This window comes from Ipomoea nil, unplaced genomic scaffold, assembly GCF_001879475.1.
Source record: "Ipomoea nil cultivar Tokyo-kokei standard unplaced genomic scaffold, Asagao_1.1 scaffold3314, whole genome shotgun sequence".
In the NCBI taxonomy this organism is placed as follows: domain Eukaryota; kingdom Viridiplantae; phylum Streptophyta; class Magnoliopsida; order Solanales; family Convolvulaceae; genus Ipomoea; species Ipomoea nil.
Window position 1 is genome coordinate 3,074,499 of NW_017619742.1, and position 72,089 is coordinate 3,146,587.

General features: G+C 40.5%; 3 protein-coding genes across 3 annotated transcripts; all 3 read left to right on the forward strand.

Annotated features, from left to right (window-relative positions):
- The first annotated feature begins 21,297 nt into the window (after positions 1-21,297).
- LOC109169411 lies at positions 21,298-22,524 on the forward strand. Its single transcript, XM_019318292.1, has one exon. The coding sequence runs from the start codon at positions 21,298-21,300 to the stop codon at positions 22,522-22,524; it is 1,227 nt and encodes a 408-aa protein (XP_019173837.1).
- Positions 22,525-22,576: 52 nt separating this feature from the next.
- On the forward strand, positions 22,577-27,286 carry LOC109169412. The gene is made up of 2 exons (XM_019318293.1): positions 22,577-23,051; positions 23,211-27,286. Exons 1-2 carry the CDS (start codon positions 22,577-22,579, stop codon positions 27,284-27,286), a joined length of 4,551 nt encoding a protein of 1,516 aa, XP_019173838.1.
- Positions 27,287-51,700: 24,414 nt separating this feature from the next.
- Positions 51,701-52,444, forward strand: LOC109169354 (GDP-Man:Man(3)GlcNAc(2)-PP-Dol alpha-1,2-mannosyltransferase-like). Its single transcript, XM_019318235.1, has 3 exons — positions 51,701-51,802; positions 51,918-51,986; positions 52,109-52,444. Exons 1-3 carry the CDS (start codon positions 51,701-51,703, stop codon positions 52,334-52,336), a joined length of 399 nt encoding a protein of 132 aa, XP_019173780.1. The 3' UTR covers positions 52,337-52,444.
- Positions 52,445-72,089: the final 19,645 nt, after the last annotated feature.

A 72,089-nucleotide genomic window follows, 5' to 3' on the forward strand; every position in this document is an offset into this window, starting at 1 on the left:
TCTTATTCATCGTCAACTTACATAACTCATAAGTAATCCATTATTACAACCAACTAGTTAATATCATAATCCAATATTAGCACCGTCTCAAGGCATTAATACTATAATCCATCATTTCCAATCGTCATTAACAATATCATTATCTACTAAACATCAAACCCTTGTTTAATCCAACTATAACATTATCAATATCTCATCAATATCAAACCTCATCATAAAATAGTAACTTTAATCATCATTAATCAATATTCACCGACTTAATCGCCATACTCGTAATCATAGCACTAATCACTCATACTAATCCTTAAGCTTCATCATTACTCCATTATATTCATTATAACATCTCCATTAATAAATGATTACCAATATAAGGGATACGTGATGGAAATATAAGTTACATTTGATAAAAGATGGGAAATCATGTATGCATGCAGTGTCGTAGTTAATTAATTATTTATATAAATATATATACATTTGAAAAGATAATAATTATATAAGGGTAGGTTTTAAAAATAATGGATATTTATTGGCATAACAATCATAGGTTTGGAAATAAGGAAGTAATAAAATATAAGGGCATGTTTCTAAAACAATGAGTATTTATATGCATTTTAATATAGATTTTGGAAATACTTGAGTAATGACATAAGAATGGTCAAACATTTGAATGAATGCTAGTAACTTTAAATGTATAGAATATTCATAAATCATGATCACAGACATTCATAAGACCTCTTTAAGCTAGAACATACCATCAATGGACTGGTCAAATAATGATTTACACTCATGTAAGAATACTTAATACTTTTGATAAATCATGCTTGAATTGCACTTTAGGATAAAATGAAGGAACATGCTTTGTTTTGAAAATGGTTTGCACATAATCATGTTTAACATTTTTGGTCCAAACACATCAAGTTTCGAGCCGCAAAAGTCACTCGAATCCGCGAAAACAAACCATGGCGGGACCCAAAAGTAGCAAAAATTCCATTTTGCCAGAGCACTAGACCTTGCAGGACTAGGCAAGCAAGCTTGCAGGCCCCACCGCAAGTCTTGCGTGGTCTCGGGCGTGACTGGCAGGGCCCCCTGCCATAGTTCACGCAGTGCTGCCCCGCATACCTCCCAGGTATGCAGGGTAGTCCTGCTAGAACAAAGGGGAGGGTGAAGGCAGTAACCTCTATTCCTCTGCTATTTTCTCCGAACAACAATGACAGCCCACTAAGCCAACAACAAAGCGTTCCAATCATGCCAATATCATAATCTCACAATAGAAACTCCATCAAAGCATCAATATATACCACTTACATTACCCACAATATTATTTACCAACATGGGTTATACCTCAAGCTTGCTCCAATAGCCAAACAATTGATACTTGACTCAACTCCAAAGTTAGCCACTTCAACAGGATCTCCATAACCAACCAAGTCTCTGTTCACATATCAATACTATTATTACCAATAATAGTATGTATTAACCCATATCATACTATTTCTATACCAACTGAAAATTTGTAAAGCGTGCTGTGAGTCAACACCAACAATTAATCCTTCATTACCCATCATCCAATTATCAATAGTCATTAATCCATTATGATCCATTCACCACCTCATTATTAGATAACTATAACATTCTCATTTATAAATAGCTCATTTTCCATAATCTAATCCCTTTCAACAACTCAACCTTCACTATAATGCTTAATCATCTTCAACTTCCATAACTCCTAAGTAATCCATTATTATAACCAACTAGTTAATATCATAATCCAATATTAGCATCGTCTCAAGGCATTATTAATACCATAATCCATCATTCCCAATCGTCATTAATAACAATATCATTCTCTTCTCAACACCAAACCCTTGTTTAATCCAACTATAACATTATCAATACCTCATCAATATCAAACTTCATCATAAAATAGTAACTTTAATCATCACTAATCAATATTCACCGACTTAATCACCATACTCATAATCATAGCACTAATCAGTCATCTTAATCCTTAAGCTTCATCATTAGTCCATTATATTCATTATAACATCTCCATTAATAAATGATTACCAATATCATGTCAAGCCATCATCATCAATAACAAAAACCAAATAGAACCTCACCTTGTGTCATCTTCAACACCCACATTTCTCACGATCAATGACTTAAATGTGTAGAAGGCCATGAGAAATTCCCAAAATGTGTGGTGACTTTTTTTTTTGACAGAAATATGTAAAACTCTTTTACGAGTTGCGTTTTTGAAGCTGTCCCAGCCGTATTTTTTTTTTCCCGTTAATTACTTAAAACGCAATTGCTAGTTGCGTTTTTCGTATTGTATACGAAAAACGCATCTCCCAAATGCGTTATCATGTGATGTATGGAATACGTTAAAACACATTTGGGATATGCGTTTTACGTATTATACTTTTAAATACGTAAAACGCAACACCAAAATGCGTAGTGTTTATCGGCGCTACTTCGCCGGAATTTTTGTAAAACGCAAGAATGATTTGCGTTTTATGAATAATACGTAAAATGGTAAAACCACTTGCGTTTTATCAATTATTCCGGCGCCGGTGAGTTGGTATAAAACGCAATGTCAAAGTTCGTTTTGTGTACTGTACATCAGCGAATTAAGTATTATTAAAAACACAAATGTTAATAGAATGTGCGTTTGCACAGTTGGTTGAGCGTGTATGCGAATGTTTGTTTGGTTAATTGGCTTTGTTTCAAAACCTATCCTAAGTAGTTGTTGATTTTTTTTTAGTATTGAGTGGGTTTATGTATAATATTTTAGACAAATGTTAATTGAAGGTTGTGTTGTGTAGTTAGTTTAGTGTGTATTTGAATGTTTGTTATGGCTCTTTGGCCTTGGTTTGAAACCTATTGTAAGCATTGCTTTTTTTTATTTTTTTGGTGTCGAGACGGTTTATTCTTAATATTTTTGAGAAATTTGTACAGACGGTTGGGTTGTGTAGTTAGTTTATAATGTATTTGAATGTGTGTTATGGTTGCTTGCCCTTCGTTCAAAACCTAACATAAGTAATTTTTGAATTTTTTTTTTTAAGTGTAGAGTGGGTTTAGTGTTAAAAATTTAGACTTATGTTAAGACATGGTTGGGTTGTGTAGTTGGTTTAACTTGTATTTGAATGTGTGTTATGGCCAATTAGCCTTGGTTTGATACCTATCTGAAGCAGTGGTTAGTGTGTTTGTTGTATAAGTTTTGAGATGGTTAATTTTTAATAGATCAGAATGGTTTTAGTAGACCGGCATAACCATATATATCATTTGGTTATATATATATATATATATTAATAGATCAGAATGGTTTTGGTAGACTGGCATAACCATATATATCATTTGGTTATATATATATATATATATATATATATATATATATATATATATATATATATATATATATATATCAAAACCATAGCGCAATAAAAAACGACTAAGCTCAAGGTACCAGGCTCGCGGTGCCTGTTTAAGGCCATACAGTGCCTTTTTCAGCTGACAAACATGCATAGGGAAACCCACATTAACGTAACCCGGCGGTTGGTCCATAAAAACAGTTTCAGTCAATGTCCTATTTAATATATATATATATATATATATATATATATATATATATATATATATATATATATATATATATAGGATTCTATTCAGATACAAACAGTGCTTAAAATACAAATAGTGTGGATTCATCTGGGTCGTTGATTTTTTAAGTTGGATGTACAGGATTTTGTTGATTATTTATGGTAGTTTTAAATTAGTTGGTTATTTATGGTAGTTTTTAATTAGAAGTTAGCAATCCGTGTGCCAATTGAGGGAATGCATCTAATCCGTTCATCTTAGCAAATCTAATGGTTATTTTCTGTCTGCACGTTTGTATTTTAAGGTAGTTTTCATGTGAATGCAACCCTATATATATATATATATATATATATATATATATATATATATATATATATATATGTATGTATGTATGTATGTATTTAAACGGAAGTGCGGATGTGTAATGAAAATGGTAATATAAATAATGAAGTAAGGCACGGGCTATTTTATTTCAATATAAAGTTCAGGTACAGTTGATATTCTGTGTACTTTACAAATGAAGAACCTAAATGTGTACAATATTCAGTGTCGGCAGTGCAAGTCGGGCAAGGATCATTTCCTGCCCAAGGAATACTAAGGAAGCAGTAACTGCAACAACATTGGCTTCAGTTACTGTGTTAATTAAGTTTTTTATCGAAATAAACAAACATGATACTGACAGTTTGTGTAGTCTGTCATAATATCCATCACGCTTGTTTTTTTCATATATATTTTATAGCTCACGACATATGTATTATGAATACATAATATTATATGTCGCGAGACTTAATTGCGGATCATGAATTTTTCGCGAGAATTAATTGGGGATCGATTGTCATGGTTTGTACCTGCCAAAAGTGGAAGAAAAAAAAATTAATGAACACCGAATATGTATATGTAATCACGATATATATGTATGTAAATGTATCTATGCAACTTACAGCCGGTGAAATTATTTTCCCCATTTGTTGGTTGAAATATAAAAAACATGCAGATGAATGCGTGGGGAGTGTTTGGAATTTTCGAATTTTGCCAAGCAAAAGTAACAAGTATACAATGGTAGTTTAAGCATGATAGAGGTTGGAGTGGGAGTAAAGAGGACATGACATATTTATAGGCATTGAAAACGCATGTGGCATTTGCGTTTTGCAAGCCTAGGTCCGGTTTCCAAGGTGCGAAATATGTAGTAGTGGAATGTGAATTAATCTGTAGTAGTAGTACGATATTAATATTGGTGACTATTGTGGTAGTTAGAAATACAAAAAAAAAAAAACGTTAAGATATGATAAAACAGGTAGAGTAACATTAAAATACCCCGTTAAAGTATGTAGTACAGCATTTGGAAGTGAAAATTGTTCACTGATCATCCCCAGTCGATGTATACTGCTCCCAACAATGACTCAACTATGTCTGCTAGGGCAATTGGAGGATGGCATTACGGTGTCGCCGTAATCGCGAAATTTAGTTGAAATTCATTGGCCACTTGTTTCACGCCGTAGTTGGTAAAAAGAAAACGATTTACACATACTTAATAATTGAAGAAACAATGGCGTGTAAAACAAGAAGTTGGTTATACTGATAATCATTGAACGCAATGGTATATATAGGCCAAATAAGAAGGTATGTTTCGAAAAATTTGTAGGCCCAATAAAGTTGAATAGGTAAAACGCAGTCTGTTTTCTGATCTAACATTAACCCCCCATATGACGGCAAATTATTGTGTGGACCATGGTCCACACAATGTTATGTGGACCATAACAAAAATTACATTTTTTTTACTAAATGTTCATTATTTTTGTACTGAATGTACATTATACAATATAATGTACACTCAGAATAAAAATAATGTACATCCCCTAATTAAAATGTACATTATTTTTGTACAGAATGTACATTATTTTTATATTGAATATACATTATTTTATAGTAGACAAAATATGGTCCATACAACTTCTGTGGACCATGGTCCACACAATAATGATTGCCATATGACTAACCCCCTTATATAACATTATTAATTTACATAATTTATATTGCACTCTTCAAAATAATTAATCGGACGCCCATTTTTCCTATCAATTCAATTAACAAAAACGCAAATGGGCCTTGCGTTTTCAACCAATCTAAAACGCATGCCTAACTTGCGTTTAATAATGTACTACGCTAACACACCAACCCAGGGCTATGGCCTGTCAATGAATAAAACGCAACTTGTAAATGCGTTTTCAAGTCTGGCAGCTGGGCTCTGTTTCAAAAAAAAAAATCTGGCAGCTGGGCATGGGCTATCATATCATCACATGGGCTATCAAATAATGGGCACAAAGGATATAAGACAAACACAACTTGGATTTGCGTTTTCTATAGGCGGATGTGACTTATGACAGACCGGCAACACGGCCCACATGGCCAAATTGTACAATAACAAAAACGCAACATGGGCCTGCGTTAAAGGACAAAACGCATGACGCACTTGCGTTTTCAAGGTAATTTGTCCCACATAACTTTCCTATATATATTGACCTACTACATTTCGCGGATTCACAATGAAACCCCAAAATTTATTCCTATTAAACATTACTTCCTTTATCTATTGAATACGAGATGAGAAGTTTGTTTCCTTCATACCAACTATCTCATGCCCAATACTACATACCAACATTTTTTCCCGGTGTTTCTCCATTGCTAAAAGAATTCCAACTAAATTTCGCGATTTGGGTTTCCGTTTAACGGGCTTGCCCATATTTGCCGCCGTAGAGCTCTACTCAAAGGAAGATTAATGTCTTCCATTACAAACGCCGTATTTCCTTGAGGAGCCATCTACACTCCGGCTTGCCCAGTCAGCAAGTAAGGTTGATCATGTAGTACCTAAAGCGGAACTACACTAGAGCAACTTAGGCTTACAACTGGCCAATTGGACCAATTGGGGACCTCCGCTCCAAAACTCCAAAGAGGCAGCCCACCACAACCGTTTTTACGACAAAATGTGTTTGCAGTAGAGAAATTAGAATTCACTAGATCTACATGTAAATGTATGAATTTACGATGAATATCATTTATATTTTTTTCCTGTTAAAAAGCAAGGCTTTTGACATAATTCCGTACAAATAATTTTTTCCGTCAAACCCAATATCCTAACCGTCGTTTACGGCTACGAAAATAAGTCAACCATCCACCTCCAATAAAACTACATTCCACTAATAATCAACAGTTAAACTACTTGGGTAAATTAAATTTAAACTAATAGGTCCTTCAAATTTATGGAAATTAGATTTTATAGTACAGAACATGCCTTCACAGAAATTTCAGATCAACCGACTATATCGATTCACTTTTGTCAACATCAAAATTAATAAATTTCATCAAACATATTACCATGTTTCTCTGCATGAGTAAAGAATCGATCCGTGGACAAACAAAATTACAAACCATGCTAACCCAACTCACCTAACACATCTTTTATTACCATTTGCGCAATTTTTTATACTTACACCATATCAACATAATTCCAAAAATCAAACAACAACATATAAATGGGATTCGAACCCTGGACAACAACATATTCAAGCACATGCTCAACCAACTAAGCTACACATGTTTCATTCCTATTACCGCATTTATTAATACTTATAGTAAAACTCGAATAACGTCAAATAACAAATGTACACATAGTTAAAAGGATTTAAACCCTGACAAACCTCAAAGGTTCTACTAAGGTTCTACCAACTACACTAACCCATCTATTGTTAACAAATGCTCCATTTTTAATACTAATTACTCAACTCTTTTTATACTAAGTCAACAATACACAACGCAACTCCTAGTTGCGTTTTAGGTTGCTTTCTACTCGCCCTGAAAGTGGCCGGAAAATTTATAACATATAAAAAACGTATTTACAGTTTGCGTTTTACCTATTTAAACCAAAAATGCATGTGCTAATTGCGTTTTGTGGTTCTCGCCGTCCTTCGAGGTCGCCGGTACAAAAAAACGTAAAAACGTAACTTACTTTTGCGTTTTACGTATTATACCGAAAACGCAGAAGTAAGTTGCGTTTTTAGCGATACCGTATCCGCTGGAAAATGCATGAAGGTAATGCGTCTTACGTATAAGAATACGTAAATGCAATTACCCCTTGCGTTTACGAAAATATAGGAAAAATAAAAAATACCCGGGACACAACCAAAAACGCAACTCCCAAAGAAGTTTTGCATATTGTTGTCAAAAAAAAAAAAAAGCAACACATATTGGGAATTTCGAGCTGTTGACCACACATTTAAGTCATTGATCCCATTTAATTTCTCGCTATCTTCATCCTCAACTCTAAGCCACCACTGCCTGCCGCCGATCACAACTGCAACTCGGCCGGAGAAGAGGGAGCCCAGACCTCGCCGGAACCGCTCCAGCCGTGCCGCCACTCGTCGTTATCGGCCACCGCTGAATAAAGCCTCGAGCTCACCGGATCTTGCTCACACTAGAATAGAAGGCGTCAGATCTACTATTGGAGCACACCGGAACTACAGGTCGCCGTAGAGAAGCTACCCTCGATGCTAGTCGAGGAGAAGAGATGGAGGGGGAGGGGCTGTCGAGGAGGACCGCCCTCTACCGTTCGTGCTAGAAGGAGACGAGAGGAACAGAGGAGAGGGGCTACCATCGTTCGCCACCATGGCCACGGCTCGCCGAAGAAGATCCTTACTAGAGCCGCATGCTGCTTGAAGCCCCCTTGCTGCTCCTGGCTTCACTGAACGAGAGAGAGAATGAGACACGGGAGATAGAGAGATCTAAAGCAGAGAGAAATGGCTGGGAAGAGGAAGACATTTAGGGGTCGTTTGGTTCACGGAATATCAGATTACTTAGGGAATGTTAGATTGCTGAAAATGTTAGATATTTGGTTAAAATTGGGGTATGTAATATAATGATGTTTGGTTTAGGATTATCTTTTATACACACTATAATATCCTTAACATATTTTCATATATTTTAATAAATTTAAAAATTAAAATAAATAAATAAGATAACGGTATCATATATAATTACATGATTTTAAAATATTAACTAAAATTTTGAACTTGAGAAACAAAATTATTTTATATGCTAACATATCATAATAAAAATAAAAAATTTATATAATTACAAAAATAATTATAAATAAATAAATAAAATATATATATATATATATATATATATATATATATATATATATATATATATATATATATATATATATATACATTACCTGAGATTTTGAAGGGAATCACATTCCCTTCAAAATCCTATGTGGAGGGAATGTGGCATTCCTGGGGAATGTTTTATTGTATATGTGTATATGTGTTTGGGGAATGGAAATATTTTAATTCAGGGAATATCGCACTTTTGGTCCCTCAGTTGTTTCTAGATATGCAATGTAATCCCTCATTGTCAATTTTGTAAAATTAGTCCCTCAAATGTTTAAACCGTAGTCAATTTGACCCTCCGGTCAAATTTCTATCAAACAAGAGTTAATACCATGGACAATTTAGTAATTTCGCAATGTCCTTAGTTACCCCATTCTCCTCCCACGCCATTTACCCCTAATTCATTTCAGCCCTAGCTTTCATCTGGGATTAAATTTGTTTACCCCCAAATCCTTGATCCTACTATTGCGAAGAGGAGCCGGTGACGTTGAAGACCTGGAAGGCGGAGGCCATTTTCTGGTTTAGGCTGTGAGGGAAGGCGTTGAGCGGTGCCGACGTGTATATTCCTAAGCATGAGTTTACGAGGCGAGCGGACATGGCTTCCGAGAAGTACGCGGCGACTCGCTGTGCGGAGGTTCCATATGGGATTGAGAGCTCTGAGACTTGGAGGAGCATTCTATTTGCTTCGTCTAAGTTGTCGGCGGTGACGACTTTAGCGCATTGTAGGAGTAAGGTTAATAGATTGAGGCCTTCTTCAAATTTTTCTATTGTTCAAGATCTTCCTTTTCTCTCCTGATAATCGATGACATCTGACAAAATTGGAACGAAATGGCCCAAAACTTTTTCTCCCAAAAACCTTGCTTATGATTCCTAGTTCTCTTGTGAAGATTTGCTAAGTTGCTTTTGAATTATGGATTTCCTTAAATTTTGATATAATTGAATGTGCATCATATAGGTTCTTTACCTCTAATTGAAAGCTAGTGTTTCAGGCCTTCTCTTTCTACTTTGGCTACAATGAGCACTTGTTCTATAATTGTGCGTGTCTGGGTTCTGGCCTTCGGCGACAAAGTTTGGTGGTGAAGAAAATTAATTTCCAGCATCGCAATTCCAGTCGGCGGCAACGATTCTGGTTTGAGGCGGAATCTATCCGTCGGCAGCGACAACAGTCTCCATTCGGCGCAGCAGTGAGAATTAACTATGATATGGTTCTCTTTCTTTTTAAATATTGTTTTCTTTTTCTTTTCTTTGGAAGAAGTGTATTCATTTAATATTTTTGACATCTGGGACTCCCCTAACCGCCGCCGGTCGCCATCGACCACGGCGGCTGCTGTCACCCTGAATTTCGATGTGAGGGACAAATCTGAAAAATTAATGCGGAAGGAAGGAAGAATTTGGGGATAGAACTTAGTGGGTTGTGAAATTATCAAATTGTCCATGATTTTAACACTAGTTAGTGAGAAATCTGACCAGATGGTCAAATTGACTAGAATTTAAACATTTGAGGGACCAATTTTACAAAATTGACAATGGGGGACTACATTTCATATCTAGGAATAATTGGGGGACTAAAAGTGGGATTTTCCCTTTAATTTATATACTTAGGGTTTGGGGTCTCAAAAAATCAGATTTTATATTGTATATGTGTATATACACATTGGACAAGATTAATTTTGATAGTGGGCTAAACATTTGAACTAAGATACTTTTGGGTTCAAATAAAATCATTTAGACTTAAAGATTAAACTCATTTGGGTTTAGAGAGTTTGATACAATTAAAATGACTTCGCAGGTTCGTCTCAGATAGACTTTTGGGTCAAAATTTTAAGAAATGAGAATATCCTTTAAATAGGATTTTTGAAACCATAAATAAATATATAAATAGTTTGTAGGAGATCATTTTGAAATAAGAGTTTAAAATATTTTATTTATACACATTTTGGGTTAAACCATCGTAGGAATAAAATAATTCTTATTTTGAAGTTTAATAAAATAGGAATTGGAGAAAAATATTTTGGGTTGTGACAGCGTTGTCCAGCTCAACTACCCAACCGGTCCATAACTGACTAAGGGGGAGCTGCGGGGCCAAGCCGTTAATGCAAAGAACGGGATGCGTGAGGATTTCCTAGCGGATGCCCCTCTGAACGCGCCGAGCGCTCTGAGAATACGACATTGTGGTTTGCGACGGGAAAAGTCGAGGATGAGGGACGTCCGACGCCTGACCTTGTCCACGCGCATATGCATCAAAGGCCTATGCCAACAACTTCACGAAGTTGGGTTGTGTAACACCCCGTGTTACGGCCCCTAAGACCAATTAATTACTTAATCTATAACCCATAAGAAAGAATAATTTATTATGATTAAGTTGGGAAAAAGGCCCACCATAGTCCGTGGACCCCCATCCCTAAAGCCCAATACCTAATCCTAGAAGGATTAAACCCCATAGCATATAAATAGAGAACTTAGAAGGCATTTAGAAGCCTCACCACAATAATCTCCCACCACCCAAAGAGCTCCAAGAATCCCCCTAGGAGAAATCAAGAAATCAAGAAAGCTTAAAGAAAGATCCTTCATAGCCAAGGAATTAATTAAGGCTAAGAGGTAACCCATGTCTCAACAAAACCTATTTTCATAGCTATGATTTCCCCTTAGGGTTTCCCCCATATGATTGTAAATGGCGAATTACTATGATTATTATTGATGTTGATTTAATGATTCCATGGGGAATCTTGATAATCTTGATATTGGGAGTTTCTTGATGATTATGATGTTCTTGATGATTAATTGGGATTCTTGATGATTATGTGTTGTTCTTGATGATTATGATGTTCTTGATGATTAATTGGTATCCTTGATGATTATGTGTTGTTCCTACCGAATCTTGCAATTAGAAGACGAATCGTATTCTTGTTGATATAAAAGTGATTAGAACCCTAGGTTGTACCGTATGCTTTGATTCTTGGATTATCGGGTGGGGAATCGCATGTTTGGGTGTTGATTATGATTAGAAAAGCATGTTAGGTTATGTGACGTTCGTCTATCGTATTTGATCCGTTAATTGTCTATGTGTTGTCGTTAATTACGTCGAAAAGTGTCTAAGCATGGTTTCGGGTTCCACAACAGTTTCCGGGGCGAAAAGTGATGAAAAGAGTCAGTGGGGGGTAAGTGGGGGTAGGGGACCCGCCACCTACCCGCGGCAATCTCGGGTAGCTCCGGCAGCGGGCAGCCGGCGGGCGGGCAGCTGCCCGCCGGGCACCCGCTGCCCGGAACAGTGACAGCCGGCGGGTGGACCCCCACCCACCGGCTACCCGGCTTCCCCGTTTGATGTCTCCCCGATCCCCGTGGTGTCCCAACGGACCCCGTTTGTCGTGCCTATGTCTAGTTTGATGTTTCGGGTACCGTTCGTAGGTCTATGAGTCTGTTATATCGCATGCTAGTTGAATTGGTATCCCGTTGACCTAGGTGAAAGAAGCATGAACCCCCTTAGGACTATTCTTAGTATGTGATGGATCACGCATAGGTTTGTTATACGCTTTATCCCCCTTCCCAATGTGTAACGTGGGTTGCATGTGCTTGCTATGTGTTATGTGTGTGTGCTACCCCAATTCGGTTGCGATCGGATTGGTTATCCTGAGCTGCGGTTCAGAAGCTGGCTGCGGTCAGATTGGTATTCCTGGCTGCGGTCAGATGACATTCTCTTGGGCTGCGGTCCACCATTTGGTTGCGATCAAACGTTTCTATACGAGCTGCGGTTCGTCCTTTATCCTGGCTGCGGTCAGATGACACTCTCTTGGGCTGCGGTCCACTGTTTGGTTGCGATCAAACATTATGATGAGCTGCGGTTCATCGGTCGGTTGCGATCGACCCCCCCGTGTTGCGATACGGGGCATGGTGCTGCGGGGCCGTGTCAGAGCTATATGCGCTGACCCTCATGTATGGGCATGCGATTGGTCCTGTGGCGCCAACAATGTGCATTATGTGTTGCGATATGGACGAGTTATGGCTATGAGTGCCTTGGGATGTGACTATGGGTTTCATATTGGGGATTGTTTATGATGGGTTATGATTACTGCTTATGCTTTGCCTTAATTGCTTTATCTATTATGAACTGCTTATGACTGTTATAACTATTGCTTGTGCCTGACTTTACCTGTCGAGTCATTCCCGGTTTTAAAGCTAGAGTTCGTAGGATATATCTTCATGCTCAAAATGGTTTTTCATATATCTATATATATTGCTATATGTATTGTATTTCAACGCGTTGGAGTGGGTTACCAGCATCTCTCGCTGAACAGATATATTTGGCTTTCAGGCACAGAGGATTAGAGCACTGGAGCGCGCTAGATCTGGAGCGTAGAAGTAGTGTAGTTTCCCTTTCGGCCTGCGTGCCATGTTATGCATTTATATTTCGGAGGATAGTAGTCAGACAGCCTGTGCACCTGGGTTCCCTAGCCCAGGTGTGGCATAGCACCCCGTACACTTATGTTACGCTTTGGGATTTAATGAGATGTTACCTTTATTATATAAGTTTTAAATGTCTTGAAAATCTGGGGTGTTACAGGTTGGGCCTGAGCGATAGGCAGTGGAGGGTTGCCCCCCTAGTGTCTCGTAGGTTGGCACGACAGTAGGCTTGGTACGTGCAGTTGACGGTTCAGCGGGAGTGTGGTGGCCCAACTACTCCTTCAGGTCTCCAATAGAGGAACGGCTACTTGCAGGTTGCTCTTCCACATTTGCAATAACGGTGATATGCCCATTAGTTGCTGAAGTGACAGCATTCCGACCAGTGTTTAGCAAAGTTTAGAGACAGGACCTTTAGTTTCGATCCCCATAGACGCTGCCAATGTTGGTTTTACCGCCTTGGGTAGCCGTTCGGCGGGCCAACACTACTGTAAAATACTAGGGTTTGTGAACATGATGAGAGAAAATATAAAGAGCTCTTATTAATGAACGAATCCAACAGATTAATAGGATGTTATTAAGGAGAAAATTGTGTCCCTCTACACGGTGACACTGTGAGGTTATTTATAGACAGGGATGAGCTTCCTACAAGGAAAGTATGCTAAAAGATAGAGCCGAATCAGCTAGGAGATCTACCATATTTAATGAAATAATTACTTAAACTGAGAAAGGAAGCTGCTTGCAAGATAAGGTGTAACAATCCAAAATTTAATTTCATAAATCCAATTTTAAGAAATTCCAAAATAGTCATTTTCACTCCATTAAAATGTTTTACGATCAATTGGTGTTTGAATAAATTATTTTGGACACATTTTAAAATAATTCAACACCAAAATTTCTTTTTATTCCAAAATTCTAAATTTTCGGGTACTTTGCGTACTAAGTTTTAAACTGAGAAACCTATCTGAGTGAGACCGGGAGATATCTGAAAAACCTGAACCCAGTGTTTATATAGAAATCATTTTTTCGAAAAATCTATTTTGACCCCCAAACTATTTAAATCTATCCTTCTAGACTTGTGTCCATGTTGCTTGGTGAACCACAAGCTCGCAAAAGCCTTTGCCTGATGCATTCTTTAGCCAATCTTTTAGCAAATGGAAATTACTCCTTTGCCCTCAACCAATCATTGATGATCAACCTAGCGTTTTGGATCCTATAAAAGCCTCACTATTCCAATGTTGTCTCCTGATCCCATTTCTTTGCCTCTCTTTGAGCTCTTTATAGAAAGAGAAAAAAAAACACAGTAAGTTTCCTTAGCCACCATTCAACTTCCTTCTTATGGTTTTCATCTCCTTGCCTTGAATCCCTGAGGTTCCTCCCTTATGTGTTGTTTGTATAGTTTGTTTGAGGAGTTTAGGAAGTAAAGGTGGAGCTAGCTAAGTAGAGAGGAAGAGGGGATCCATACAAGAAGAAGAGGCAACAAAGGTATAACCCATGGACTCCCTCTTTGATCTTTGGCTCTGTGAAGCCTATTATTTTGAGTAGAAATGGTGGATTTTTTTTGTGTTTGAGGTAGGAAGTGACCTAGTATTTGTCTATGATGTGTTGATCATGTTTTGGATGTTTTGGACTTGGTTGAATGTATTTTTGCAGATGAAAAGGATCATCTGGTGCACACACAGTGTGCACCAGAAGAATGTGATGGCCCTAGCCGCGACCCATTAGGGTGGCTGCTAGCCAGTGCCGTGGCCAACCGGGCTTAGGGGGGCGCGGCACATGACGAGCCCCGCCCCTGGTCCCTGAGTATGTTCTAAGTAGGTCCTGTGCAGTGGCCGGGCCCTTGTGGCTCAGCTACGTGTCGTTTCGAGCCAGGTGTTGCGGGCCCTTGTGGCTCGGTACCTCGGGGCCGCCTCAACGCACGTTTTGGCTTTGATTTCGTTAAATTTGGATTAGAAATGAGCATGTTATGAAGGATTTATTGATGATTTTGCTACACAGTATGTGTTTTGAAGTTCACTGTGAAAGAGAAATGTCTTGCCTTGTTGCCCGATGTTATTTTTGTGTTGAGTAGAGAAGCATAATCACTTTGAGAATATAACTTATTAGAAAAGCATGACTAGAATGTGTTGTTTGATCAATGAGATTTGAAGCATATTTTGTTGATAAAAATATATAGAATTTGTTATGTTGCAAACCGAGTATGATATTGAAATCTTGAGAATTTTATGATCTTTATATATGATTTTGGAGCATGTTGTAGAGTATTTTTTTCATCTCAAGTATATCATGTTTTAAAAATTGCATAAGTGGCCAACGTGAGCCTAAGTATTACTTTCAAAATCCATAAGCATGTGGTATATCATTATTTGATGCATTGAGAAGTTGTTGAGATGTTGCATGCATGAGATTGATTCATGAGAGATATATTTATATATTATCCATATCGGTGAGGTTTTGGAGGACCCCGTTTGGGCTATGTCCTCTCAGATGATTTTATGGACATTGCGGTCCCAGTTTATGTAACGCGGTGTATTTCCACATTACGAGGTTGGAAACTGCCCGCCAGGCTTGAAATCCTGGTCAGGGGGTGTGCACGCTAATAGTTTGATACCTGATTCCACAGAGTTTGAGCATAGAACCAAGAGAGTGGTTCGGTGGACGAGCAGAGTATTAGGTCGGCTAGATGCTATGCCCGGATAAGTTCATTCACACTATGGTGAAGTTCTTACCTCGTCCATTTATAAAGAAAGAGTGAGTCATTGCGACTCTAAGAAAGTAAGAAGTGAGTCATTGCGACTCTAAGGAAAGAAAGAAAGAAAGCAAGTCATTTATGACTCAATGAGACCTCCACAGAAAGTATTCTATTTTACAACGAGTGTATGAGTATATTTATAGTATTGCACGATATTGCATTTGAGTACATTTATAGTATTGCACGAGATTGCATTTGAGTATAGTATTGCATGAAATTGCATTTGAGTAGAGTATTGCATGAGATTGCATTATGAGAATGTTGAATCAAGATTGTATATCGAGCATGATTGCTTTAGTTACATATTGAGGTTTTGTATATCCAGTTTGCATGATGAGAACTTGAAAGCATGACGATAGTTTTCATATTGTTTAATAGTATGAAATTGCTTGTAAGCATGAGTTCGTTATGATGAGATCGTTGTGCTATTTATGTGTTGAAATCTTTATGTAGTTAAATCATTTGTATTGAAGCATGCATGTGGATATTATAGGTTGCAAGCATATAGAAAGTCTGTGTTGTATCTACAGTTGTTTATGGGTTGAGATTGTTTGACTTAGTAAGCGAACAAATGTTTTTCTAAAAGTATATTCTATACTACTTTACATGGTTGAGTGTAGTTATACTTAGATTCATGCTAATGGGTGTTTTTCCTATTTGTCTATGTGTTGTTTGTAAAACCCCTTTCAGGTGGGCCCAGCGTTGAGAAGTGATCGAGTTAGACTAGTCTAGTAATTATAGAAGTCTAAACTCTTATTACTTTTATTCTGATCTTATTGGTCGGATTTATAGACTTACGATGTTGATGATGTTTGATGATGTAGACTTCGGGGTATCTTTTTCCCCCTTATGACTTTCGGTTAAATTTATGGATGTTAGTATTTTATCTTTATTTCTAGTTTTACCCTTAGCATATGCAATCACCACAGAGTGGTGGTTGTGGCGGTGACATTCCCACTAGTTTTCTTATTAAGTCAATTATCTGCTACTTTAATTTGTTTATGTTAATAGTGGTTTAGAATTGTAATTAAGATTTAGAAAAAGTGGGGTGTTACATAAGGAAAGGAATCTCCACGGAATTCGCTGCTAAACATTTTAGGGCGCGCACTCGGTCGAGGACGCACTGACTACCTGACGAGGAAGCCCGGCTAGGGAGCTGTGCCACCTAGACAAAGACGCACCGACCACTGAGCCTAGTCGCCCACTCGGGTCCTTGGAGGGAACCCAGTCGGGGACACACCGACTATCGAGCCTAGTCGCTTTGCCTGAACCAGCCAACTCTTGCCCAGGTACGCGTTCGTCTGCTAGCCTGGTCTCCCGGGTGCCTCGCTAGAAAGGCGGGAAACATGACAGAAGTCGTTTATCTTGAATCGCCATGTTATGCCGTGCTAGAGCCTAACTTCCCTTTTGCACTTTCTAGATCAGGTGTCCGATTTGGGGTATCTATCACACACACACACACACAAACGCGCCCACGCATGCATGCACGCGCGCACATACACACTATTATAGTGATTTGTGTGATTGTTACATCATTTAATCATGTTGGTCTGCCATCTTACTAGCCAGGTAGACAAACAATTTTACTTAATTATTCCATTTCAAACAATGTAAGATTAAATTGACTAATTATATATATATATATATATATATATATATATATATATATATATATATATATATATGTATGTATATATATATATATATATATATATATATATATATATATATATACACACACACACACACACGCACAAATGTGCTCATATGCGGTCATCATCTGTCATGCGGTCGTGTAGCCTAATACACATCGTCCGATAATTTTCATCCAAAGGCGCTGGACAATCTCAATGCGCCATGTATCACTTGCAAATGCACCACACAACACTCCAGTTGATCCCGATACCGAAGGTAAGAGTCTAGAGGGGGGGGGGGGGGGTGAATAGACTCTTAAAAGCAATTTTTGGTAACTAAACTCGAAAGAGTGATGCACAACGGAAATTAAGTGTTCTTGCTATTGTGCTTCGCACCTGTTGAGTTCGAATGGTATTGCTTAGATTTGATATGAATGCAATGCACAGCAGTAAAGCAACAATAAATAAAAGGGTGGAGAGAGAGATTTTATAGTGGTTCGGCTATTAAGAAAGCCTACTCCACTCTTCTTTCACAACTCGTGAAAGTGTTTGCACTATCACTCCTTAGTACAAACTAAGCCAAAGTTGCTTCCTTGATCACTAAGCCAGACAGCAACTTGCTCAAGTTTTTCAACTCCCCCGAGTTTACTCCGCCTCTATCAACTTCTACAGAGGTGAGTGTTGTTGGAAAGGATTGATGGCATCTCCAACTTGAAATCTTGACTTGATGAAGCCTGATCTTCATATTGACTTGTGCAAGATTTCTTGATGATGTGAAGATTTTTAGAGTTAGATTATCTTTAAAAGAATCTTCACAAACACACACTGGTCGCAATATAACTTGTAGCTTTGAGATATTTTGAAAGCTTTTGTTAACAATAGAGTGATAACCAACACCTTCTTCAAGTGGTGAAAGAGGGATATTTATAGGTGAGAGAAATCCATCCGTTGGAGGAAGATGAGATTTCAAAACCTATTAACCATTGTGTAATATCTACTGGGTAAGGAGTCTTTTAATGCGACTTGTACTACGTAGTCGTTGGCATAAAAAAGGTGACCTACCTTTTTGTCTTTTAGTGCTGTCAAAAGAACCAAACATTGCTCATTGGGATTCAAAACTTCATTCCTAGGACACCATTTGTCTAGGATGATTTCCCTAGCATTGAGACTTGGACATTTATGCTTCCGAAAGCATGTAAGGCTTGTCCAATTTAGTCAGATATTAACTCGTAGTCTTGGGTTCTGGTAACGAATGATTGTCCTTAACATTTGTTGTCTTCACATCTCAAATGACCTTTCTTTGTCATTTGTAAATTACACAAGAGATAGACCCTTCCAGGTTTCGGTCTGCAAGAATCTCTTGGCCTGACCTACTTTCGGTCTTCTCTTCACTTGATCTTGATGATGACTAACTGACGATGCATTGTTTCGTGTAGGTACTCTACGAAACATGTAAATGGCAAACACGTCCTACTGGATGATTCGTTCTACCCGAAAGACTCTAAACAACGAGATTAAAAAGAGGGGGGAGGGGGGAGGATCTAAATCTCTAAGTAGTTTGGTATCATCAAAATCTAATTACACAGTTCCTAACACACTCAAAAATGCACCACACACTAGCACGTAATACACCTCGTTGACGGGTCTATTGAACCCGTCGACGGGTTTGACACCCCCGTTGAGTGGTGTAATACAAAACAATGCACCATTAACCACTCAAAATTGCACCACAGAGCACTCAAAATTGCACCGCACACTAGCACATAATGCACCCCGATAACGGGTTTATTGCACGCGTCTACGAGTTTGACACCCCCGTTAAAGTGGTGTAATAAAAATCAATGCACCATTAATCACTCAAATCTGCACCATAGAGTACTTAAAAATGCACTACACACTAGCATGAAATGCACCATTGAAATCATTGAAATATAAGGTGCTATATATATATATATATATATATATATATATATATATATATATATATATATATATATATATGATTGGGGATTGGGATAAAATGAAAGCTACTTCCTTAGTGAGAATGTGAGAACTAATCTTATCCGTCCATCTAAGATGATCAATGACTTTAAAAAAAAAAAATGTTGTGCCATATTTGTCATTATAGTTGTGCATTTGAGAATGCTATATTGTGAATTTTAAAAATAATTGAGAATGAAATTTGAGAAAAGTTTGTAAATGCACAATCAAGCATTACAAGATGCAGAATCATAATTACAAAATTAATTATAGAAATGACACCACAGTTTTTTTAGGAAAATACTTGATAGTGTGTTTAGAAAATGTTTCAAGATGCACAACCAGTTATCCGCGAATGCACAATCAGGGAATATAAGATACACAATCATAATTACAAAAATATCACTGCGATTTGTGTTTTATTTTCAACCTTTGATCATCTTAGATTGATCGATGAAATTTATTCACAGTTCTCACATAAGGGGTGGTTAATGAGATCATGTTCATCGACACACACACGCTAGTATTTTATACGTGTGATGCGCAAAAATATATGTTCAATAATAATAGTAATAATAATAGTCAATGTTCAAATCTTAATTAAATTAAAATAATTTTTAAAATAATACTCCGTTGTAAATAATTTTTTTAATTCATTGTTGTAGAATTTAAATTATTTTAATATATAATTGATAATTTGAGTAATAATTATGATATATTTAATATTAAAGTAAGAATTTTAGATATAATAAATTACTAAATATAATTATGGTAACAATTAAACCAAATATATGAATTATTTATTTGAATATTTAACAGTAAATAAGTACATGGACTTGTGCTAAAAATTTTGTGTTCACGTAGTAACTCGCTATATGTACTAACTAGTATTTGTCCCGTGCGATGCACAGAAAATATGTTATAAAAATATACCTTATATGAGGTTTATTCATATATAAAATTTTTGTTATTTAATAATTATTATGTGTGAATTCCTATGATAAAATTATGAACATAAATACATTTACAATTAAAATAATATTTAAGGTGGGTGATTACTACAAATCTTAAACTATATTAAAAATTTAGTACATAGTATTTAATATTACAAATTTTTAAGAACTTAGTAAACTACAATAGTCATTGAATTACAATTTTAGAGTCACCACAGATCAAAATTTTTAGACCTTAGCTTTGAGATTTCCAACTCTAGATGTAGCAACATACAATTGACCTCTAAAGACCAAAATCACAATCTTAGTTCGAACATTGATTTTTTCTTCCAAATACTATCGAATTAAGTGTGTAATCAATAAAAGGTGAGAACTAATAATTCGAGAATATAATCTTAATGTTACTAAGCCTATTTCACGTCAATTAAGTTGGAGAGTGTTGTTGGATAGTATCCGATAAATCCACGAATAACGCATCTTTGTCTCCGTAGTCCTCAATATGCACATCAACAATCTTAAATATTAGGCCCCTAGCTATGCCATATATTAATTTCAAACTTATGAACTTTGGGGTTGCATGCAATAAAAAGTATATTTTAAATATACTAAGGGTACATTCTATATGTATGTAAGGTACTTTCAATATTTAAAAAATGTATTTTTAATATATTAAAAATGTATTTGATATTCATGATCCATACAATTATTATTATTATTGCAATTATTATTATTATTGTTATTATTGTTATTGTTATTATAATTAACAACAATATTATTATGGTGTATAATTTTGTCATTCACTATTTCTTATGTAATAGATGGAGTCTCAAGAAACGCTCTCGTCACCGCGCTCTTCTGAAGATTTGGATCTCTTGGAGCGTAGCACTAAGAGGTCTAAACGGGCGACGATGACTGATGATCAACGATTGATGCCGAGCCAGGAGATTGTCATGGTGCAAGAGACGCCGGAGGGTGGCATGGAGGCTGGTTTTTCCACGAACCCGACGATGGAGGCATGCGGAGAGATCGTCCCATCGGCACAGACGGAACCACCGCGACCGCCGGTAGATCAACGAAGATCGTATATGGATAGTCTGATGGGGAGGACTGGGGCCGATCCAACCAGACTAGACGACCAGGAAGAACCAAGCCAAACCCACGATGAGCTGATCGAAGAAGAAAACGATGATCCTCTGTGCCCGACCATTCGTCTGACTAAGGAGGAGGTGGAGAAGATACGTGCGCCATGGCGGAAGTCTATGATTCTGAAGGTGTTGGGGAGACGTGTGGGATATGCCTACATGCTTAGGAGGCTCACGTCCATGTGGAAACCGAAAAGTAGCATGGACCTAATTGCACTGCCAAACGACTACTTCCTGGTAAGGTTTGGATCCATTGATGATCTTGAGTTTGCTTTGTTTGAAGGTCCCTGGGTGGTCTTAGACCACTACTTGATCGTGAAGCCGTGGGAGCCCGACTTCGATCCGATGAACGATGCTACGAAGAAGATGGTAGTGTGGGCGCGGATTCCGTGCATTCCAATGGAGTATTACGACTATATTTTCCTCCGGAAGTTGGGGAGAAGGATTGGAAGAGCTGTTCGAGTGGATCAGGCCACCAGCATGGGATCGAGAGGGATGTTTGCAAGGATATGTGTGGAGATCGACATGCGCAAACCTATCATCTCTAAGTTTACTTACGAGGGGAAGACAAGACATGTGGCTTATGAGGGACTGCACCTAATCTGTTTCTCATGCGGCCTTTATGGCCATGCGAAGGAGAATTGTCCGCTGCTGAAAAAGGCAGGCCGAGGGCAAGAGGAGGATGGGGAGGCAAGAGCTGAGGCTGAACACGATAATACAGATCATACACATGCAGATGGGGCGCGTACGGGACTGAAAGAGGCCGAGGATCCAAAAATCCCGTTCGGAACGTGGATGATTGCCCCACAAAGACGTGGACGCCCGCCGGCGGCAGGCTCGATCAAAAATGCGAAGGTGGGCAATGGCCGAGGGGGGGGGGGGGGGAAATATTGGCGGACATAGGGCGGTAGTAAGTGCCTCCAGGTTCGCGGCCTTGACATCGGATGAGGCAGGTATGGAAGCAGGTGCGGAAGAAGCGGGGGACAAAGCCGGAGCAGATGATGAGCGGGAAAATAATGTGCAATCAGAAAAGCCGGCAGAAGCTTACCAGGGTATACCACGGGTGTCGCAGAATCCGGGGCAGAGAGCTGAAGGCACCCGCAGACCCAATGTCGTGGTGAATGAGAAACAGATTAATAACGACCCTACACCGACTCGTGAGCTGAGAGCGAATCCAAATCAGGCCGGAACGAGGAGGTTGGTGGGGGAGAGGCCCAGGCGTGCGGCGGAGGAGAGCGAGCATGTGGTTGTTCGGGGCGAGAAAGGTGGCTTAGTGATTCATTCCTCGCGTGTCTATGCGGGCGATACGGGAGATGTGCTACCGTCCCCAGTTTGGCAAGACACTAGGGAGCACTTTGGCGACCCACCGGAGGTCTTTGACAACGAGGGAGACGCGGTGATGTGCCTAGGCGAGCAACAGGAAGATGAAGGTAACGGAGGAGCCCAATAAAGCTCCTCCGCCTTTGGGTTTTCCTTCTCTCGGGTTTTTATCTCTTGTGTCTTGCCTATGCTTTTTTTGCGTATCGTGTTCAACTTTTTTAAGCTGGTTATCTCCATGAACTGTCTATTCTGGAATTGTCAGGGTGCAGGTGGAAAGCCGTTCCTGCGCGCCCTAAAGTTTCTCATAAAATCGCATAGGCTTAAGATGATCGCACTTTTTGAGCCCAAGGTCTCCGGCGATCATGCAAATCTTATATGCAAACAGATTGGCTTCTCTGATTGGATTAGAGTGGAGGCAATTGGGTTCAGTGGTGGTATTTGGATTTTTTGGGAAGATTCACTGCGAGTCACGGTTTCCTTTACTCACCCCCAATTTGTTTTGTTGCAGGTGTGGGAGAGTAGCCAGCCACCGTGGTGGCTTGCTGCAGTTTATGGCAGCCCTACACACCACCTTCGGAGGCGCCTCTGGCAGGATCTAAGGCAATCAACACGTGGGATTGTTGGGCCTTGGATTGCAGCCGGAGATTTTAATTCGGTACTGTCTAAGGACGAGACGAGTAATTACTCTTCTTTTTCTTCCCGCAGGTGTTCTGACTTCGCGTATTGGATCCTGGAAGAAGGTTTAATTGATATGGGATTCTCAGGGCCAAATTTGACTTGGGTGAAGGATGGGAACACCAACAACACTAAGGGTGCCCGATTAGACCGGGCTCTGTGTAGTGCCGATTGGAGAATGCGGTTTCCTGAGGCGTCTGTTTCTCACCTCGCTCGTTTCTCATCTGATCATGCTCCTATCCTCGTTTGCCTGGATGGAAGCAAGAACCGGAGGAAAGCGGCTCCCTTCGCTTTTCAAGCGGCATGGCTCACACATGCGGACATCCGTAATGTAGTTGCGCGAACCTGGGAAGAGGGGAAGGGGGTGATGGCAAATACGGGCACCTTGGCTAAAACCTTGTCAACCTGGAATAAAGATGTATTTGGTAATGTTTTCAAACGCAAGAAGATTCTAGCCTCCCGCATAAGTGGCATACAGAGGTGTTTAGCGGAAAACCATCACAAGGGGCTTATCAAGCTCGAGCTCAAACTCAGAAAAGAGCTGGAAACCACTCTCCAACAAGAGGAGCTTATTTGGTTTCAAAAATCGCGCGAAGATTGGATTTGTTCGGGTGACAGAAACACGGCATTCTACCATGCAGCAACGGCAATACGCAAAGCCCGGGCCCCGGTTCGGGCGCTTCTTGATGAGAATGGGGAGTGGATCACGCAAGATGAAGCTTTGAAACGCCACGTCAGACTTTTTTATAAGCAGCTCTTTACGGAAGATACAGAGAGGACTATACCAGTTCAGTACTATGCTAATTTTCCCCGCCTGCGGCCTATTGACTGGGCGGTGTTTAACAGATCAGTCTCGAAAGAGGAAGTCCATGCTGCGCTCAAGGACATGAAGCCTTTCAAGGCGCCAGGCCCGGATGGTTTCCAAGCGGGGTTTTATCAACACATGTGGGACAAGACAGGGGATGACGTGTTCAGTTTGGTTAAGCAGGCTTTCGCAACAGGTACTTTGCAGGAGGGTCTGAATGATACCCTTGTGGCATTGATTCCTAAGGTTCAGAGCCCGGAGACAGTCAAACAGTTTAGGCCAATCAGCCTATGCAACGTTGCGTACAAAATTATCACGAAGACGATCACCAACAGACTTAAGCTTATCCTACCTCAAATAGTAGGCCCTTTCCAGAGCTCTTTTGTCCCCGGCAGGCAGATTACGGACAACATCCTCATTTTTCAGGAGGTGATGCACACAATGCGGGAGAAGAAGGGTGAAACTGGGTACATGGCAATCAAGCTGGACCTTGAAAAGGCCTACGACCGGCTCTCTTGGGATTTTATTCGGGATACCCTGGATAAGACAGGTTTTACGGGGACTCTGAAGGAACTTATGATGACTTGTATCCAAACTCCCAGGCTTTCCCTAATCTGGAATGGGGAACGGTTGGAGGCGTTCAGACCGGAAAGAGGCATTAGACAGGGTGACGCAATGTCTCCCGCTATCTTTGTGTTATGTATGGAACGTTTAAGCCAGATGATTGTCATGAATCGAGAAAAGAAGGTTTGGAAGGGTATAAAAATTGCGAAAAATGGCCCCACTCTAACTCATCTTTGTTTTGCAGATGACATGGTGCTCTTTACGGAGGCCTCAATGGAACAAGCAAATGTCATTTTGGAATGCCTTGAGCAGTTTTGCCAAGCCTCGGGGCAAAAAATCAGTCTTAGTAAATCTCAAGTCTTCTTTTCAAAGAATACCAGCCGGCAAAAGGTAGACGACATCTCGCGGAGGCTCGGGATTGAGCGTACGACGAACTTGGGTAAATACCTAGGCGTGCCGGCCATACACGGCCGGGTCACCAGTGCCACCCATTCGGACCTGCTTGCTAGGATATCTGGTCGGCTAGACGGATGGAAAGCGAAAACCCTTTCGCTTGCGGGTCGAGTTGTCCTTGCACGCTCGGTTCTGAATGCTATGCCGGCTTATACCATGCAGACGACCTATCTTCCGAAGGGGGTTTGCTTGGAGATAGAAAAACGAACGCGCAAATTTGTGTGGGGATCCAGTGACGCGGATAGAAAGATGAACTTGGTAAATTGGAACTTGGTTACGACAGCAACAGAAGCGGGTGGGCTTGGAATTAAGCGTATGTGCGAGCTAAACATGGCTTATATGGCGAAACTAGGATGGAGGCTCCTGGCCGAGAAAGATAGTCTCTGGGCACAGACAATAAACGTGAAATACAGGAAGTCGGAGGACATCCATGACCTGAGACAGGGACGGCGAAAGGTTTCAAATGCTTGGCGTGGAATTGCAGCAGCTTGGCCGGCCATGCACCAGGGAGTGTCATGTGTTGCCCGAAGTGGTGCTTCCACTCGGTTCTGGATGGACAAGTGGATCTCTACGGAACCTCTTTACGACCAGCTTTTGGCGCCTATCCCTCTTCCGGAACTCTACGGTATGGTGCGTGACTATTGGGACGAAACAAGAGGATGGAAATGGGAATTGTTGGAACACGCACTGCCACAAGAAGAAATACGAAATCTTGCAGGCAAAGTCTTAACGTCGGCAGAGATTCAGGATGAGCTGGGATGGAGCATGGAGATTAACGGAAAGTTTACCGTCCGATCTATGTACCAAGCTTTGGTGGGCGATCACCGAAACGCTCCGGATGGCATGTGGCGTAGAATCTGGAGAATGAAAGTTCCAGCAAGAGTTAGCATGTTCCTTTGGCTCCTGCGACACAAGAAGCTTTTAACGAACGTCGAAAGAGCTAAAAGGAAGCTTACGGCTGATCCTTTTTGTTTTCTTTGTGCAGGTAAGGTGGAGGACCTTCAACACTTGTTTCGCGAGTGCCCAGCAGCAAAAGGAATCTGGGAAGCAAGCCTCCCTAGGCGAGTGAACGCGCAGCTGAATGGCCTTGCCTGGGAGCAGTGGCTCGAGATGAACCTGGAGGGTGATGTGAGACGTGGCTTCGATGAGAATTGGCAGGCTCGTTTTGGGGCAATACTATGGTGGATCTGGCGATGGAGAAACGAAGGGATTTTTAACCACAACATCCAACCGTTTGAGGTGAAGCTAGGCTGGCTTGCTAAGTATGACGTGGAGATCAAGGAGGCTTTTAAAAAGAGACTGAACCCGGGTACTGGAGTTATAACGGCAGCTAATGAGCAGGTGGGCTGGACGAAACCTTCACGAGGATGGCACAAGTTGAACGTGGATGGCAGTTGCAAGGGAGATGGAATGGCCGGATGTGGAGGTTTGATCCGGGATGAAGCTGGAGAATACTGTGCAGGCTTCTCGTCCAGCGTTGGTCGTTGTCAAGTGCTCGAAGCGGAAGCTTGGGGGGTGTTCCATGGTTTGCGTCTAGCGCGAGAGGAAGGTTGTGCAAAGCTTTTGGTAGAAAGTGACTCTAAGCAGCTTATTGATAAGTTGCGTAAGAAGGATAAAGCAAGCAGTAAAGTCTGCAACATTATGTGGAGGTGCATGCGTGAGGCTGATAGGTTGCAACAAGTGGAGTATGTTCATGTGCGTCGTGAGGGAAACAAAGTGGCGGACTGGCTGGCGAGGTCAGCTATTGCAACCCAAGTAGGGTACAGAGGTTTCAAGGAAGCTCCAATCGAGATAGAAGAGCTTCTCCAGCAAGACAAGATGGGAGCTACTTTTCATAGAAATCTTTGATTCTTTTGGGTTTCCCCCTCCCTTTTCAACAAAAAAAAAAAAACAATATTATTATGGTCTTGTGAAAATTAAATGTTGAATATCATCATTTCATTTTCACAAGACCATATGGCTTTATTATATATAGGATTAGATATTTAAACCAAATATTTTCCATTATCTCTCAGAAATTTCCGGAAAACGTCAAATCATCAACAATCATTTTTAATTTCTTCCACACAAAATGACAAAAAATAAATAAAAATCTGAAATGCCGTAGGAGGACTTGAGTCTGTATTGTCAATTTTCTCTAGAACACATGTTATTTACTTTGCCAAAGTATGCCGTGTTTATTAAGAGTTATTACTGGTGAAGACTTGACTTTTGACAACAACATTATTTGTGACTTTTCCACATAGGGAAGGGGAAATTTGGAGGACCGAGATGAGAGGTCCACCAATGAGCGCATCCTCGCGCAGCTCACGAGGCAGAATCGGATCATGGATGAAGGATTCTCGTCCTTGATTCTCGCAACAAGCTCATTGGACAGAAGAGTGGCTGCAATCGAGACCATGTTGGGCACATGTGGAGCTTCAAGCTCAGGAGCGGGAAACCAAGGTATACTCGAAATCTCAAACCTCACTTACCACCGACCTAATCAACCCCCACCCTACACTCGTTAAATGACAAACTTGAGCTACATTTCCTTAATTAGGAGACCAAATTGCATGACACCTAGGAGCAAATGGAGTAATCTGTGCTCGAGCTTCGGGGACAAAACTCCTTGTAATGGGGGAGGGTGTAACACCTCGTGTTACGGCCTCCATATCCAGATTAATTATTTAATTAATTCCGTTACCATATAATTAAAAAGGATTTAATTAGACTATAATCCCCATTAATTAATTAGTGTGGTCCACGATAGACCATGGACCCTTATCCTTAATTCTATAAGGAATATGAAAAGTGGACCTTTACCATTCAGATTCTAGTTAGGACTCCTAAATCTATATATAGGGACTTAGGAAGCATTTAGAAACCCTACCACAGTTAATTCTACCACGCAAGATATTCCCGAGGGGAAACCTACAAAGGAATTCCCCCCCCCCCCCACCCCCACCCAACCCACCCCCATCAAACGTAGAGGAATCTACTGGAGGGAAATCTTAGAGAAGAACCTTAGTAGCCAAGGATATTGATTAGGGCTAAGAGCTAACCCATGTCTCAACAATACCTATTTTCCTTGCTATATCTTATTCATTGGCTCATTTAATAATCGTATTTGTGATTGAGTCTTGATAGAGCTTCGATTAGGGTTTATATTGTATTTATTAATTTGATAATCTTGATGTTCTTGATATTATGATTCATTATATATATGATCTTGCATTTTTTAATTATTTCTAGAGCTCGTCCTTAGGGTTTATATCGTGAATTTCGTATTATGATGTTATTGGTATATTGGTTGGGATTATGCGTGATCGGGTGTTGAGTCTAGCCTAGAACTTGTATTTAGTACTTTGCAGATAGATTACTTGGTGTTCTTGTGGTTTCGGATGATCCTGAATCATTATATGATTAATGTGGAGTCTTGGCATGTTTAGGAATCGTGTTAGAACGCATTTGGTATGAGTCTTGATTTAATCCTGTTAATTGAATCTGTGGTGTTGTCGTTATGTCTTTAAATGTGTCTGGACATGGTTTCGGGTTCCACGAGAAACCTCGGGACCGAAAAGTTGCCTGAGTATCAGTGGGGGTAGGTGGGGGCACGGGTACCCGCCACCTACCCGCTGCCCGGGAACACTGTTCTAGCGGGTAGCCAGCGGGCGGAGGTCTGCCCGCCGGCCACCCGCTGGAATAGTGGGTGGCTACCGACGAGTGGTGCTCCACCCGCCACCCACCCGCTAAAATTGTGTGGTGCGTCATGATGTCTTTCTCCGTTTGTTGTTTCCCCGTGTCCCGTTGTATCCCGTTTGTCATGTACGAGTCTTGTTTGATGTTCTGAATACCGTCCTAGGAGTTTATGTGTAATACGTGTCGTTATAGTTATGTTTTGATTGTTATTGATTGATTATGTGTTGCTTGATTGAATGGTGATGAGTATCGTGGTCATTGCGCAATGGCCGGTGTGAATGATGATGATGATGATGATGACGATGAGATTGTGATTGGTGGAAATGAATTGTTAGCAGTTGGCACCACTTGTGCCTGGTCATTATACTAAAGGTACAGGCCATAGCGGTTACTGTGTTGAAGGCACAAACCCACCTTAGACCTGCTTGCCGTTGAGTATGGGTCATGTTATAAGTGTTGCGGTGTCATGTTAGAGCTATATGCGCTGACCCCTTGATATTGGCACTAGAGGTGCGAATCATGTGAATGTCACTGCGGCACCATCTTAATATGTTGGTGGTTGATAGGTGGTTTGTCGGTGGGGGCATGTAGTTTCCCGGAGGAATAAGGGGTGGTGATATAAGGGTGGCCTGGAGGTATAGGTTGGAACTGATATAAGGACGAAGGGGAGCTACAAGGTTGGACCTTGGTATAAGGTTGGAGGATGAATTGTGTTCTTTGATGACTACTTGCTTATTGATTGTCTTGAATGCCTTTGTTGCCTCTAATTGTTAATTGTATGTTTATCTGTCTATTATGTCTTGTATTGTGTTCTTATGATGCATGTTAGTCTCTGTGATTATTCTATACTGTTGAGTCTGTTAATGTGCCATGAGTCTTGATCTTGGATTTAAATTAGAGTCTCATAAGTATATATGTATTCTAGTTTCAAAATGAGTTTCTTATATCTAGCTATATTGTACTTAACGCGTTGGAGTGCGTTACCAGCATTATTCGCTAACGGTTGTTACACCGAATGTTTTTCAAGTGATGAGCATTAGCTACGGAGCGCTCTAGTCGGAACCTTGGTCATAGTTTAATTAGTTCTAGCATAATGGATGGCCTGCGTGCCTTGGGTTGTAATTGAATATCGATTTATGGTTTGACCATGCTTGGTTAGTTTAACATGTGCATCTAGGTTCTCAAACCTAGGTGTGGCATAACACCCCGACTCTTATGGATAGTATATGCTCTGTTTGGGATTTGAATAAGAAATCTCATGCTATCATATAACTTAATGAGCAATCTCATGCTATCATATAATACATGCAACTCTTATAATCATGCAATAAAATGAACATGATGCTCTTGTATAAGTATAGATAGATATACAAACACACTCTTTCTTTGGTAAGAAGAACACTTGTTGAACGGAGGTTTCTTAGAGTCACAATGATTCGCTTTTCTTTACTTTCTCTAGAGTCATGTTGACTCGCTTTCTTTAGAGTCGCAATGACTCGCTTTTTCTCTTTACTTATACTCGTGGGCGAGGTAGGAACTTCACCATAATGGACCTATCTGGGCTCGGTATCTAGCCGGCCTAATACTCATCTCGCCTACAAAACCACTCTCTTGGTTCTTTACTCAAACTCTGTGGAATCAGGTATCGTATTTGTCAGTGTGCAATCCCCCTGACCGGGATTCCAAGCCCGGCGGGTAGTATCCTACCTAGTAACTCGGGAATATCAACCTCGTTACTTCACATCGGATCACAATGTCCGTTTCTTTCTTTACTTTCACTTTTTTTTTTCCCGAGAGTACATAGTCCTAACGGGTCTCCAAAACCTCGGATTATTCGCACTAGGTACATATAGATATAACTCATGCAACAACTTTACTTATGCACATAGCTTCTCAACAACTTCTCTTTTCTCACAAATTAGAAATCAAATATCATGCAACTTGTAACACCCCGTGTTACGGCCTTTAATCCCGAATTAATTATTTAATTAATCCCGTTAATAATAATTAAAAAGGATTTAATTTGGTTAGGATTCTGTTTAATTAATTAATATGGTCCACCATGGAGCGTGGACCCTTATCCCTAAACCAAACCCTTAGTCCTCTAAGGAATAGAATTAGTAAACCCATACCATTCAGACCCTAATTAGGACTCCTAAATATATATATAAGGACATAGGAGGCGCCTAGAAGTCACACCACAATAGATATCACCACACAAGAATTCCCAAGGGACTCCCCACCACCAAGCCTAGGGAAATCAAACGGATGGAAATCTTAGGGAAGAACCTTAATAGCCAAGGGAGGATTAATTAAGGCTAAGAGGTAACCCATGTCTCAACAAAACCTATTTTCCCTGCTATAATCTCCTTCTTTGGCTCCTTCTGTATGCTTGTGTCTTGATAAATCTTTTATAATAATTGTGATATGATCTTGATGATTGATGAGATGATTTTATGTGTGATCTTGATGATCTTGATGATGATAAGAGGATCTTGATGTTCGGGTGATGATTCTTGATAAATCTTGATGTTTCTTGATATTAGAGATAAACTATGACTTTGATGATTTGAATGGGATTAGAGCCCTAGGTTGAATTGGGAATTGTGTATTGTGATGTTCTTGATATATATTTGGGTGGGATTTCGCATGTTCGGGTGTTATTTATGTTTAGAAGTCATGTTAGGATGTGTTCAATATGATTCTTGGTTTTGATCCATTACTTGGCTACGTGGTGTCGTCGTTTGTGTTTAAAAGTGTCTAAGCATGGTTTCGGGTTCCACGGAGGATCCCGGGACGTTTATTTTGATAAAGAGTCAGTGGGGGGTAGGTGGGGGTAGGGGAACCCGCCACCTACCCGCTGCCCAAAGAGGACGCCGCCGGTAGCGGGCAGGCGACTGCCCGATGAGCACCTGCTGCCCGGAAGCTTGAAGCCGGCGAGTGGCCCTCCACCCATCGGCTACCCGCTGGTTTGTTGCCCACTTCGGGTCTTTGGCTTCCCCATTTGATGTTCCCCAATCCCCATGGTGTCCCAACGAACCCCGTTTGTCGTGCATGAGTCTAGTTTAATGTTTCGGGTGCCATTCGTAGGATATAAGAGTCTTAGGAATTGCATGCTAGTTGAATCGGTAACCCGTTGGCCTAGGTGGAAGATGCATGAATCCCTTAGGACTATTCTTAGTATGTGAATGATTACATGTAAGTTTATTTATACGGCTCCCCCTTCCCAATGTGCTACTACGTGCTACTATGTGTTATGTGATGCATGATACCCCAATTTGGTTGCGATCAAATATGGTGTTCCTGAGCTGCAGTTCAGAAGTTGGCTACGGTCAAATTGGTTACTTATGAGTTGCGGTTCATTCTCCTGGCTGCGTTCAGTGATTCACTTCTTGGGCTGCGGTCCACATGGGCCTCGTGTGCTATGGTCCACCGACTGGACGCGTCAGGCGGTGTGTAGGGCCACTAGCCCGAGGAAGGCCATAGCCCATCGAATGAGTGATCAGGCGGTGTGTAGGGCTACGGTCGGCTGCGATCCAACGAGTGTATGGGTCAGCAGTGTGTAGGGTCGTAGTCTCCGAAGATCATCGCCCACCGAATGAGTCCCTCAGGCGGTGTGTAAGGCTTGATCTACTACGACCCACCAACTGAGTTCGTCAAGCGGTGTGTAGGGTCGCAGTCCCCCTTAAAGAGGATCACAGTCCACCGATTGAGCGCATCAGCGGTATGTAGGGCTGTGGTCCGCCGTTGAGTTCGTCAACGGTCTATACGGTTGGTTGCGATCAACCCCTTCATGCTGCGGTATGAGGTAGGGTGCTGCGGGGCCGTGTTAGTACTATATGTACTAACCTTCATGTTCGGGGCATGCGATTGGTCCTGTGGCGCCACCAAAGTGTGCTTGTGTGACTTGAATGATGATCGAATGATGATGTGAATGATTTGAAAGTGAACTGTGACCTTAGATACATGTTCTTTATGATATCGCCCCTATATAACTGTTTATCATTGTTTAATGTGCTTATCCCTATCTGTCGAGTCTATTCCGGGTTTTTAAAGCTAGAGTCTCCTAAGTATATATCTTCATGCTTTAAAATGGTTTATATATATATATATATATATATATATATATATATATATATATATATATGTGTGTGTGTGTGTGTGTATATATATATATATGTATGTATACATACATATATATATATACATATATATATATATATGTATATATATATATATATATATATATATATATATATATATATATACATACATACATATATATATATATATATATATATACCTATATTGTATTTCAACGCGTCGGAGTGGGTTACCAGCATCACTCGCTGAACAGATATATTTGGCTTTCAGGCACAAACGATTAGCTTCCGGAGCGCGTTAGAAGAACTTGGATTAGATAGATAGTTTCTCCTTTCGGCCTGCGTGCCATGACATTGTATTGAGGATACTTAGTTAGTATTAGCATGTGCATCTGAGTTCTCCAGCTCAGATGTGGCATAGCACCCCGCACACTTATGTTTAGTAATGCTCTGTTTGGGATTTTATGAGGAATAACCTTTATTGATTAAGTTTTAAAAGTTTCAAAATTTCGGAGTGTTACACAACTAGATAACGATTTTCCCAAAATAGATATAGGCTTTTTAAAGAATACTTAGGCTTACTTCGAGCCACTTATGCACTTTGGTCTACGATATGCTAACATGCTCTTTCTATAAGAAATATCTCAAATTCCTTTTTATTATAAGTCAAGCAATATTATGCTACTTCATGCTCATCACTTTAATACATAGCAAACTTCTTAGCAAACACTTAGCAATTATTGATCATGCTCTTTAAACTCAAAATGGACAACATGTTTCAATACTTCACTTTACTGTGTAAAATGGTTCGTGCTCTATACAACCAAACATCTAATATTCTTGGCAAAATTCTCAAACACTCACAATGAATACTTAGGCATGCTAGTTAAGCAAACTTTGGCAAATAATGATCATACTTATATATTAATCTAACAATCAATAATTGTCATGCTTCTCAAACAAATAGCTAAGACCAAATACTTCACATTTTCATTCTCTGCAAATGTTCCCATACCACTTCTATAGCAAATAGCTAAGACCAAATAATTCACATTTTCATTCTCTGCAAATGTTCCCAGACCACTTCTATAACATGAAACATCACAAATTCTATTGTAAATTACTCATTTCTACTCCAAATTCAATGAAATCAAATTATACTCGTTTGTCGTAACGATTCTGAGTGTCCGAGCCTCAAGGGACCACGAGTCCCTTTAAGAAACGAAACATAGCTGAGCCACAAGGGCCAGACTACTACACTGCTATAGCCCGGCGGAGCTTGCGGCGGGGCTTGAGAAGCCCCGCCTCTTGGCTTCCGCCAAGCAGCGGCCTAGGGACACGACTCATGCCAAGAGTCGTGCCCTAGGGCCGTGCCTCCACGGGGCTGGCCAACGGTCCTTGCCTAGGACCGTTGGTTAGCTCCGTGACTTCATCTGGTGCACACTGTCTGTGCACCAGTGAGGTCCTTCTTCATCTGCAATGCAATTTCTAGCAATCCAACACATCCAAATCCTCAACAACACATCATAGATCAACAATAGATCACTTAATAACTCAACCGCATCAATAATCTAGGATTTCTACTCATTTCAACATCTATTTTTAACTTCACAGAGTCTATAAAAAGAGGTGGGAGTCCATGGGTTATACCTTTGTTGTTTCCTCCTCTTGTTGGGATTCCTCCTTCTTCCCAAGTCAACTCTAACCCCCTTCACCACCTATATTCCTCAAACAAACCATACAACAAGCCTTAAGAGCTAAACACTCAAAGATGGAAGCTTGAATTCAAGGAAGCTAGAAGGGAAATGGATGAATGGTGAAGATGCTTACTGTGATTTCTTTGGTTTCTCTTGCTGAGCTTTGAGATGGGGAAGACAAGGTTGGTAATCAAGAGGCGAAGGCTGAGAACATTTCATTTTATAGCGACACTAAACCCTAGGAGAATCAACAATGATTTGTGGAGGGCAAAGTGATCATTTGGCTTAGCTTCCAAAAATATCAGGCAAAGAAATGGAGTCCAGTGGTTCACCAAGCTTCATAGACCAAGGTCTAGAATCATAGTTTAAAATAGTTTTGGGTTTCAAAATGCATTTTTTCAAAAATACTTTCTAGACAACCACTTATTTTAGGTTCCTCAAATTTCTCCCGGTTTCACTCAGATTGACTTTTAGATCAAAATCTTGGTACGCGATGTACCCAAAAATTTAGGATTTTAGATTTAAAATAAGTCGCGGTGTTGAATTTATTGAAAAGTGGCTCAAAATAATTTATTCAAACACCAACTTGATTGCAAAAAATTTTATAGAGTGAAAAATGACTATTTTGGAATTTCTTAAAATCGAATTTATAAAATTAACTTTTGGGTTGTCACAGGACCCTCTTCCAGCAACATATGCTTTCCACTTCAACTCCTAATTTAAGCAGAAAATTAAACCAACAACAAAACACAGAGAAATCTTATTTACATATCCAGCTTTCGCATAAGACTCACTCAAGTTCTTTTAAATAAATCAAAACTCATAGAGAGCTGTTTGAACTTTCGCACATAGAGATCCAAAAGGCAGAACCAATGCTAGAAAACTATCCCAGTTAACAAAAGTGGCATACCAATAAAAAGATTTGAAAACTTGGCCAGTTTGCAACTTCAGAATTTCAGAAAAGGTATATACAAGAATATAAAAACACTATACCAAAAAGAAGAAATGATATTTATTCTAAATACTAATTACCAATTCTAAATACTATAATGACCAATACCAATCACCAACCAAGTCATAATACTTCAAAAAACATTTCCAAGTCTAAATGTTTACAAAGTTCAAATCATCAAAACCATACCTATTCTATATAGGTTGAGACACTATCTACCCATTCAGAACGCACCAAATCAATAACCTTTTTGTCGTACTCAATTTGTTGGAACTACATGTCAAAAGTTAGTAAATATATAAGTACTCAACATAATCAGAATATGATAAATTTTATAAAATTAATTGAAATAATTTAAAAATAATAATAAAAATCTTACTAGTGCTTGTACAGAATCTTTATCATCCATGTGTAGCATATTCTCAATTAAAGTTCTCATGTAAGCCATGCCATGCTACTATCTGGTTGACGAGGACTCTATAGATGTTAAATAATATTTGCATGTGCATTAATAATTTATCTAGATATATGAACGTACAAACACTTATATACACTTAATTACTTAGTTAAAAATCTTAAATTAACTTAACAATTTCCCAAACAGCTTTTCGTGGCCCTTTCTTTCCATTTCCAGTGGCGGCATAAAACATTTTCATAGCACTTAAATAATATTTGCATGTAGGAAATGATTATTCACATTTAGTAATTCACTATCTATAAGGATGCTCAATAACACAAACATAATAAGTACATGAGTCAATCATTTAAGAAGTATCTCTACTTTGTCATACTTGCTAATGATTTGCTACTTTTCTGTGTGGCAAACAAGAGCACTGTTGGGAAAATTAAAAGATGAAAGCTTTCATATCCACCTCACCCCTTTGACTTTGTCATTGATTAAGAAATGGGAAACCCATTTCATTACATGGTAGCGCACAATGCGCTCCTATGTAAGGAGTAGTGCCAAAGGCGCTAAAATGTGGACAAAACCCTGTGTCCATCATGTAGGTGGGATGGAGGGGCTGCTTACTATAAATAGCAGCTCCGAACGTCGTTTCAAAACACACCTTGAATTCGAGTCATTTAATATATTCTCTTTCTTCCTCCTTTCGTCTGAGCAATAGTGAGGTTCGCCTACGTGATTGCTAGTGCAAGCTATCCGTAGTAGGTCTGTGTAGCCTGTCGAAAGCGTGCCAGGGTCCTAACTGCACCGTTACCGGGCAAATAACGCTTTTAAGGTAGTGTTATTATAACACGACACAGATTTCCTTTCAACCATACACCAATAGTGTCCGTGCTTCTTAAAAGGCTTCCAGATCGCGCGTTGACATTGCAATTTTCTCCAACAGTTAAAAGCGTTAATTGTGCAACAGTCAACCTTTAGCATTTTGGCACCTTCTGTCATACCGGATCTATCAAAAATCACCGCGCTTGATGGGAAAAATTACAGCATGTGGGCTCAAAGAATGCTTATTCTTTTTGAACAATTAAAGTTGGTTTACGTGCTATATTCAGTTGCAGCTGAACCTACTCCAACAGTGTTCTCTCCGTTTGGTGCTACAAAATGTAATCATGAACCTGATTACACTCCGGGTGAAGAATCGAGAGAAAGCAGTCCTGAAATAGATTACATTCCGGGTCAAGAACCGGGTGTAACTCTGATTCAATTTAGAAATGACAATGCGGCAGCCAGAGGATACCTGCTGTCACAAATGAATGACGATTTGTTCGACATCTATGTCAAACAAGATTCGGCAAAAGTCATTTGGGAATCACTGTCAGAAAAGTACGGTGCCAATGGAATTGAAAATCAAAGTGTCAGAACCGTCTACAACGAAAGGAGTAGAAAAATCAAGAAGTTTAAAGGAAGGTGTTTTGCGTGCAGAAAGCAAGGACACCGAGCACACCAGTGCTACCATCACAAGGGCAAAACTAGCAAAAGTCAATCTGACAGAGCAAGATGAGTATTGAGTCTCTTTAAATAAATAGTTATTTTGAGTAACTATGTTTGCTCTAGTTCTAAGGATTCACATGAAGTATGGTTATCTTAGTACTGAATTCTAGTTGAGCTGTCTAGATTTTTGATTACTTTGTAGTACTTATTTCTTTAGTATCTTGAATACTAATGACATTGATTGAAATAATTCATGCATATATATTGCTCAAACTTTTTACTAAAATTATTTGTATAAAAAATAAGAGCATATATCATAGGCTTCACTTGTAATTTAGTGAGAACATGGAAAAGTCATCATTCTTGAACACTCTGTCTAGGAATATGGTTTTTAAGTAAACTTCGGTTTCACCACTCGACCTGGGAGTTTTTAAGAAGTAGGGTGTTGATCATGCAGGCTAGTTAGAGCGCCACTTGATCTTTACCTGAAATGAGGTTGACTTTCATATGTTGCTACTACAAACAAAGCCTTGCAATAGAAGTTGTTGAAGTACTGTAATAGTAATATTGATCTGCATCCTATGGATGCTTTATATGAGTTTTAAATTCCTCAAGGGAAGGAAAAATTGTGCTAGTGGCAACTCTGAAGTCTCATTGTTGAGAGATATTCCGAATAAATATGAACTCAAACATATTCCTTTTGTATGAGATTAATTTCTTATAAGAATATGATGTGAAATTTGTGATTATGTTGTTCAACTTGATGTAGCATGTGGACAACATTATTTCTATGGCTTACTAACAATGAGCATTTGTATACATATTATTTAAGCTCTTGGTTGAGTCATACTGAAATACCTATAATTCCTAGTTAAAGGGTAATTGTGATCAATTGAGATAACCAAGTTTGTTGAAATATATTCAACTGTTGAGCATGTATCAAGCAGAGTGCGAAGCTTCTATAATGCTCCACAAAGCAAATCGGCAAAACTCAGTCTACAAAGGAGCTAAAGTTGAGCACCAAAGATCATTCTGGGTAAGAGATCAAATACGCTTGAAAAAAATATTTGTAAGTGTTGCATTGTGGGGAGGGGGGGGGGGGGGGGTAATAAACTCCTTATATTTTCATCAAAAGTTTCTCTGTGGTATTGAGAATAATGGTGAAAGAGAATGTTTCATGTTAAACATGAAAATCTCAAGGGATTATTTACGAGTAAATGAAGTACTCGTCAAAGTGCATGTAAGTTTGGTCAAGAGAATCAACTTACTTGAGGGCTAATTATGAGGATTAGTCGTTGACTCATTGGAAGGACTTAAAGTCCAAGTGGTAATGAATTCGTGGTGGATCCCACTTCTGTGGTCAAACGAAGCAATGAAAATAGTTACAAAATAGTACACTAGTTGGTCATTCCGACAGTGTGTGTACTTGTGAGGTTGGGCTACAGCTCTTAATGAATTCATAACTCTTTGAGAAAGGGTGGTTTTGTTGAGACAAACCTAATGAATTCACCGCATAATGACATGAGTACAAAGTGCTCTTGGTGCCTTATATTCAATTGGGATGGTCTATGTTGAGATAGACCTAAAGAGATCCCTAACTTGAGTAGAAAAGGGCTACCATAGTCTATGTTGAGATAGATCTAAAGAGATCCCTAACTTGAGTAGAAAAGGGCTAACCGCCTCTTATGAAAAATAATGGGGTTATCCCAAGAAGCTGAGTGGCTAAGAAACCTGGTGACAACCGTGTAATTGTGGGGGTGTCCAACACCTTCACCACATTGTGATTCACAAACTGTTGTTTGCATTGCAAATAACAGCCTATGATAGAAAGAAAAGACTTACAACTGATTTATGTCTTTAACTACTCTATAAGCCTTTAATGGTAGTCTATACTAAGATAGACTTGATAGAGTTAACAATCTATATTGAGGGACTTGATAAGACATAAAATTTGTAATGCGGTAAGACTTGTCAGAGTTAAAAGTCTATTCTGTGATAGACTTTGACAGGGTAGAAGTCCATATTTGAGACAGACGTAACATTCTTTAATACTAAGGGTGTTCATGAGAAGTCAAAGAGTTTGACTTTTGTAGAACCTGCTTTTTGAGTTGGTGTGTGCATTCGAGTTCAAAATTTATCTAACCGGTGAGTTCAAGATTCACATCACTCCCGGGAAGAAAATTACTCAGTGTCACTACGTGTCAGTTCAAGTTCTCAAACACTGACATTAAGATCAACTCATTTGTATTGCTCAGACCTTACCCTTTCCTTTCCTCTTTAAATTTGTGGGGGATTGTTGGGAAAATTAAAAGATGAAAGCTTCCATATCCACCTCACCCCTTTGACTTTGTCATTGATTAAGAAATGTGAAACCCATTTCATTACATTGTAGCGCACAATGCGCTCCTATGTAAGGAGTAGCGCCAAAGGCGCTAAAATGTGGACAAAACCCTGTGTCCATCATGTGGGTGGGATGGAGGGGCTGCTTACTATAAATAGCAGCTCCGAACGTCGTTTCAAAACACACCTTGAATTCGAGTCATTTAATATATTCTCTTTCTTCCTCCTTTCGTCTGGGCAATAGTGAGGTTCGCTTACGTGATTGCTAGTGCAAGCTATCCGTAGTAGGTCTGTGTAGCCTGTCAAAAGCGTGCCAGGGTCCTAACTGCACCGTTACTGTAACACCCCAGATTTTTTTAAGACTTTTTCAAACTTATAATAAAGATAGAATCTTATTAAATCCCAAGATATAAATACAAGCGTACGGGGTGCTATGCCACACCTGGGCTAGGAACCCAAGTGCCCAGGCTAACTAACTAATATCCTCAGAACGTAAATACACAAACGTGGCACGCAGGCCAAAAGGAGACAATCTACTTCTATACTCCAGGTTCTAGCGCGCTCCAGTGACTTAATCTTCTGTGCCTGAAAGCCAAATATATCTGTTCAGCGAGAGATGCTGGTAACCCACTCCAACGCGTTGAAATACAATACATATAGAGATATATATAGATATACGAAAACCATTTTGAGCATGAAGATATATCCTACGAACTCTAGCTTGTAAAACCGGGAATGACTCGTCAGATAAGGCTAGACACAAGCAACAGTTATAACAAGCGTATGCAGTTCACAACAGATAAGGCAGATAAGGCAAAGCATAAATATTAATCACAACCCAACATAAACAATCCCCAACATAAATCCCATAGTCACAACCCCCAAGACACTCATAATCACAACTCATCCATATCTCAACACATAGCACACTTTGTTGGCGCCACAGGACCAATCGCATGCCCATACATGAGGGTCAGCGCATATAGCTCTGACACGGCCCCGCAGCACCCTGCCCCGTATCGCAACACGGAGGGGTCGATCGCAACCGACCGATGAACCGCAGCTCATCATAGTTTGATCGCAACCAAACAGTGGACCGCAGCCAGGAAATAGGACGAACCGCAGCTCGTATAGAAACGTTTGATCGCAACTAAACGGTGGACCGCAGCCCATGAGTATCAATCTGACCGCAGCCAGCTTCTGAACCGCAGCTCAGGAAAACCAATCCAATCGCAACCGAATTGGGGTAACGCACACACACAACACATAGCAAGCACAAGCAACCCACAATACACATTGGGAAGGGGGATAAAACGTATAAGAAAACCTGTGCGTGATCCATCACATACTAAGAATAGTCCTAAGGGGTTCATACTCCTTCCACCTAGGTCGACGGGGTACCAATTCAACTAGCATGCAATATAATAGACTCATAAACCTAAGAACGGTACCCGAATTATCAAACTAGACATAGGCACGATAAACGGAGTCCGTCGGGACACCACGGGGGTCGGGGAAACATCAAACGGGGAAGCCGGGGTCCCGGGTGGGACAAGTTTCCAGCGGGTAGCCGGTGGGTGGGGGGTCACCCGCCGGCTGCACGCCAGATTTCACTATTCCGGGCAGCGGGTCACCGGCGGGCAGCTGCCCGCCCGACGGCTGCCCGCTGCCGGAAACACTGTAACGGCCGTGGGTAGGTGGCGGGTCCCCTACCCCCCACTGACTCTTTTCATCACTTTTACGCCCCGGGAACCATCGTGGAACCCGAAACCATGCTTAGACACTTCACAACGCAATTAACGACATCACGTAGGCAATTAACATATCAAATACGAGAAACGAACGGCACATAACCTATCATGCTTTTCTAAACATAATCAACACCCAAACATGCGATTTCCCACCCGATAATCCAAGAATCATAGCACACGATACAACCTAGGGTTCTAATCGTTTTTATATCAACAAGAATACGATTCGCCTTCTAATTACAAGATTCGGTAAGAATAACACATAAGCATCAAGAATATCACACAATTATCAAGAACAACACATAATTATCAAGAATCCCAAATAATCATCAAGAACATCATAATTATCAAGAAACTCCCAATATCAAGATTATCAAGATCCCTCATGGGATCATCACATCAACATCAATATCCATCCTCAATCTCGCCAATCACAATAACATGGGGGTAAACCCTAAGGGGAATTCATAACTATAAAAATAGATTTTGTTGAGACATGGGTTACCTCTTAGCCTTAATTAATTCCTTGGCTATGAAGGATCTTTCTTTAAGCTTTCTTGATTTCTTGATTTCTCCTAGGGGAATTCTTGGAGCTCTTTGGGTGGTGAGATATTATTGTGGTGGGGATTCTAGATGCCTTCTAAGTTCCCTATTTATATGCTATGGGGTCTAATTCTCCTAGGATTAGGTATTGGGCTTTAGGGATGGGGGTCCATGGACCATGGTGGGCTTAATGCTAATTAATCATTGTGATTTATTTCTCTTCTTTTTGGGTAGATGGCTAATTAATTAATTGGTTTTAGGACTCGTAACACGGGGTGTTACACTCTCCCCCCCTTAACAGGAAGCTTCGTCCTCGAAGCTTGGCCCTTGGTGAAAGGTTTTCCCTTAGTTACCTAGTGTGAAAAGCTCGGGATACCGCTCCTTCATCGTGTCCTTAAGTTCCCATGTTGCTTCCTCGGTCCCGTGGTTGGTCCAGAGGACTTTTACCATTTCTATGGCTCGGTTCCGGGTGTTTCTCGTCTTGGTGTCCAGGATTCTTACGGGTTTCTCTTCGTATATCAGTGACTCGTCGAGGTCTACGACCTCGGGTTGGAGTATGTGGCTTGGGTCGTGTATGTATTTCTTTAGTTGAGACACGTGGAACACGTTGTGTACTCGTTCTAGTTCGATGGGCAAAGCGAGGCGGTAGGCCAAGTCCCCGATTCTTTCTATGATTTCGTAAGGGCCGATGAATCGGGGGCTGAGTTTCCCTTTCCTTCCGAACCTCATTACTCCTCGTGTGGGTGAGATCCTTAGCCAGACCTTGTCCCCGAGGTTGAATTCGGCTTGTTTCCTCTTTAGGTCGGCGTAAGACTTCTGGCGGTTTTGGGCGGCCTTCATCCTTTCCTGGATGTGTTTGACCTTGGCTATGGTGTCTTGTAGGTATTGGGGGCCCAGTGTTACCGGGTTGACCATTTCCTCCCAACACAAGGGGGTTCTACATTTCTGACCGTATAGTGCTTCGTAGGGTTCCATGCGAATGCTCGCGTGGTAGCTGTTGTTGTATGAGAACTCGATGAGGTCTAGGTGTTCTTCCCATGTCCCTCGGAAGTCTAGCGCGCAGGCTCTTAGCATGTCCTCGAGGGTCTGAATGGTTCTCTCGGTTTGGCCGTCTGTGGTGGGGTGAAAGGCTGTGCTTAGTTTTAGTTGCGTTCCCAACGCCGATTGTAGCGATTTCCAGAATTGCGAGAGGAACCTGGAATCTCTGTCGGACACAATGTTTCGTGGGACTCCGTGGTATTTCACTACCCGGTTTATGTAGGCTTGGGTTAGTTGCGTCATTGTCCATGTTTCCTTCATGGCAATGAATCGCGCTGTCTTGGTCAGTTGATCCACTATGACCCAGATTTTGTCCTTGCCGGTTTTCGTTGGGGGTAACCCTCCGACGAAGTCCATGGATATGGAATCCCATTTTCCTTGTGGTATTTCAAGGGGTTGTACGAGTCCCTTGGGCTTGCATCGTTCGGCCTTTACCCTTTGGCAATTCAGGCATTTGGCCACGAAATCTGCGATTTCCTTTTTCATGTTCGGCCACCAAAACGATTTCCTTACGTCTTGGTATAATTTGTCACCGCCTGGGTGAACTGAGTACGGGGAGTTGTGTCCTTCCTCCAAGATCCGTTGTTTCAAGTGGGGGTGCGTTGAGGATACACACCACCTCCCTTTGTAACGAAGGCTGCCGTCTGGGTGTGCTTCGAAGGGGCCTTCCTTCCCTTGAGTTAGGTCGTGGCGAATTTTATCTAGTTCCGGGTCCTGTTGTTGTCCCGATTTGATTTCCTCGAAGAGGGTGGGCATGGCTTGCGTGTTGAGTAGATAGGCATTGGGGCGGTTTTGTCCTTGCTCTATTATTTCCAAGTGTAGCCTTTGGAAGTCCCTGTACAGATGGTCCGGTAGGACCCATGTGGTGTTGAGGGAATGGTTCGTCTTTCGGCTTAGGGCATCCGCCACTACGTTGGCTTTTCCCTTGTGGTATTGGATGTCTAGGTCGTAGTCTTTTATGAGTTCTAGCCACCTTCGTTGTCTCATGTTTAGGTCTTTCTGGGTAAAGATGTACTTTAGGCTCTTATGGTCGGTGTAGATCTTGCATTGTACCCCATACAGGTAGTGCCTCCAGATTTTCAGTGCGAACACGATAGCGGCTAGCTCGAGGTCATGGGTGGGGTAATTCTCTTCGTGGGTTTTGAGTTGCCTGGATGCGTATGCTATTACCTTGCCCTTTTGCATCAGTACGCATCCCAACCCTTTCTTGGATGCATCGCTGTAGACTTCGAATCCTTCCGTCCCGGAGGGTATGGCCAGCACGGGTGCCGTGGTTAGCTTGTCCTTTAATTCTTGGAAGGCCGAGATGCAGTCGTTGTCCCAACGGAAGCGGGTTTCCTTTTTCATGAGCTTAATGAGGGGTTGGGCTATCTTGGTGAAGTCGGGTACGAACCTCCTGTAGTAGCCAGCCAGACCCAGGAAGCTTCGGACTTCCGAGAGTGAGTTCGGCGTGGTCCATTCTCTAACGGCGCGAACCTTAGCGGGGTCCACCCTAATCCCCTCTTTGGTTATCACGTGGCCCAAGAAGGCTACGCTGTCTTGCCAGAATTCGCACTTGGAGAATTTAGCGTAAAGTTGGTTTTCTCTGAGGGTTTGCAATGATGTGCGAAGGTGCTTTTCGTGTTCTTCTTCATTTCGGGAGTAGACTAGGATATCGTCAATGAACACAATGATGAAGTCATCCAGGTGGGGTCGGAATACTCGATTCATGAGGTCCATGAATATGGCGGGCGCGTTAGTGAGGCCGGAGGGCATTACGGTAAACTCGTAGTGGCCGTATCGTGTCCGGAAGGCCGTCTTCTAGATGTCCGGTTTGGCCACTTGGATTTGATGGTACCCGGATCTTAGGTCAATCTTTGAGAATACCCCTGCCCCTTTAAGTTGGTCGAATAGGTCGTCTATTCGGGGAAGGGGGTACCTATTCTTTATTGTAACTTGGTTGAGTTCTCGGTAGTCGATGCACATGCGCATGCTCCCATCCTTTTTCTTAACGAATAGTACCGGTGCACCCCATGGGGAGGTGCTGGGTCGGATGTACCCCTTGTCTAGTAGTTTTGGAGTTGCGTTTTTAGTTCCTTCATTTCCTTTGGTGCTAGTCTGTAGGGTGGTTTAGAGATCGGGGCGGCGCCCGGTATTAGGTCTATGGTGAACTCGACCTCTCTGGCCGGGGGTGCCCCGGGAATTTCGTCTGGGAAGACGTCGGCGAACTCGTTTACCACTGGGATGGCTCGTGGTTCGAGTACTTTGGCGTTGAGGTCTTCGACTGAGCCTAAGAAGGCCTCGTTTCCTTGGCCCAGGTACTTCTTAATTTTCATCATGTTCACCAACTTGATCTCCGGATCCCGGCGGTTACCGTGGTATGACACCCTCTTACCGTTTGGTCCTCGTAGGACCACTTTCTGCTCCCTGCACAGGATTTGTGCTTGGAATTTCCCTAACCAGTCCATGCCCAAGATTACTTGCATCCCATCCAGTTGGAACTGAATTAGGTTGCTGGAAAATTCCACTCCTTGAATGCTGATCACTACATGCTCGTACATGCGATCACATTTTATGATCTCGCCCGAGGCTACCTGAACTTGGAGCCGGACCTTGGCGCTGGTGTTAAGGCCGAGTTGGGCGGCGAACTCGGTTGCGATAAACGAGTTGGTAGCCCCCGAGTCAAATAGTACGGTGGCTGGGGTGGCGTGCACTAGGAAGGTTCCGGAGACTATGTTGCTATCTCCAATCCTGGCTTTGCTTAGGGTAAGGATCCTTCCCCGGGCATTCGGCGTGATGGCCTGGTCAAGTGGGGCGGTTTTGGGGGTCTTAGGTTCCTTGGTGGGAATTGGATGACTTCTTTCGGGCTTCCTTTTATACCCCAGTTGCGTCCCTTGGGGCGGGTTCGTTACCTGTTGTAGTTGACATGCCTTGGCATAGGCTTCCCCGAGGGTCTTCGGTTCTTGGGTGGCCAAGGCCCTCTGGTGTTCGGGGTTAAGGCCTGCTAGGAATTTCCTGACTTTGATCCCTTCGGTGGATACTAGTTCGGGGGTGAGGCGAGCCAGTCGGCAGAATTGTTGGTAGTATTCTGAGACCGGGGCTGTCCCTTGTCTTAGATTGAGAAATTCCTCGCATGTGGCGGCTTTCAGGTGGTTGGGGTAGAACTGTTCTCGTAACCGCGTTTTTAAGCCTTCCCAGTTGAATCCGGGGTCTTGTTCGTACATAGGTCCCTCGCGGGCCCACCAGTTGTCGGCCTCGTGTCTGAAGTAGAAGGAGGCTATCCCGACCTGGTGGCGTTCGGGGCATTGGGTTGCCCTGAATACCTTGTCGAATGTCTCAATCCATTCCTCGAAGGTTGTGGGGTCTTCGTCTCCCGAGAGGGTGGGTGGTTGGTGTGCCGAGACTTGGTGGTGGATTTCCAAGTTCTCGTTTGTTGGTAGAGGTTGGGGAATGACGGTACTTAGTGCCTGGACAATTTGGGTCAGGCATTGTAGAGTCTGAGTCAAGACTTCTTGGGAAGGGCGTCTCGGTGTTCCTGTCTGTTTCTTCTTGGGTGTCATCTTGGTGGTTAAAGGTTGATATTATTTTGTGTTTCACCTTGATGTAATAAGTGAGGAAGAGATTCTTAATATTAAAGAGGGATGAAGTGCGGGGGAGGGGGGGGGGGTGACGTGTAGGTTTCACAATCTCACTGCGCATCCTAAGATTCCTAAGGCCTATGTTCCTAAGTACCTAGAGTTCAAGCCTAATGTCCTAAAGTCCGGTCTTAAGAGTCTTTTCCTATGGTCAAACTTAGGCTCTGATACCAACTGTAACACCCCAGATTTTTTTAAGACTTTTTCAAACTTATAATAAAGATAGAATCTTATTAAATCCCAAGATATAAATACAAGCGTACGGGGTGCTATGCCACACCTGGGCTAGGAACCCAAGTGCACAGGCTAACTAACTAATATCCTCAGAACGTAAATACACAAACGTGGCACGCAGGCCAAAAGGAGACTATCTACTTCTATACTCCAGGTTCTAGCGCGCTCCAGTGACTTAATCTTCTGTGCCTGAAAGCCAAATATATCTGTTCAGCGAGAGATGCTGGTAACCCACAACAACGCGTTGAAATACAATACATATAGAGATATATATAGACATACGAAAACCATTTTGAGCATGAAGATATATCCTACGAACTCTAGCTTGTAAAACCGGGAATGACTCGTCAGATAAGGCTAGACACAAGCAACAGTTATAACAAGCGTATGCAGTTCACAACAGATAAGGCAGATAAGGCAAAGCATAAATAATAATCACAACCCAACATAAACAATCCCCAACATAAATCCCATAGTCACAACCCCCAAGACACTCATAATCACAACTCATCCATATCTCAACACATAGCACACTTTGTTGGCGCCACAGGACCAATCGCATGCCCATACATGAGGGTAAGCCCATATAGCTCTGACACGGCCCCGCAGCACCCTGCCCCGTATCGCAACACGGAGGGGTCGATCGCAACCGACCGATGAACCGCAGCTCATCATAGTTTGATCGCAACCGAACAGTGGACCGCAGCCCAAGAGAATGTCATCTGACCGCAGCCAGGAAATAGGACGAACCACAGCTCGTATAGAAACGTTTGATCGCAACCAAACGGTGGACCGCAGCCCATGAGTATCAATCTGACCGCAGCATCCTTCTGAACCACAGCTCAGGATAACCAATCCGATCGCAACCGAATTGGGGTAACACACACACATAACACATAGCAAGCACAAGCAACCCACAATACACATTGGGAAGGGGGATAAAACGTATAACAAAACCTGTGCGTGATCCATCACATACTAAGAATAGTCCTAAGGGGTTCATACTCCTTCCACCTAGGTCGACGGGGTACCAATTCAACTAGCATGCAATATAATAGACTCATAAACCTACGAACGGTACCCGAATTATCAAACTAGACATATGCACGATAAACGGAGTCCGTCGGGACACCACGGGGGTCGGGGAAACATCAAACGGGGAAGCCGGGGTCCCGGGTGGGACAAGTTTCCAGCGGGTAGCCGGTGGGTGGGGGGTCACCCGCCGGCTGCCTGCCGGATTTCACTATTCCGGGCAGCGGGTCGCCGGCGGGCAGCTGCCCGCCCGCCGACTGCCCGCTGCCGGAAACACTGTTACGGCCGTGGGTAGGTGGCGGGTCCCCTACCCCCCACTGACTCTTTTCATCACTTTTATGCCCCGGGAACCATCGTGGAACCCGAAACCATGCTTAGACACTTCACAACGCAATTAACGGATCAAATACGTGAAACGGACGGCACATGACCTATCATGCTTTTCTAAACATAATCAACACCAAAACATGCGATTTCCCACCCGATAATCCAAGAATCATAGCACACGATACAACCTAGGGTTCTAATCGTTTTTATATCAACAAGAATACGATTCGCCTTCTAATTACAAGATTCGGTAAGAATAACACATAAGCATCAAAAATATCAAACAATTATCAAGAACAACACATAATTATCAAGAATCCCAAATAATCATCAAGAACATCGTAATTATCAAGAAACTCCCAATATCAAGATTATCAAGATCACTCATGGGATCATCTCATCAACATCAATATCCATCCTCAATCTCGCCAATCACAATAACATAGGGGTAGACCCTAAGGGGAATTCATAACTATAAAAATAGATTTTGTTGAGACATGGGTTACCTCTTAGCCTTAATTAATTCCTTGGCTATGAAGGATCTTTCTTTAAGCTTTCTTGATTTCTTGATTTCTCCTAGGGGAATTCTTGGAGCTCTTTGGGTGGTGAGAGATTATTGTGGTGGGGATTCTAGCACTGTTGGAAATTTTTGTTTTTCTGACCACTTTTCCGACCACCCACAAAAATGGTCGGAAAATATGACATTTTTTAAATTTTTCGTCCAAGAGTTAGACTTGATGGAAAAAGGTCGAAATCCGGCCACTTTTACTATGGTTGCTGGAATTTCCGACCATCTTTAGTAGACTGGTCGGAAATACCCATATCCAAGAAAATAAATTTCTACTAGAATTTTTTAAAATTGATTTTTCATTTCGACCACCTACGGTGGTCGGAAATCCTCATTATTATTATTTTTTTGAGATTATATTTAAAACTAAAGTTAGAGCGTGAGACTCTCAACCCTCATTCGCTGCTCAGCGCATCCCTCTCCCTCCGCACCTCAAACGCCATGGACTATCTGTCTCTCACCTAGACTATAGCTTCATATCCATCTTATTTCCTCAAATTTAGCAGATTATAGCTTCATTTTGCGAGCTCAAGAGTCTCCTTGTACTCAGATCTTCACTCCATGTTCACCGAAACACAAACACTTCGTTTTAGGGCACAACTTCAGACTGCTTATTACCTCGACCGTCTAGATTCCATTCATGAATGATAGGTTTCTCTCCTATACGAAGCTGAAAACCTAAGTAACGTGAAAATCAATACCATATTAAGACCGATCGGCAAAAATACAGAACCCTAGAATAGATTTTCTGCAAGATGACGTCGACGGAGTAAAAGCAGATAAGTTTCCAGAACTCTTATAATTTTGTTTATATCTTCAGCATACTTTATTGTTGTAAATTCTTCACAGCATACTTTATTGTTGTATGGGAAAAGGTTTGTTGGTCCTGTTACACCAACAATTTTATCTCTAAGGAAGGAGTTGTTCCCAATTCCTTATCATGAAATTAACTGGAACCAGGCACGAAACCAATGTGCAAAGGTTGGTGAGGCTTGTACTTAATCTCTATAAAGCGTTGAGAATTCATTCAAGTTTACCTGACTATTTCTAAATTCTAATTTTGGGGTACTCTAGTGGCTACCAACCTTGATTGTACACTATTGGTTCTTGTCACATAGTTCCTTAAGAGTCTATAATATCCTGTTGTAAATAGAGATTTATTCACTCTGCTTATCAACAGAGCTCTTCCTTGTGTTCAGTGGACATATGTTACAATTTGATTGATGGCAAAATTGCTAGGTTTACAATCTGTCATGCGCTTGTTTCTTTTACAATATCATCATAGTTATCCTTATTGTTAAAATATGTTGCTTCTCTTTGTAGAATTACTAATGGAGCCTCTCAAGTACTGAACAGTTTTCAAAACAAAGCCTTTACATGTGAATACAAGTACGTTTCATGGAACTTAAAAGTTTCTTTACATATTTCTGGTTTGTATATCATCCTTGTTCTTTCATCCTTTTTATGTAATTAGAACATAACCACACATTTGTAGACAAGCCATCCATTTGGAGGTGCATGAACCCAAACCGTTTGTTAAGAATGTAAGAAACTAGTGGGTTTTGCAGCTTTTGTTATTCTTGCTAGAAGTTCAAACTTCATGGGCTTTTAGTTGAAGAGTTTAGTTTCATGATTAACACATGTTGGAATATCAAGAGACACCTTAGCTACCTCTCAGCCTATGAATAAATGAGGCTATTGCAATATTTCTATCAAGTTGTTATTATTTGGTAATAATGTAACTCTACTATTATTTTACTTGCTTAACATATGTAGCTTCCTAGTGGTGGGTGGTGGATCTTTGTCCCCAAGGCCATCCAATTCATTATTTCTTAATGCAGTTTAATGAAGAAATGAGTTGTATGTCTATAAAAAATGAGAGCAATTTTTTTTTTTCAAATACAAACTTAATATTCAACCATTTTATATGTTTTATTACTAAAACTTGTAATGTTAGAATATATAATCAGGGATTTGGACATTTATATTTTTACAGATATGATGGCCAGTGAGCCCAGATTCACAAATTAGCTGATGGCTCTGTGCGCGTTTTCTCAAGGAATGGGGATGAAACAACAAGAAGATTCCCTGATGTAGTTGATATAATTAAAGAATCATGCAATCTTATTGGACAAACTTTCATACTTAGATGCTGAGGTATTACTTTTGCACTTAGTTGCACGGGGAATGTCACAGTAATAGCCACAACTGTATTGTTATTAAGAAACTTCTGCTGTTTACTTGAGTGATGATACCCTATTTTGTGCTCACAGGTGGTTGCAATAAATAGGAAAAATGATTCAAAACTCAATGTCATTCCAAGAATTATTTTCCCGAGAAAGAGGGAGTAAAGATTCCTTGATCACATTAGATATAGTAAAGGTCTACCATCCCCATACATTTTCTTAGTTTACACAGAACTAAACATTATAGAACTATATTTCATTACCATACATTAGATATTAAGCAATCAATAGAGAATTAAGCAATGGTGAATTCCTCATGGACACAATCTCATATTGAAAAGCTCTGGGGAATATCATCTCGTACTAGGAGGGTGTATCCTCCTTGTGATACTTCTAGGCTTCAGGTTTACATGTTTGTCTTTTTACTTTGCGGTTCAGGGTCTTTTGTCATTGATAGTTATAACCCTTATGTCACTCTTGATATCGTCTTGGCTTGTTGATTGTTAATTTGTCATGCAGGTGCTCCCTCTTGAAATGCCAATGGATCCTCCTAAAATTATATCAGTAGCTCAATTTCGTCTAGAAAAGGTGGGGATCCTTATATAAATAAATCCTTACGAAATGAGGGTATCCATTTTTTTTGCTAAAATTACATTTTGAGGAGCAAAAGACAAGTTAGAGTCATGTTGAATTGGTTTGCTATGAACCAGGCTCATCCACTCCAACTGGAGGCTTTAGCTGTTGCCATCAAAAAGTTAGAACCAGGCCTACCAAGGCCCAACCTCCAACTTGTGGGTAGTTGCAGAAATGAAGCAGATGAGAGAAGACTTCAAAATTTGAAGGACTTGGCTAAAAAATTAAACGTGGAAAATGATGTGGAGTTCCACAAGAATGTGATGTACAGGTTTGGAGCATCACACTGTATATTATGTTACTGATGCTATCTAATACGATTCTAAAATCTAATATTTGCTTCTTGAGGCAAAAGCTTTGCCTCATAAACAGGACTTATTTTACTCTCAAAGCGTTTTTAACTTCATTTTAAAGTATTGTGTTGCAAAGTTTGATTTAGCTCACCAGTAATAGGGAAGGATAAAATTATATATATATATATATATATATATATATATATATATATATATATATTCATTTCATTACAGAGGGATCCTCTGTAGTGAAATGAATTTTTTTTATTGACTGCGTCCCGTTTTCCGACCACCAAAGTGGACGAAATTTCCGACCACCAGGGGTCAGAAATTTGGATCGCGGGCTATTCTCTTGGCCATTTTTTTCGACGGCCTTTGAAAAGTGGTCATTATTTCCGACCACTCTCTCTGGAGGTCGGACATAGCGAGAGGGATTTTTCCGAATACCCAAATTGGTCGGAACAGGCGTTTCCGACCTAATTAAGGCCATTTCCGACCATTTTTCGGTGGTCGGAAAATGGCAAATTTCCAGCAGTGTAGATGCCTTCTAAGTTCCCTATTTATATGTTATGGGGTCTAATTCTCCTAGGATTAGGTATTGGGCTTTAGGGATGGGGGTCCATGGACCATGGTGGGCTTAATGCTAATTAATCATTGTGATTTATTTCTCTTCTTTTTGGGTAGATGACTAATTAATTAATTGGTTTTAGGACTCGTAACACGGGGTGTTACAGTTACCGGGCAAATAACGCTTTTAAGGTAGTGTTATTATAACACGGCACATATTTCCTTTCAACCATACACCAATAGTGTCCGTGCTTCTTAAAAGGCTTCCAGATCGCGCGTTGACGTTGCAATTTTCTCCAACAAGCACCTGCTTCCAGCTTGCACAGTTTCTAAGAGACACCAGCCATGTTTTGAGGTAAGTAATCAACCTTTGCAATCATTAGTTGCTTAAGAAGTATGATCTGTAAGAGCAAAGAAAATGTCCAATGCACATAAATTTATATTTTAATTCCTTGAGATGAGGGAGTAATTGTTGAAAACCAATTAATTAAATCCAATTCAATTCATCAAGTTTCCAGTTCACTGTATGTACAAAAAAAATTGAATGTAGTGAATAATTTGTTGAAAAGTGCATTAAATAGAAGGTGGTAAGACAATAATTTCTTATATAAAAATATTACAGGACGGTGGCTAAAACAAAAAACTCGTAAAAATGTACCATCCAAACTTCACAACTATGAAGTGATAAATAACTGGAGTTAGAGCATGAATAGTGTTTCAAAAATAAAATAAAAAGTAGAACAGTAATTTATGAATGAGGAAAAAATGTCAAAAAGTTATTTCTAATTCGACTAGATGGGAGTAATCATCCCTTCCATTCCAAAATGGAATAAGTTTGTTGTTCTACAAAAGACTTATCGAAGAATCATCATCCCCACACAATTAGGCACACCAAACATCAAGATGGAATGAGGCATCACAATGCAATAAGTTTGTGGTTCCACCAAATACCAGTTGCCTTTGTAGACATGCAATCAATCAACATAGTGGCAGTAAATAACAGAAAGAATATTCACAGAGATTTAGGTTTTCTACAAACCTTCCAGAAGATGAGGCCCTTAAAGCTCTTATAGGTGCTCGTTCTGGTCTCTGAAGAACTCGAAATGTTTGATTAAGCCCACTTCTAAAACAAGTCACAACAAACCTATTGATGTAGCTGCTTTATTTTTCCATTCCCTCGGGAAAAAATGAAGTTAACATGTAATAAAAGTTTGTAGATGAACGCTGATAGCTGGGTAGAAATCTTAGAAAAAAAAAATTTTAAAACATCAACAATCTCAAAAGTTCGAGTCTGAGAACATGCATTCTTCTAAGTCAAATAATATCAACATAGCATTCACAACTTTTAAATATAGAAAATTCAACCAAAAAATTACAGTAGCGAAAACCTAGGGATTTAGGATTAATGAAATTATGAGATAGGGGTAAATGGAATTAGGAATCCAGAGATTAGGTTTTAAGATTCGAGTAATAGAAAATATTGACAAAGAACTAACCTGTAGGACGGTGGGAATTAGATTTTATATATATATTTTTTTATTTTGGTGGGAGTTAGATTTTATATTTTAGATTTTGGTGGGAATTAGATTTTAGCGAAATAATTTTCAGACACTAATAGTGAGGGTAACATCTTTCGTACCAATAGCGAAAATATATTTTTAAAATAAGTATTGAATTAAAATTCCGTCACTAAATCATAAACCTTTAGTTAGAATAATTTTAATATCACAAAAACTATGCAAATAATACATTTAGTGATGAGTTTTTTTACCCGTCGTCACTAATTTTTTGTCACTAAAAATTGTTTTTCTTGTAGTGAACCAACAATGCCATCTGGACCAGAACCCACTGCACAGAAGCAGAAGAATAGGAAAAAAAAAAAAAGAGCACCCAAGCGAAAAGCAACAACGAACCCCCCAACTGATAATAAAATGCACAAAAAAACAAAGAAATCTGCTATAAGAAGAGCGAGATTGGTGAGATGGGCTATCTACCGACAAGAATGTCACACAAGTATTTTCGATCCCTAATTTCATACTAACAATAAATCAACAAAGAGCAGTTTAAGATATTGGTTTTGGTGAGATGTTAAAGATGACAGTATTCAAGTGGGATAGCAGGCTAACTAGATATCTTGTTGAGAGGTTTGATATCTACGAATGCTCACTAATGTTTGAAAACAATGATATGCAGCTTGTAACACCCCGTGTTACAGCCTTCAATCCCGGATTAATTATTCAATTAATTCCGTTAATAATAATTAAAAATGATTTAATTTGGTTAGGATTCCCTTTAATTAAATAATGTGGTCCACCATGGATCGTAGACCCTTGCATAAACTAGAGTCTTAAGCCTATTAGGAATAAAGAGAGTAAACCTTTTACTAGTCAGATTCTAATTAGGAATCCTAGACCTATACATCTATTAGGAATAAAGAAAGTAGGCCTTTACTATTCAGATTATGATTAGGATTCTTGATTCTATAAATAGAGGATTAGAAAATAATTGGAACCCACACCACCCATAGTTATATTACACGAAAATATTCCCGGGAGATTCCCCACCACCAAACCTAGGGAGGTCAATCGGATGAAAATCTTAGAGAAGAACCTTAGTAGCCAAGGATTCTGATTAAGGCTAAGAGGTAACCCATGTTTCAACAAAACCTATTTTCCTTGCTATAATCTTATTCTTTGGCTCATTCTCTATGCTTGTGTCTTGATAAATCTTTTATGATGATTATTATATGATCTTGATGATTTATGAGATGATCTTATGTGTTGATCTTGATAATCTTGATGATTATAAGAGGATCTTGATAATTGTGTGATGTTCTTGATAAATCTTGATGTTCTTGATTTTAAAGATAAACTATGATTGTGATGATTTGAATGTGATTAGAGCCCTAGGTTAAGATTGGGAACTTCGTATTGTGATATTCTTGATTTATTTGGGTGGGACTTCGCATGTTCGGATGTTAATTATGTCTAGAAGATGTTAGGATATGTTCAAATATGATTCTTGGTTTTGATCCATTATTTGACTACGTGGTGTCGTCGTTTATGTTTAAAAGTGTCTAAACATGGTTTCGGGTTCCACGAAAGATCCCGGGACCATTATATTGAAAAGGAGTCAGTGGGGGTAGGTGGGGGTAAGGGAACCCGCCACCTACCCGCTTCCCCTAAGGGTGTTGCTGGCAGCGGGCAGTCGCAACCGCTGCCCGGCATGTCGTCGCCGACCACCCGTTGGAATTTCCCTCCGTGAGATGGTGGTTTCCTCGACCCTCGTGGGGTCCCAACGGACTCCGTTTATTGTGTCTGAGTCTAGTTTGATGTTTCGGGTTCCGTTCGTAGGATAAAAGAGTCTTATATATTGCATGCTAGTTGAATTGGTACCTCATTGGCCTAGGTGAAAGAAATATGAACCCCTTAGGATTATTCCTAGTACGTGGATGACCACGCATAGGTTTCTTTATACGTTTTCTCCCCTTTCCCAATGTGTTAATGTGGGTTACATGTGCTTGCTATGTGTTATGTGTGCATGATACCTCAATTTGGTTGCGATCAAATTGGCTATACGGGATTTGGATGGGTTGAGAACCATACCAACTGTTAACCAGGCCGGTTGTGATCGTTCAGGTATATAAATATTATATAGGGCTGCGGTCCACCGTTTGGTTACGATCAAACGTTTTACATGAGCTGCGGTTCATAATCTGGTTGCGATCAGAAATACACTTTTTGTGCTGCGGTCCACCGTTTGGTTGCGATCAAACGTTATGATGAGCTGCGGTTCATCGGTTGGTTGCGATCAACCCCTGCGAGGCCGTGGTAGCGCTATATGCGCTGACCCTCATATATGGGCATACGATTTATCCTGTGGCGCCACCAAAGTGTGCTTATGTGTTGAGATAATGATTAAATGATGATATGAATGATGTGACCTTAGGATATATGCTAGTGCCTTTATATGCTTGATTATAACTGTTGAATGTGCTTGTCCCTACTTGTTGAGTCTATTCTCGGTTTTAAAACTATGAGTCTCCTAAGTATATATCTTCCTGCTTCATAATGGTTTTCCTATATATATATATATATATATATATATATATATATATATATATATATATTGTATTTTAACGCGTTGGAATGGGTTATTAGCATTATTCGCTGAACAGATATATTTGGCTTTCAGGCATAGATGAGTAGCTTCGAAGCGCGCTAGAGGACCGAGGCTTAGTTAGCTAGTTTCCCTTTCGGCCTGCGTTCCATGATGATGTATTGACATTGTTTTGAGGATGTTTTGGTAGTCTAGCCTATGCATCTGAGTTCTCCAGCTCAAATGTGGCATAGCTGTAACACCCTGAAATTTTCAACTTTTTAAAACTTATATAATGAAGGTAAATCCTTATAATATTCCAAAATATAACATAAGATAGCGGGGTGCTATGCCACACCTAAGCTAGAGGACTTAGGTGCACAGGCTACTAACTAAAATTGTCAATAATGTCAATACATAAACATGACACGCAGGCCAAAAGGGAAACTATCTATTCTACGCTTCAGATCTCTAGCGCGCTCCGGTGTCTACTCATCTGTGCCTGAAAGCCAAATATATCTGTTCAGCGAGAGATGCTGGTAACCCACTCCAACGCGTTGAAATACAATACATATATGCATATACATAGATATAAGAAAAACCATTTTGAAGCATGAAGATATATCCTAAGAGACTCTAGCTTTTAAAACAGGGAATAGACTCGACAGATAGGGATAAGCACAGCCAACAGTCATAACCAAGCATATACAAATTACTAGTTTTTTACGCGCATTGCGCGATTGGGATAATGCCTAATGTTTTTTTTAATAAGTATACTTTAAAGTATATCAAGGCAGGATTATATTATAATTGTTCATGCATAAATAATTTAATGTTGAATTTTAGTATTTAAATAGGTAATTCTAAGTTTACAAATGCAAGATAATAAAGTCAAGATTGATTATAATTGTCACTAAAATAATTGTATAGGTATGATTGAAACCAAATACGGGACATAACAGAGAGCAAATAAAAATTATGGAATAAAATTTTAAATATATACTAATATTGAAGAGCTAATTGTTGATTGTCAAACAAGGAAATTGCGAGGTAGTCTTCCACTTCAATTTGTTGTGTAATTTGAATACTCTTTTTGTAAATAAATTCCCCAAGTAGTTATTACGATTGACTTAATTATATTTTTTTATTTTATTTTTTATTTTTTAAAACAATTATTATTATTATTAATTTTATTATTATTATTATTATCATTATTATTATTATTATTATTATTATTATTATTATTATTATTATTATTATTATTATTATTATTATTATTATTATTATTATTATTATGTATACCCTTAGGTCATTTTACATGTTAATCTAAAAAGCTAATTTTTTTAAATATCTTTTTACCAACCGTTGATATAATTCGCTGGTCAAATCAGCTAATATAATTCGCTAACGCTAACCGCTAACTACTGATTGTCAAACAAGGACATTACGGGATAGTTCTCACTTCAATTTGTTGTGTGATTTGAATACTCTCTTTGTCAACAAATTCCTCAAGTAGTTAATATGATTGGCTTTATTAATTATATTTTTCTTAATTTTTTCATATTAATAAAATACTTATTAAATAAATATATAACATTATTTTGTATTATAACTTTGATATTTAATTAAAAAAATAGTGCACAAAAAAAAAAAAGATAATAGACAATGTAGTGAATATAATCAATTGATGAATTTGAATATAAAGAATTTTTACATTGGAGAAAAATAAAGACAATATAATATAATAAAATTATTTCTCTTAATTAATTTATTGATAATGAATAATTTTTTTTAATAAAGATATTGTAGGGACAATGTAGCGAATATAATCAATTGATGAATTTGAATGTAAATAATTTTTATATTGGAGAAAAATAAAGACAATATAACTAATGAAATTATTTCTCTTATTTAATTTATTGGTAATGAATAATTTTTTTTGAATAAAAACATTGTAGATACATAATTCTAATTAAATTAAAGATCAAAATGCATATGTATTATATTTTGTTGTAACTACTAAATTATTATTATTTAATTTAATAAAAGTAAAATAGAGTACTAAATATGACAACTTTGATTGGGATGGGGTTCGAACTTCGAACTTAAGACATTTCTTATTGAAATCAATGAATAAGTTAACGGTGAACTAACAGAAATTAACGGAAAAGATAATATTTAACGGAAAAGTTAACGGGTAATCATATTCATTAATGATAAATTAGTAAATTTTAAGAAAAAATTAAAATCCGATCAATCTGAGCCATTCATTTGATTAAAAAACTTGACCGCCATTTTTTCTACCCATTATAGGCCTAACTCTCTTGGGCTCTTATTAGTATAGTAGACTAGCATAGGGAATAGACTCGACAGATAGGGATAAGCACAGCCAACAGTCATAACCAAGCATATACAGTTTACTAGCATATATCCTATGGTCACGTTTTCACTTCATATCATTCATAACATCAATCAATCTGTATCTCATCACACAAGCACACTTTGATGGCACCACAGGACCAATCGCATGCCCATACATGAGGGTCAGCGCATATAGCTCTGACACGGCCCCGGAGCACCCTGCCTCGTATCGCAACACGAAGGGGTCAATCGCAACCGACCGATGAACCGCAGCCCATCATAATGTTTTATCGCAACCAAACAGTGGACCGCAACCCAAGAGTAGTCATCTGACCGTAGCTAGGAATATGAACCGCAGCTCATGTAAAATGTTTGATCGCAACCAAATGGTGGACCGCAGCCCGAGAGTGTAAATCTGACCGCAGCCAGCTTATGAACCGCAGCTTAGGAATAACCAATTTGATCGCAACCAAATTGGGGTATCATGCACACATAACACATAGCAAGCACATGCAACCCATATTAACACATTAGGAAGGGGGAGAAAAGCATATAACGAAACCTATTCACGGTCATCCACATACTAGGAACGATAGACGGAGTTCGTTGGGATGCCACGGGGTCGGGGGAACATCAAACGGGGAAGCCGGGATCCCAAGGTGGGACAATTTCCAGTGGGTAGCCGGTGGGTGAAGGGTCACCCGCCGACTGCCCGCCGGTGACAACTCTCTGGGCAGCGGGTGCCCAACGGGCAGTTGCCTGCCCGCCGGCTGCCCGCTGTCGGCGATGTCAATTCCGGCCGCGGGTAGGTGGCGGGTCCCCTACCCCCTACTGACTCTTCTTCACGAAAAATGCCCCGGGATCCTTTGTGGAACCCGAAATCATGCTTAGACACTTTTAAACGAAATTGATGACACCACGAAGACAATTAACGGATCAAAAGCAAGAATCATATGACACGTATCCTATCGTGATTTCTAAACCAACAACAACACCCGAGCATGCGAATTCCCACCCAATACATCAAGAATAACACAATACGAATCTCATGATACATCCTAGGGCTCTAATCATATTTAAAGCATCAAGAACGTAACTCATCTTTTAACATCAAGAAACATTAAGATTCATCAAGAATATCACACAATCATCAAGAATACAGATTCATCAAAAATATCGCACAATCATCAAGAATCCCTTATCATCATCAAGATTATCAAGATCACACATAAAACCATGTCACCAATTATCAAGATCACATCATCGATATCATAAATGATTCATCAAGACACAAGAATATAGAGGGATGCCTAGAAGGAGATCATAGCTAAGAAAATAGGTTTTTTTGAGACATGGGTTACCTCTTAGCCTTAATTAATTTCCTTGGCTATATATGAAGGGTCTTTCTCAAAGTCTTTCTTCTTTCTTGATTTCTCCTAGGGAAATTCTTGGAACTCCTTGTGTGGTGAGAGATTATTGTGGTGTGGGTTCTAGGTGCCTCTTATGTCCCCTATTTATATACTTAAGAGTCCTAATTAGGATCCAAACACTATAGGCTTACTAACTCTATTCCTTTTAGGACTAGGGGCTGGGTTTTAGAGGTGGGGGCCCACGAACTATGGTGGGCCTTTTCCTAATTAATTATTGTAATTTAATTCTTTCTTTGGGTAATTGATTAAATGATTAATTGGTTTTAGGGGTCGTAACACGGGGTGTTACAATAGCACCCCAAACTCTTATGTTTAATACGCTCTGTTTTGGGATTTAATGATAGTATTACCTTTATTTCATAAGCTTGAAAGTTTTAAAATTTTAGGGGTGTTACAGTTTGTGACACCCCGTAATCCAAATTTGATTAATGGATTAATTAAGTAATTAATCCTAATTCAATTGGTAATTTAATTCCTTAAATTCCTGAAAATTCAATAGTCAGGGACTAGTAATTGACTAGTCAACCCAAAGTCAAATGTTGTACCTAAAGCTTTGTGAGTAGTTCCCTTGTTCCCCTACACCTCTTCATTTTAGTAAGGGTAATCAAGACATTTCACCTTATGTTAGAAATGCAAGCTAACCTAGAAGACACCCCTTATTCTTTTCCCTTACACTTTCCCAACTTGAGCTCCTCTTTCTCTCTAAAAGTTAGATAACTTTTCTTCCAAGCCAAGTTGGAGCTTTGCCAAATCTTCAAAGTTTGACTCCAAGATTCTACATTTCATACATTTGAGTATCTAGGAGGGTTAGATCTATGTTTATCATGTGTTTTTAGTATTTTCTAAGGTGTCTTTCCTTAAAGATAGAATCTTTATGATCTTTTGGTGTGTTCTTGAAGTGGGTTTGGAAGGTGAACCTTATTAGGAGCTTGGTGAAGTGTTAAGTGAAGGTTTTTGTCTACAAGAGGTAACCCATGCTCTACAAAATCTATTTTGCTTACCTATATGATGATTCTTGGATTCTACATGTGATTTTTCTATGAAATGTGAGTGTTTATGCATTGTCTTGTGAAAAATACATATCTAGAGCTTGTTATTAGGGTTCATGTATGCCATTGCTTGGCTATTCCTTTTATTCAAGTCATTTTGTTGTATTTGGTGAGATGTGGCATGTTTTGGACTTGAATTTGATCTTGGTGTTGAAAATCCCCGAAGGGATTATTTTGGTACAGGGTTGTGTACCCGAAGGGGGAACGGCGGGCAGAGCTCCACCCGCCGCCCCACCCGCGGGGTACATGGCAATGTGGGAGTGGTTCTCGTGGGCCCACCCGCGGGGAACAATATGTTGATTGTTGGGGATTTGTTCCCCGTGATTCCTTTGACCAGGTATTTGGTCTTTTGACTTCCCGATGTTCTTTTGTGGAACTATTTGAGCGTATTCTTGATGTTTCGTATGTCTAGAACTATATGGTAGGATTCCACGTAGGTTTTGGTGTCTTGAATCGTGCTAAGTGTTCAACATTGTGTTTCGTTGAACCGTGATGAGTCTTGTGTGTTTTTCGGAACTATGTTCAGTTTTCCCGTTTGATAAGCACGCTAGTTCGGTGTTTAAATGCTAGCGTGTGTGTTGTTTGTACCTTCCTATTGTTGATGATGACTTGTGTTATTCATCGTTGTTGTTGGACTGTGATCCATTCTTTGATTGAGTATGGTTTCATACTTTCATATCTTCGTTGTGATCTGTTGATTGATTCCTGTTGTGGTGTGGTGTGTCTGGCTGTACCTGGATTGCACGATTAGTGGTATGCGACACTAGTCACCAACGTACGACAGTGGTCCTCGTGGTGGCCATGACGTGATTATGGAGTTTGTGACCTGTGTGTAAGGTTCACGTATTTCTTGGGAGGCAGGGGTTGCCGTGTGTGTTCGGTACCCTCGTGTACTATGAAACCAGTGGTATAGTTGGAGATTGGTGGAGTGGGGACGACGGTCCTCGGGGGAATAAGGTTGGACTTGGTGTACAAGGGTCCAGGAGGTAAATGTTAGAACTAGATATAAGGTCGGGGGTAGCCATAAGGTTGGAACCGAGCATAAGGAAGGCATATCAATTCATGATGGGTGATGTCCATTATCTCGTTCTTGAAGGGAAAGCTTTCGACCCGGAATCTTTCTCTAATTCTTTGTTGGATATGCTTAGATATCAAGGTTTATTATAAGGGTTTCTCGCCATAAGGGCCGAGACGTACCCAAGTTTGGTTAAGGAGTTTTACCGTCACATGGTTGTGGCAAAGGATGGCAGTAAGCTTGAAATCACCTCTAAAGTGAGGGGTGTAAAAGTCGTTTTGTCTGAAAAGAGGCTAGCTCAGCTACTAAGTTTATCGGCTTCGAGAGTTGCTCAGTACAGTGGTAACTCGTGGATTAGTACGGATACCAAGGGGTACCGGGACTATTTGAGTTATTTGTTGGGTCGCACGAGTGGTATCACTCAAGCTTCAAGACTGGAGAAGAAGTGGTTGTCCGCCGACCAAAGGATTTTGGTTATGCTTGTGTCGGATTGTTTGTTGCCCAATAACAACAAAAGTCGGTTGTTGGGAAAGTTGGAGTGCACCTTTGCTTTTTTGTCTTAAGAACATGGTAAAGTTCAATCTGCCGGCCTTGATGTTGCAACACATGGTTTTCTGCCGCGATCACAATCGAAAGAGCCTACCGTATGGTATGGTGTTGAGCTGGGTTCTTGTCAGGAAGGGTGTGACCGTTGATGGTTATATACCGAAGCCTGTAGGAAAAATGGTGTTGGATGCCATTAATCTTCGAAATTGCAACTTGTTCCAGTTGGATGACGGTGATTACATCACTCTTGAAGAAGTTGCTAGGAAGACCCTCGAGGAAAGGGATGAGATGGCGATTGAGCTCGAGATTCCTGTTGGAAAGTGGAACCTTGCGATCCAGAGCTTGGGAGGTGATGTAAGGGACGATGATGATGATGGCCATTGTAACACCCCAGATTTTCAAGACATTTAAAACTTATATAGTAAAGGTAGTATCTCATTACATCCCAAAGTATTTCATAAGAGTACGGGGTGCTATGCCACACCTGAGCTAGAGAACCCAGGTGCACAGGCTGTCTAACTAATATCCACTGGAATATAATGCATAAGATGGCACGCAGGCCGAAAGGAGAAACTAATCTACTGCTAAGCTCCAGTTCTAGCGCGCTCCAGTGCTCTAATCCTCTGTGCCTGAAAGGCAAATATATCTGTTCAGCGAGAGATGCTGGTAACCCACTCCAACGCGTTGAAATACAATACATATAGAGATATATATAGATATACGAAAACCATTTTGAGCATGAAGATATATCCTATGAACTCTAGCTTGTAAAACCGGGAATGACTCGACAGATAAGGCTAGACACAAGCAACAGTTATAACAAGCGTATGCAGTTCACAACAGATAAGGCAGATAAGGCAAAGTATAAATGATAATCACAACCCAACATAAACAATCCCCAACATAAATCCCATAGTCACAACCCCAAAGACACTCATAATCACAACTCGTCCATATCTCAACACATAGCACACTTTGTTGGTGCCACGGGACCAATCGCATGCCCATACATGAGGGTCAGCGCATATAGCTCTGACACGGCCCCGCAGCACCCTGCCCCGTATCGCTACACGGAGGGGTCGATCGCAACCGACCGATGAACCGTAGCTCATCATAGTTTGATCGCAACCAAACAGTGGACCGCAGCCCAAGAGAATGTCATCTGACCGCAGCCAGGAAATAGGACGAACCGCAGCTCGTATAGAAACGTTTGATCGCAACCAAACGGTGGACCGCAGCCCATGAGTATCAATCTGACCGGAGCCAGCTTCTGAACCGCAGCTCAGGATAACCAATCCGATCGCAACCGAATTGGGGTAACACACACACATAACACATAGCAAGCACAAGCAACCCACAATACACATTGGGAAGGGGGATAAAACGTATAACAAAACCTGTGCGTGATCCATCACATACTAAGAATAGTCCTAAGGGGTTCATACTCCTTCCACCTAGGTCGACGGAGTACCAATTCAACTAGCATGCAATATAATAGACTCATAAACCTACGAACGGTACCCGAATTATCAAACTAGACATAGGCACGATAAACGGAGTCCGTCGGGACACCACGGGGGTCGGGGAAACATCAAACGGGGAAGCCGGGGTCCCGGGTGGGACAAGTTTCCAGCGGGTAGCCGGTGGGTGGGGGGTCACCCGCCGGCTGCCCGCCGGATTTCACTATTCCGGGCAGCGGGTCGCCGGCGGGCAACTGCCCGCCCGCCGGCTGCCCGCTGCCGGAAACACTGTTACGGCCGTGGGTAGGTGGCGGGTCCCCTACCCCCCACTGACTCTTTTCATCACTTTTACGCCCCGGGAACCATCGTGGAACCCGAAACCATGCTTAGACACTTCACAACGCAATTAACGACATCACATAGACAATTAACAGATCAAATACGAGAAACGAACGGCACATAACCTATCATGCTTTTCTAAACATAATCAACACCCAAACATGCGATTTCCCACCCGATAATCCAAGAATCATAGCACACGATACAACCTAGGGTTCTAATCGTTTTTATATCAACAAGAATACGATTCGCCTTCTAATTACAAGATTCGGTAAGAATAACACATAAGCATCAAGAATATCACACAATTATCAAGAACAACACATAATTATCAAGAATCCCAAATAATCATCAAGAACATCATAATTATCAAGAAACTCCCAATTTCAAGATTATCAAGATCCCTCATGGGATCATCACATCAACATCAATATCCATCCTCAATCTCGCCAATCACAATAACATGGGGGTAAACCCTAAGGGGAATTCATAACTATAAAAATAGATTTTGTTGAGACATGGGTTACCTCTTAGCCTTAATTAATTCCTTGGCTATGAAGGATCTTTCTTTAAGCTTTCTTGATTTCTTGATTTCTCCTAGGGGAATTCTTGGAACTCTTTGGGTGGTGAGAGATTATTGTGGTGGGGATTCTAGGTGCCTCCCAAGTTCCCTATTTATAGATCTAGGGATCTTATTTAGAGTCTAATCCTATTGGGATTGGGGGTTGGGTTTAGACATGAGGGCCCACGGACTATGGTGGGTCTTTTTCTCTAATTGATCATTATAATTTATTCTTTCTCTTGGGCTATTGATTAATTAACTAATTGGTTTTAGGGGCCGTAACACGGGGTGTTACACTCTCCCCCCCCCCCCCCCCCCTTACAAGGGGCTTCGTCCCCGAAGCCCGGTGTTATAGTCCATCCTTTCACCCCTAGACACCTCGTAGCTCGGCCTCCTGATTAGGGTTGTGGCCTCACGTTTGTCTTGGCTTGGGGTAGGCTGGACTTTTGATGGTGTTGTGATAGAGAAGTTTTCGGTTGTACCTCGGTTTCCTGCGCTGGAACTGGATGCACCGCGAGTGCCCAGGGCGGCCTCGATCGCTGCCACCCTTTGATCGAGGGCGCGCGTGGTGCAAATCAAGGATGAGAACCCTTCTTCCATGATTTGATTCTGCCGGTTGAGCTATGCGAGTATGCGTTCGTTGACCGAATCCTCGCCTTGTCCCCTCGGGTTCCCTCCTGGCTGTGGGTGTACTGACGGGTTAGGTTCGTCTTCCTCTTCTTGTCCCTCATTTTCCTTCGCACCTCCGCAATCTTGCATGGCTCGCTTGAGTTTTTTGTTGGAGATGTCCAACCGATCAACCAACTCCCTACGTTCCTCCTCGGGTTTTTGGCAAATTTCTTCGAGGGTGAGATAGTGTCCTCCCTCGGTGTAGTAGATGTCGTTGCGGCGGAGGTTTTGGGCATTGAAAACCATGCCATTGGCGGTTTTGACCTCGGTGTGGCTTAGGTCTACCCCCTTTTTCTCCATGATCCAACTTAGGATCATCCCGTAGGGTAGGCTAAGCCGGTTGTTTGTCTTGCAGAACTCTATGTGCTTTAGCATGAGTGCCGGCAGGTTGAATTTGATTTTATGTTTTAGGAGGTACGCAAAGGTGCCCGTTCACCTTTCCTTAGTTTGTTGCTATCTTTTAGTTGTTGTTACTGCTCGTGAGTTGCTTGTTGTTTTCCTTGTGTGTTTGTTCTTGCCTACTTGTTGAGTTGAGTAGTTAGTTTTGTGGTTTGTGCTTTGAGCTAGTCGTTTAGATCATGAGTGTTGGTTAGAAGTTGGTGGTTGTGTTTGGTTTAGAGTTTGATATGCTCAATATCTCCGTTGATTAATTCTTTCAATCCTTGCAACGATACAATTTCTTGTTTGTTTTTGATATCCTTTGAGTTTAGATCAAAAGGGGATGTTCTTGACACTCTTGTCACATTGTTGTTCCATTTCATCGTTTGTTTTAATTCGTCGTACCCAAGCTTCGGGGACGAAGCTTCTTTGAAGGGGGAGAGGATGTGACACCCCGTAATCCAAATTCAGTTAAGGGATTAATTAAGTAATTAATCCTAATCCAATTGGTGATTTAATTCCTTAAATTTCTGAAAATTCAATAGTCAGGGACTAGTAATTGACTAGTCCACCCAAAGTCAAGTGTTGTACCTAAAGCTTTGTGAATAGTTCCCTTGTTCCTTACACTTTTCATCTTAGTATGGGTAAAGAAGACATTTTCCTTGTAATGGTATTCCAAGCTAACCTAGGAGACACATTTCATTTCTTCCCAAACACTTTCCAAATCATAAGCTCTTCCTTCTCTCTAAAAATCTAGCTAGCTTTCTCTCTAAGCTAAATCTAGGGCTATCAAGATCTTCAAAGTTGGTCTCCAAGATTCCACCTTTCCTACTCTTGAGCATCTAGGAGGGTAAGATCTATGCTCCTTTTGTGTTTTTAGTGTTTTCTAATGTATCTTTTTCTAAAGGTGAAATCTTTATGATCTTTTGGTGTGTTATTGAAGTGGGTGTGGAAAGGGAACCTTGTTAGGAGCTTGTGGAGTGTTTTAAGTGAAGGTTAAGTCTTCAAGAGGTAACCCATACTCTACAAAATACATTTTGCTTACCTATATGATGATTTATTGGATTCTACACGTGATTTTGCTATGAAATGTGAGTGTTGATGCATTGTCTTGTGAAAATGCATATCTAGAGCTTGTTATTAGGGTTCATGTATGCCATTACTTGGCTATTCCTTTGATTCAAGTTATTTTATTGTATTTGGTGAGATTTGGCATGTTTTGGACTTGAATTTGAGCTTGGTGTTGAAAATCCCCGAAGGGAAGTTTTGGTACAGGTTGATGTACCTGCGGGCGGAACGACGGGCAGTGGCCTACCCGCCGCCCCACCCGCGGGGAACGCTGGTGCGTGGGTGTGGTACCTGCGGGCGGTACCACAGGTGAGGGTCCACCCGCGGGGTACATATGTTGGTTGTGCTGGGATTTGTTCCCCGTGATTCTTTTGACTCGGTATTTGGTCTTTTGACTTCCCGATGTTCTTTTGTGGAACTATTTGAGTGTCTTCTTGATGTTTCGTATGTCTAGAACTATATGGTAGGATTCCATGTAGGTTTTGGTGTCTTGAATCGTGATAATTGTTCAACATTGTGATTCGTTGAACTACGATGAGTCTTGTGGGTTCTTTAGAATTATGTTTGGTTTACCCGTTTGATAAGCATGCTAGTTCGGTGTTTAAATGCTAGCATGTGTGTTGTTTGTCCTTTCCTATTTGTGGATGATGACTTGTGTTAATCATCGTTGTTGTCGGATTGTGATCAATTCCTTGATTGAGTATGGTTTCATACCTTCGTTGTGATCCGTTGACTGATTCCTGTTGTGGTGTGGTGTGCGTGGCTGTACCTGGATTGCACGATTAATGGTATGGGACATTATTCACCAAGGTACGGCAGTGGTCCTCGTGGTGGCCATGACGTGATTATGGAGGATGTGATCCGAGTGATGGGCTCAAGATTTTTCTTTGGGTAACATGTGTTGCCATGTGTGTGATCGGTACCCTCGTGTACTATGAAACCGATGGTATTGTTGGAGATTGTCAGAGAGGGGACCACGGTCCTCGAGGGAATAAGGTTGGACTTGGTGTACAGGGATCCTAGAGGTACAAGTTGGAACTAGATATAAGGTCGGGGTAGCCATAAGGTTAGAACCGGGCATAAGGAAGGCATCTCAATTCGTGATGGGTGATGTCACGAAGGCATGTGTTGCCATTGTTGTGTATTTCTCTATTTGTGACGTGTGTTGTCACAAAGGCATGTGTTGCCAATGGTTGTGTCCTTATTGTCTTGGGTTGTGCATGTCGGGTGTTATTCTACTAAGTGATGGTAGAATACGCCTTGAGCCGTTCTCGTGTGTCGTTGTACCTCTTTGTTGTCATGGGATGTGTTCCCTTATCTTTGTTGTGAGTGCATAGAGTCTTGTGATTGACTTCTACTCTTGGATTTGAACTATATATACTATATCCCGTTTCGCAAATGATTTTGTATATATTTCCTACCTATGTATGATATTTCGGGTTACCAGCATCATTCGCTGACCGGGCGTCGTCCCATATATTTATGTGTTTCTTTCAGGTGTTGAGTTGATGAGAGCGCGGTCTAGAGATAGATAGTATAGATCTCTTGAACCTTGTGATGGTTTTGGCCTGTGTGCCTTTATTAGACTTTAGACTTATTGTTGTTGACTTTGCCTTTGGATAGACAGTTTATGTTGCAGATGTTTATGCCTATGCGTTCACCGTTGGGTGGACGTGTCATAGCACTCTATGTTTTCCATCTATTTCATATTTAGTCTTCCGCTGTGTATGTTTTTATGGTTAGATTATCTGCATGATTAAGGTTTAAATTAGTATGGAAATCAGGGGTGTTACAGCCGGCTAGAGCCGTGGTGCCACGGGACTAGGGCACAACCCTAGAGGAGTCCCGCCCCAGGTCCCTGAGTATTACAGCCGGTTACAGCCGGCTAGACCATGAAGAGTCCCGCCCCAGGTCCCTGAGTATTATCTGTGAGAAATTTTGTGCAGTTGCCGAGCCCCTGTGGCTCAGCTACGTGTCGATTCGGACCGTGTGTTACGAGCCCTTGTGGCTGGGCTCTTCGGGATCGTCTTGACGCACGTTTTGGCTTTGATTTCGTTGAATTTGGATTAAAAACAAGTATGTTAAGAAGGGATTTTGTAAAGAATTGTTACACAGTGCATATTTTACTAAATTCTCTGTGTTTGATAAATTGTTGATTATGTGATTAGATAATGTTTTATTGAAGTAAAGAAGCATGATCCTTTGAGAATATGATTTATTAAGAAAGCATGATTAAATTGTATTATTTGATCAATGAGAATAGAAACATACTTGTTGAGTGAAATGTATAGAGATCGCTATTTTGCAAACCAAGCACGATGATATATCTTGAATACTTCATGTTAGTTTATACATGATTTAGAAGCATGTTATAGAGCATTTTGACATTTCACATGAGTCATATTCCAAAAATGCATAAAGGGACAAAGTGAGTCCAAGAATACTTTCAAAAACCATAAGCATGTGGTATATCATTCTTTGATGCATTGAGAAGTAGTAGAAATGTTGCATGCATGAGATTGATGCATGAGAGGTATATTCATGTATTATCTACATCGGTGAGGTTTTGGAGGATACCGTTTGGACTATGTTCCTCTCGGGAGATATTTATGGACATTGCGATCCTAGTATATGTAACACGACGTATTCCCACGTTACGAGGTTAGAAACTTCCCGTCGGGCTTGGAATCCTGGTTAGGGGGTGTGCACACTAATAGTTCGATACCTGATTCCAAAGAGTTTGAGCCACGAGATTGGTTCCGTAGATGGTAGGAGATATTGGGTCGGAATTATGTCGTTCCCGATGGGGTATGTCACACTTCTGTGAAACCCTAAGCCGTCTACGAGTATAAAAAAAAAAAAAAAAAAAAAAAAGAAGAAGAAGGAGAGTCAACAGAGACTCAAGAAAGAGAGTCAAAAAGAGACTCAAGTATGAGAGTCAATATAGACTCGATAGAAAGAAAGAGAGTCAAAAGAGACTCGAGAAAGTAACAAAGAAACATCCATAGAAAGTACTATAATTTATAAATGAGTGTATGAGTATATTGTTGCACTAGATTGCATATGAGTATGAGTATATTATTGCACTAGATTGCATATGAGTATGAGTATATTATCGCACTAAATTGCATGTGAACATGAGTATATTGTTGCACGAGATTGCATGAGAGTATGATTATATCGTTGCACTAGATTCCATGTTAACATGAGTATATTGTTGCACGAGATTGCATGAGAGTATGATTATATCGTTGCGCTAGATTGCATATGAACATGAGTATATTGTTGCAAGAGATTGCATTAGAGTATGATTATATCGTTGCACTAGATTTCATATGAACATGAGTATATTGTTGCACGAGATTGCATAAGAGTGATTATATCGTTGCACTAGATTGCATATGAGTATGAATATATTGTTGCACTAGATTGCATATGAGTATGAGTATATTATTGCACTAGATTGCATATGAGCATGAGTATATTATTGCACTAGATTGCATATGAACATGAGTATATCGTTGCACTAGATTGCATACGAGTATGAGTATATTGTTACACTAGATTGCATACGTGTATGAGTATATTGTTGCACTAGATTGCATACTAGTACGAGTATATTGTGTATGAGATTGCATAAGAGTATGATTATATCGTTGCACTAGATAATCTGAACTCTCTCTATCTAGTCCTCTCTAGGGTTTCACGTCGATTTCTCGACCTTTACGTATGGAGCAATTCTCCGGTTAATCAACTCACTTTTTCGACGCAAGATCGTGCGAAAATGGCAGCGAACCAAAACGGTGGCGATGTAGCAGGTTTGACGGCGAGATGGGCTGAGCTAGTTTTGGAGGAGGAGGAGGCGGCTTTTATGCCGACGGTGGACGTGGATGACGACAGTGGTGGTTCCGACACCGTGGAGGAGGAATGGGCTGTGGTTGGACGGTTCCTAACACGGAAACTGGTTAAACTGGAATTTATGAGCCAGGTTATGGCATCTGTATCGCAACCGGTCAGTGGTGTTGAAGTTACGGAGGTGGAGCCTGGCCGATTCTTATTTACCTTTCACCATGTGACGGATATGCAGCGTGTTCTAAATGATGGCCCATGGTCTTTTGATAATAGCACTTTAGTATGCAAGCAGGTTCCGGATGGAATGTCGCCATGTGATGTTGAGCTTGATTCGGTGGATTTATGGATACAACTGCATGGGTTGCCAAAGG

What these genes read in the sequence shown, in the direction of transcription:
- LOC109169411 (XM_019318292.1), top strand. Translation starts at nt 21,298, where the DNA reads ATGGAGTCTCAAGAAACGCTCTCGTCACCGCGCTCTTCTGAAGATTTG.
- LOC109169412 (XM_019318293.1), top strand. Translation starts at nt 22,577, where the DNA reads ATGGAAGCAGGTGCGGAAGAAGCGGGGGACAAAGCCGGAGCAGATGAT. An exon ending in CGAGCAACAGGAAGATGAAG is followed by an intron (nt 23,052 to 23,210) that starts GTAACGGAGGAG and finishes GTCAGGGTGCAG; the next exon opens with GTGGAAAGCCGTTCCTGCGC.
- LOC109169354 (XM_019318235.1), top strand. Translation starts at nt 51,701, where the DNA reads ATGGTGAATTCCTCATGGACACAATCTCATATTGAAAAGCTCTGGGGA. An exon ending in GTGATACTTCTAGGCTTCAG is followed by an intron (nt 51,803 to 51,917) that starts GTTTACATGTTT and finishes TTTGTCATGCAG; the next exon opens with GTGCTCCCTCTTGAAATGCC. An exon ending in CTCAATTTCGTCTAGAAAAG is followed by an intron (nt 51,987 to 52,108) that starts GTGGGGATCCTT and finishes GCTATGAACCAG; the next exon opens with GCTCATCCACTCCAACTGGA.